The sequence below is a fragment of the Tenrec ecaudatus genome, chromosome 6 (assembly GCF_050624435.1).
Source record: "Tenrec ecaudatus isolate mTenEca1 chromosome 6, mTenEca1.hap1, whole genome shotgun sequence".
NCBI lineage: Eukaryota > Metazoa > Chordata > Mammalia > Afrosoricida > Tenrecidae > Tenrec > Tenrec ecaudatus.
The window spans coordinates 86,521,172-86,593,260 of record NC_134535.1 but is presented as its reverse complement, the minus strand read 5'-3'; positions in this window follow the sequence as shown (position 1 = coordinate 86,593,260).

Below are 72,089 nucleotides of genomic sequence, written 5' to 3'. Positions count from 1 at the left end.
TGCGAAGGATGCATGGCATCTAACAGTGTCTACCAGTACTTTGACAAGGAACAGAGTGGAAAGCCTTGCATTGAGTGGGAGAAAAATGTAGAACAAGATGAGATAGCACAAAAAGGATCAGGCCAGCATGGGTCAGATGGAGAGTGGTGGAACTCTCACGCCTCTGGTCTTTATTCATCACTCAAGCCTGGCATTGAACGTACTTACAGAGCTCAGCTTTCAGACGACACTGTAAGGCTCTACACATTAAAAATTATACTAGAGAGGTACCCACTCTTTAGTCCAATCCACCAGTTAAGATCAAATGAACTCTATTTGCCTAGAGCTAAAGTTCAGAGGCAGGAAGGCATAGCAAAGAATGATGAATGGAAACAGGAAACACAGGGAGGAAACAGGATGAGTGCTGCTACATTGTGGAAATTGTTGCTGATCAATGGCATCCAACAAATATATATGAATTGCTAAATGGAATACTGATCTGTTCAGTAAATCTTCACTCAGTGCACAATAAAATGTGTTTTAAAAAAAACACAGGAGAGGAATACTTAATCCTTAAGAAAAGTGGAAGAGCCTTAAGGAAAGCTCTTACATCGCTCAGCACAAGATCATGTTGTTCTGTAAGCTATTCCATGAATGCTCATATTATGGGAAAATCTAATATTTTCCCCTTTTACTTAAGACACCAGAGAGAAAATCTTCTGGCATACGAATGAGAAAACCGTTCTTTCTCCATCATGAAGGGAACTGGTGAGAACTCACCACGGGAAGAAACCCTGTGAATATAAGGAATGAAGAAAAACCTTTGATGGCTCCCCCAACCCCAACCTTAGAAATATGTGAACTCGCATGTTAGAAACATAATTCCAAATGTTTCCTCACACTGGAGAAATTGCTATTATCGATGGGAAACTAAATATAAGGAAGTCTTCAACCCAAAACTCTACTGAGTGTTCAGAACATAATTCCTTTTTCCTTTCTTTTTAAAACTTCTATTGTGAATTGAGTGAAAATTTACACAGCAAACGATCAGTTTAGCATTGAACAATTTGTACACATTTTGTTTCATCTGATTGATTGGCATCACCACAATGTGACATCACTTAGGCCACTTCCTCCCTGAGATTCCTCTTTCTATCCTTCCTTCTTTCTTAACCCTTCCGAATTTTGTTCTTGGGAAAATGCTGCCCTTTAGATTTCAAATGATTGAGAGCTCACGAGTGTCATTGTTCCACTTATACACCCATTTATTGTTGGTCTGAAAATGGAGACATGAGGGTAAGTTCAATTCCAGATCTAAAGGGTGATTACCGGCCGGTGATTTAGGGATTCCACCAACTCTACCTGACCAGTTCCACATTTTTCTCCCATTGTGTTAATCTGGGTACTTTAGAGAAACAAATCCACAGAAACTCGTGTATAAGGAGAGTTTTACATAAAGGGTAAGTGTGCATCAAGAAAATATCACAACCCAGTGCTACCCAAACCCACAAGTCCAACATTAACCCATATGTCCAACACCAGTCCACAAAGTCCTCCTCCATCTCACAAAACAGATGCAATGATGCCGACTGCAGGAGGAAAGCCGAGTCAGTGAATATGTAAGCATCTCAGTGCTGGCAGGGGTCTCCACACAGCTGCTCCAGCACCCAGGGCTGCATCGGGGTAGGTCCATGTGGCTTCTCCTCGGGGATGTCTGGCAGGAAGTCAGCCTTGCCAGCTGAAGCAGGGAACAGCTAAGGCAGCTGCACCCTGGAGTGACCATCACAAAGCAAGAGACCCAAGAACTAGAAAGGTAAGGCTCACCAAGCCGTTTACCCCTCCGTCCTCCAATTAACCCCACATGTGTTTATCGGCCAGGCTGGCACAATAAACTAACTTACTCATGCTGTCCAAAACCACGCAATGTCAGAGAAATTGGTAGTGGTATCTGGGTCTCCTCTAGTTTTTATGGACAAAGGGTTGTAGAGACTGATGATTGCGTGGTCCATTAGGCCACTGACTAATGGTTTTGATTTTCATCACTCTACTCCAAATAGAAGTCCAATAGTTATACCTTAGATGGCCACTCCTGAGCTTTTAAGCCTCTAGTTGCAATTCACTAAAGTAAGACATAGAACATTATTTTTTTGGACTATGTTACATGCATATTTATTTCTGGGAACAAAAGCTATAAATGTTGAGATGATAGAAGTATCTTGATAAGTGCCTTATTTTTAAGCTGCTTCACTAATGCATTTCAGTTCTAATGTAGCATTTACAGCTATAACGATTTCTTAAAATAAGCCTTCAGTTACAAATAAGATAGAAAGAAAAGGGTGGAGAAGGAGTAAGAATCAGTGACTATGATAATAAAAAGATAATAGGCAATAAAAACCAACTTTTAACTTTAGCATAGAAATATGACACCTAGAAATATCTCCAAAAGAATAAGTGAGATTTTCTTTAAAGTTCTTATTAGGATCTTCTTCCTTAGTATTATCCTTTTCTAAAAAGAATAAATTCCCAGGACATAAACATGTGGAATCTTTATTTTACAGAGTATCATTGATTAGTTTAACTAATTAATTAAATGATCTCACTTTAGATTGCATTATTTAGAGTATGTTTCAGCACAAAATTTATACTAATCAGTAGGCCTTGATGTGAAAAAATTATTTCACTGGTAAGTTATTTAACTTTGTTACTCTGCCCAATATAAAGCAATTAAGCTACACATCTGCATACATTATTCCTCATCCTTTGTGAGATATAACAAGTGCAAAAAGAGGTAAAGAGAATAAAACTAAGAACTTTTAGGAAAGCTAAGCCTGATCAGATAATATAGTGTTACAATGAACAGATTGGGGATAACATGTTATTTAAGCTCCAACTCAACCATAATGACCTGCCCCAGGAAAATAAGCAAAGTAAAATTCCAGTTACAGTTAAATCAAATTCCCAGGTCCACACCATAGAGTTGATTTCAACTCGCAGTGGCCCTAAATAGGGTTTCCAAGGCTGTGCATATTTATGGGAGCCGATAGCCTCACATTTCTCCTATGTACAGCTGGCTGTTTTGAACTGCCAACCTCAAGATTAGAGTTTAGCGATTACCCAACAGTACCACCAGGGCTCCTCTAAGGTAAAGAACTGCTCTAATATTACTTTCTCTGCCAGCTTTATCAGCCATGAAGGAATGTCTGGATCCTAAGACTTTTCTCTCTAGTAGAAAATGATCTAGATATGAAGACTTATTTGTAATTATTATTATTTTTAAAAAGACAGCATCCCAAATTGCCATTTGTCATTTATGTCTTCTACACCACAGGGGAAGAAGTGCCTCTTTGGCTCCTATTTTCCAAGATTCTAATTCATACATAGGAAATAAAAATTAAGCAAGGAAATTCATCAGAGCTGGGTGAAGCCTTAACTCCAACCATTTCCACCCTTGCCTGGTTGGTCTGCTGCACAGACTCCATCTTACCTTTATTTCCCGTTTGCTTCTCCTACCATGCTGGCAGGGGGCTCGGCTGGCTGCGGGTGTCACTTCTCCAAAGGAAAGCTGTTACTGTATATACTCAAATATAAGCCTACCCGAATATCAGCTGGGGCACCTACTTTTGCCACAAAAACTGCATTAAAATGTGCTGAAAAACTTGGCTTATACACGAGTATATACGGTAAGTGCTTCATCCAGTTTTTCTTTCCTCTACAATAGCTTTAAGAGTCTATTCTACCTGCGTGACGAAAACCACCTCTTTTAAAAACATGTTTTATTGGCACATCATCTACATATATAATCCAATAGATCATTCATATCAAAAAGAGTTGTACAATCATTACCACAGTCAATTTTAGAATATTTTCTTCTTTCTTGTACTCATTGTGATTTGCATAATTAAAAATATTTGGCAAAATATACACAAAACATTCTCCAATTCGACAACTTCTACGTGTATAATTCAGTGTCATTGATTATACTCATGTTGGGCAACCATTATTGATACCCTTTTCCAAATTATTCCACCACCATTAACATATACTCAATGGCCCCTAAGTAAAACTCTTCCTCCTTCACCCATGGTAACCATTGGTCAGCTTTGATTTCCCTTTTTAAAGTAGTATTCTTAAAATAATACTCACATATCATACACCTCTATAGGTAAGTTGCTTTTAAAAAGAATTGTACACACATGATCACAATCAGTTTTAGTGCTCTCTCCCCCATCCTGCATTCATTGCTGGTTCCCCAATTCCTTCACACTTCCCGTGCCCCTTCCCCATAAACCATTGTCTCTTTGAATCCACTCTTTCTGTGCATGATAAATTGGGAAACCTAAGAGAAATAATAAAAAATAAAACGAAAGAGAAGTAATAATAATATAAAGATAAAAATCAAGAGTAAGAAAGAAAAGAACATCAACAACATTTAAAAAGTCAGAGGAGAAATGTCGGTCATGGAACAAGTGACAAATATTGAGTGTGGAGAAAATTCAGATTGGGTCCAGAGGGAGGTCAACAGATCAAGTATACTATTACACCATGGTTTGATGCCCCACAATTAGGTTTATAGTGGCCTTTTGCTGGTAGTAAACCTGTTCCGGTCCCTCACCTGTGGCCAGAGGGGATCTTCCAGATTAATCTGACTAGATACTATCAGATGGATTTTGGGACCCTGGTTTCCATAGTCTTCTACAAATAAAATTCAATATTTTGTTATTTTTGTCTGCTTTGTGCATGGACCACATGCACAACAGAAAGAACTACTGCTCGGTCCAGCACCATACTCACAACTGCTCCCATGCTTCAGCCCATGGTGGCAGCCACGTTGCAAGTCCATCTCCTTGAAGGCCTTCCTCTTTGTCACGGCCCCAAACCTGATGCTCTTCTCTAGATACTCATCTCTCCTAACAGCATGTTCGAAGCATGTGAGACAAAGTCTTACCAACCTTGCCACTAAGGAGTACTGCGAGAGTCCTTCTTCCAAAACACATGGGTTTGCCATTTTAGCAGTCCATGGTATTTCTACTATTCTCCAGCATGATACACATGCATCAATTCGTCAGTCTTCTTTAATCAATGCCCAAGTTTCAGGTGATGGAATAAGCTTGAGAAGTAATTGGATCAAAGAAGCCATTATCAGAAAGCATATTTGTTACGTCATGCATACTTCCTGGATGTACAAGTTGAACAGTTATGCCTGAAACAGAAGTTCAAAACCACCAGACGTTCCATGGGAGGTGGAGCTTTTTACTCCCATAAAGAAATAGTCTCAGAAATCCACAGGGGCTATCATGTCCTATAGGGTCCCCATGGGTCAGAATTGACTGGATTCCAGTGACTTTGGTTTTTGTTTAAGTTTTCAGATGCTTTCTATGGTGGCTGTAAAATTCTGCAATCCAACCAGCAACTTATGAACATTCCAATTTCTTCACATCCTCTCCAACATTTGTTAGTTTCTGTTTTTAAATTTTGTTAGGTGTGTTTGTGTGAAGTGGTATCTCACAGTCTTTTTAATTTGCTTTCCTATTATTGCAAATGATCATAAACATTTCTTCATATGACGTTGGCTTTCTGGATCAGTAAATTGTCTATTTGTGCTTAGGCCCATTTTTTATTGGCTTGTGGTTACTTATTAAGATGTTGTACATTTCTATGGAGCCCTGGTGACCTTGTGGGTTGAGTGCTGGGCTGAAAACTGTAAGGTCAGCAGTTTGAAACCCCCAGCTGCTGTGTGAGTGAAAGATGAACCTTGTACATTCATAAGAGATTCAGTCCACAAACCCACAGGGACAGCTCTACTCTGTCTTATACTATTGCTAGGAGTCATAATTAACTCGATGGAATTGAGACAGATGCTGGAAGTTTTATATAGATTTTTGAAATTAGACTTTATAGCATATATCTTGATCAAACATTTCTTTGAAGAATTGTGCTGGCCATTGAATCTGAAATGCATTGAAAATAGAATGTTTTGGGTAGTATTGTTATTTTCTCTATATTAAGGCTTCCTATCCATTAGCATGTGAAATTTTCCACTTAAGTTTCTTTCTCTTTTTGTTTTGTAGAAGTGTTTTATAGGTTTCATTATGTGTGTGTAAACCTTTTGTTTCTCTATTTAAATTTATTTTTAGATATTTTAACTTTTGGGTAGTGTGGTGGATAGATTATGAATGGGTACTCATCCCCCTAAACTGGATTATTTCAAAGCTCTTTAATTTTTTTTACAACCTTATCACCTTCAAAGTACTCTCCATCACACTTAATACATTTGTCAAATCCATGATTACATTCTTGGAAACATTTTTCAAACTCATCTCTTTGGATGGCTGACAGCATCTCCCTCATTTTTTTTTTGTTTACCTCTTCTATGTTGTCAAATTGGTGTTCTTTCATGTTCCTCTTCATTTAAGGATACAAAAAGAAGTTGTATAGAGCAAAGTAAGGTGAGTCAGGTGTGTGAGATAAAAGAGGTATGCTGTCTTTTTGTTTTTGTTTTTGCCAAAAACTGGTGTGCTGAGATGGCTGTATGAGCTGGTGCATTAATGTGGTGGCAAAACTAGTCCCCTGTCTGCCACAAATCAGACCTTTTTTTGGTCAAACACTGTTTCACAATCTCTTCAGAACCTCTAAATAGAAAGCATGATTAACAATCTGACCTGGAGGAATGAACTCCAAATGCACAAGGGGTTGATATTTGTCATCAATCAACATGTCACCTTTGTGAAACAAGAAAACCATGTGCACACGAGTTTTTCCCATAGCGCCGTCCTTGTGAGCTGTGTTCAACATCACAATAGTCTCTGCAACATTCGTCCCAAGCAAGAAACAAAATTTCATAGCTGCACATTGTTCTCTTAAATTGGCCATCACAAAAATGGTTGAGCAAAACTGCTGTTATGAAAAAATTCACTGTGACAGGAGAGAACCTTTCCAGATGATGCCACTCGGTGCACTAACTCAGAGTGAGTTGTTCAATGCTCACCAATTGGGAAAGATGCGTATTACGAAAATACCATTCCACCTAGAGCACTTCTGTTTTTTTGGGAGGTGCCCCCTCATATTTTACATCAATTTGAAGGTATATGAAAGTGTACAATGCAATCCAATCAGACTCTGCTCTGATGATGCCTCCTGGAGGGTGTAATCTTCTTATAAAGTTGTGGGGTCCATGGGAACCTCATTCACGCTCTGCTCTTCATCTTCCTGCTTGCTGGGCTGCTGCTGCTGACCCTGAGAGCTGTCAGTACCATGCCATGTTTCCATTGATTTTGGATCCATGCAACTCTGTACCCGAAGACCTTTGACTTTCCTGCTTCCTGTTCATCTTTCTGTGTCACCGGCACAGTCATATGATTCTATAAATCTAAAATTTAACAGTGGTTCCATACAATGTTTGTTTTACTGTGCTTGACTAACTTCACTCAACATGTTGTTTTTGTTAGGTGACCTTGAGTTGGTTCCAGTCCATAGTGGTACTGTGCACAACATAATAAACCACTGCTGGGTCCTGCACCAGCCTCAACATTGCTCCTCCACCAGAGGCCATTGTTGTAGCCACTGTGAAAATCCATCCCCTTGACGGCCTCCCTCTTTTTCACTGCTCCTCCACATTACCAAACATGATGTCCTTCTCCAGGGACTGGTCTCTCCTGATCACACGGCCAAAGTATGTCAGAAAGAGACTTGCCATCTGTGCAGATTTATTCTAAGAATTTAATATTTTGGGCAGTGGGACAATTCAATGGTTTTATGTTAACTTGAAAAGAGGCTTTTGATACCAGAGCGGCTTTGATAGCCACCAGGGGGAGGGCATAGGAGGGAAGTACAAACACCAGGACAGCTGAGTGGTCAGTAAACGTCGGCACAGGAGCCATCTGCAGTTCTTTGGGTATGAACATGTGGCTATGAAGTAAAATTCAAAATGAAAGCAAAATTAACATAGTTTAATTTAAAGGATTTGATTCCGGAAATGGCGATTTCATTTGAATTGGCGGTGTTTCCATGGGTGAAAGGGAAGCTACTATACCACAAGAGGAGAAGCAAGAAAATGATGGGATCTATCGACTGAAGTCCTCTTGAAGCATCAAAGTAACTGCTATGTTTTTATATGCAGACATGCATATATATAAACATATAAGTAAAGGTGTATTTTAGTAAAAATATGAAAAATAGTTAAGGACAGATAAGTATATAATCTTACAAAGCTGTGGAAAACTGGAATGGAAAGAAAATGGACCTACCCTCCTGTGACGCAATGCGGGGCAAAGATGGTGGGACTGGGAACCCCGCGGTTACTGAGGAACCAGAACTGAGCTGGAGCCCGGCTCTCAGGCCTCGCCTAGTGCGCAGTATCGCTCCACGAATGTCGCTGCTGCAGTCTGCGTCTCGGTTTCTGGTGCACAAACGCTGCCGAGGCTGTGTTTCCCATCAGGATCACAACCGTGACTTCGTGGAGCACATCGCTGTCTATGAGGGACCCATCCCAGGTGCTGACCCATGTGACCCTTGCCTGGTGTTGGCAGAAACAGAATCTCCAATCTGTCCCTCCACCCCCCCAAGATGGAATTGTTGGGTGAATTTTTACAACTCAATCCTGATGGCATGCTGCCCCGCCCCCAGAAAACCCTACCGGCAGTTGGCAACCAAGCATCCCAAGAGCAAAGACACCAGGCAATAGAGGGAACTGCTGGCAAAACCTATCCACTGAAACCATCAAAAAAGGGGGGTTCCTGGTGGGGGTCAAAGCCTCCTTGGTGTCACTAGCCTACCTGCTCCCCCCAGAGCCTCCAAACCACCAAGGCCAGCTGAGACGTTTCCAAGGTAAGAGCATGCAAGAAAGTGCCACACACAAAACCTCCCATCACCGCAGACTTGGCTGCCCCTCACAAGGCCTCCCTGCTGCCATCAGAAAAGGTGACGCCCAGCAAAGCCTGCCCAGTGGAGACAGCAAAGCTGCCACCTGTAAATATCTTCCCTGCCAGAAGCCAAGAAGGTGATTGACCCTGAGAGGCAAAGCTTTATGGGGGCCAGCAAACCCTCCCCATCAACCCTCAAGAAACCCAGCCCTCCACCAAGGCACAGTTGACACATGGGAAACACTCCTCCCAACCCCCACATCTCATGGTGAAAATGTCAGCCAGACCTCCATTTCCATCACAGAGGCCACATCTGTCCCCTGTGAAACATCTGTCAAAAAAGTGTCCCCTTCAAAGCATTCTCATCTTCACCGGCCTGCTGGTCCACCAAAGAGCCCCCCCGGCCAACAAGAGCACTGCTGACAGACAGCAGAGCTTCCCAAGCTCCGAGGGCTCAGCTGACCTCAAACAAAATCTCCCCACATCGACGGAAAGAGATGCCACTCAGCCTCATCTCGCCATCACGAAGGGCACACCAGCCACGTGTAAAACATCTCATCCTGTCTATAGTTGTCAAAAACCCCCAGGCTGCCACTGGCCTAAGTGCTCACTGAAACACCCTCCCACTGAGGGAATATCTGACATAGAGCAAAGTGCCCCAAATCTGAGGTGACTGCTGATCCTCAGAACAATGTGCCCACATTGCATGACACTGTGACCTTGGCCTCCATCCCCAACACCAAGGGCAGTGCAGCCACCTGTGAAACATCTCATCTCAGACCTGTCAAGTGCCCCCTCCATGCCTTCACTGGCTTAGCTGCCCACCAAAGAGCCCCACCTGCAACCAGGAGACAGCTGAGACGCAGAAGAGCCTCCTCTCCACTGGTGGCTCAGCTGACTCCCATGAAAATCCCCCCACATCTGGGGAGCGATGTGATGCAACCCTACGTCATCGTCATGGCGGGCACACCAGACACCTGGGAAACGGCTCATCTGAGAGCTATCCAAAAAGTGTCCCCTTCAAAACCACCGCGCTTCCACGGGACTAGCTGTCCACTGCAATGCCTCCCTTTCAATGTGGGAGTAGCTCATAGAGAGCAAACTCACCAAACAGCCGAAGTCATGGCTGACCACCCAGGCCTCCATCGCGGAAGGCAAAGCTACCCCCTCTGCAACATGTCATTTGGAAGCCGTGCTAAGACCTCCATGCTGTCACAGGCCCAGCTGCACGGCAAAGAAGGCCACCAGCAAGAGGTCACAGCTGGCGCACAGCAGAGCCTCCCCACCACTCAGCAGATCTGCACTAAACTTCCCCACATCTATGGCAGAGATGCCACTCAGCCCCACCTCACTGGCATGGTGGGCACACCAGTCACCTAGGAACCACCTCAGCCAAAAAAGTGCCCCTTTCAAACCTCCACACGGCTACTGGCCTAATCGCCTGACAAAGAGCCCCAATTCCAATGAGGGGCCAGCAGGCACGCAGCGGAGCCTCCCAACCACCGAGGATGGCTCAGCGGATCTCCAACAGAATCTCCCCACGTCTCTGCAGCGAGATGCACGGAGGGCACCTCAGCCACCTGGGAAACATCTCCTCTGGGAGCTGTCAAAGGAGGGCCTCCTCCAAGAGCCCCGGGCAGCTGCCATCCTCCCCGCCCACAGAATACCCTCCCTTCCAGCGAGGGTAGCTGACGGAGAGCCGGCACCCAATATCCCCGGTGACAGCTGACCTCCAGCACTGCGTATCGGAGGACACGAATGTCACTCAGGCCACCGTTCTTTCAGCGAGGGCACACCAGCCGCCTGGGAAACATCTCATCCGGTAGCCGTAAAAAAAGTGCCCCTCCCAAGTCTGCATGCTGCCACCAGCCTCGTCGTCTACGGAAAACCCTCCCCTCCAACAAGGGAATTGCGTTTTTACAGCAAACTCCCTCAGAACCGAAGTGAAAAACGACCCCCAGGAAAACCTCCCTACATCCAAGGCCGCAGATGGCACCCAGCCGTGCATCCGTGTCACAGAGGGCTCACCTACCGGCTCTCATGCTTCTCCAACACGCCCACCCAGGCAACTTCTGGGGGCTGTTTTTCAGCTCCTACCTGACAGTGTGCTGCCCACCACTAAGCAAAGCCTCCCTGCAGGCGACAACCAGGTATACAACCAGCAAAGACCCCCTGCCGCAGAGGGCCAAACCTCCCCAGGGACCCCACCCAAGAAGGTGGGTGCTGTTGGGAGGCAAAGTGTGGCTGGTTGAGATGAAAACCTCAGCGCCACCAACCTAGCTGTCCACCTCAAAGTTTCCAATCCAGAGCCTTTCAACTCAGCTCATGCAAGAAGGTGGCACATGCAAACCCCCCCTAGCCCCTCCGGCCGAGCTGCCTTTCTGTCAGCCAGGCACTGAGGACACCCAGGAAGCAGCCTGTCCACCATAAGCACAGCGGCCAGTACATGTCCTTGCGTGGTGCTGCGAACAAAAGAAGGTGCCCGCCTCCCCCAAACCTACCCACCCTCCCAGCCCTACCTGCCCACAGCAACACCGCCCTGTCACCAAGGGAGCCTTTACCCCTAAAAAACCTAGACGTAAAGAATTAGATTTTTCACCGGACCTTTTTTGAAGTCACCTATTGTGTATATGGATGTCACCTTTCCAAATTCCTTGCCTCAGTTGCCTTATTCATAAGATAGGGAACAACGTGCATGTGCAAGGTGTCCCTCTCAATGGTCCCAATGGAGTGGACAGCTGTTCTTTGAAGTGAGAGGCCCCCAGGGTAATGGGAAGGGAACCTGAAGGTTGACATCGTCACTTGCCAACAAAAATGCACTTCAAGGGTGAATTTCTTCTCATTTTTTAGGACAGTCCACCTCCAAGGATTTTATAATATAGTTTCTCCTCATTTCCCTGTTGAGCTTTAGGAAATGAGTTCGAGCTGGATTTGATTTAATGACAGTGGAGGCTCCCAAACCAAATCCACTGCCATGGTGTCAATTCTGATGCCTAGGCGCCCGGTATGGGGTTTCTGAGGCTGGAAATCTTTATGGAAACCGATAGGATCATCTCTCTCCTGCACAGCATCTGAGGTGTGAGTCGCTGACCTGCAGTTAACAGGTCAAAGCCTAGCCCACAGCATCACCAGGGCTCCTGAACAAAATTGTGCAGAATAACTTCATGTCTCTACCCTTCCTCTCTATCAGGCACTGCCCCATGCACCTGGCGCAAGCATCCTAGCAATCGATCCCTGCAGTAAGTAAGTAACCCTGTGAGATGGACACTGAAGCCTTCCCATTTCAGAGACGAAAATATAAATTGTCTGAGAGGAAAATGGTCTGCCAAGGTTCATTCATCATGGCGTGGCAGAGCCGGGCTCCCACCTCCAAAGCCGGCCCCATCACTCCTCTTTCCACGTGTGAGAAAGAGCACTGATGGGGAAGGGGGCATGGGAACGAAGATCACCCGGAAGTCTGCAGATGCCTCAGGCTCAACAGGAAGGCAGGGCGGTGTGTAGAGGGAGCGCTGTGACTGGGGCCTGGGCTCAGCAGTAGGGACCATGGAAAGGACAGACATAAAAGCATTTCATCTCCTTTAAAGCTCAAATTGCTCATCACAATGCCCATTTGGCAGGTCGTCAACATGAGATAGAGGAGCATCATTTTCACAACATGGCTTGGTGGTGTTTTGTCACACCTGTTCCATGGTGCCTTGAAAACACTGTGTCTTGGACTTCTGTCACAAAAACCAAGTCAATCCCACCGCCATGATGGCAATTCCAACTCATAGAGACCCCATGAGGGTTTCCTGAGATTGTGGATCTTTAGGGAGCAGACAGCTTCATCTGTGTGCCCTGGAGCACCTGGCGGGTCCGAACTTCCTTGCTGTTAGCAGCCTAACACTTAACCCACAGTGCCAGTCGGGCCCTCGCGTCTCTACCTAAAACCTATTGAATTAGAATCTGGTGGGGGACAGATGAAGTCACTTGGGAATTTTAAGAAGCTCCTTAAGTAAAGTGGTAGGGACAAGGAAGCGTAAGGTTTTTGAGAGAAAAATGAATGTGACATTGACATTAGTGATTCATCAGTACAATTCTGCCATTTCTTTTAGATACCTAGTGCTACTATTACAAATGGATTGCTTCAATAGACTACTGTCTGGCCGTTTAGGAGACTGGAAGTCTGAATTCCAAGCACGGACTTTATCAGCTCTGAACAAAGGTTCTGGTCTCCTTTCAGAATCTGTGGCCCAGCATACCTAGGAGATCTCCGCATGCCTTAAGGTTCCCTTGGGTCTAAAAGGGATACTGGATTCGAAGGTCACACTCAACCCCTGACTCTTTCTTCTGGGTGGTTATGAGGCTGCTTCTCTTTGTGTGCTTATTTCCCCATTTGTGAGATCAAAGGTGGTGACTGTCTCCACTGAATCAGAGTGGTGACACTTGTAAGGGGGTTACATCCCTGATCCCCTTATAACTGGGGAGGGATACGGAGGGGCAATTACAATGCCACATGACTGCCAAACAACTGATTATTGTGGGCCAGTCAAGTGTTGCATATTTGGGGACAGACAATTCAGTCTATGATACCTTTAATGTGTGAGAACTTCGGTGTATTTCTGATCAATGCCCCTCCAATATCTCTGACATTCATCTATTATGGAGTGTTGCTATGACACTAAACAGGCTTTGACAGAGATCACACATATAGACCAGGGAGAAAGGTCTGGTGACCCAATACTCCAGAGATAACCATGAAAACAATCTGTATCACAATAGTCTAGCCGCCAACCATTGGCATGCCACAGGGCAGGGAGGTACTCAGTTTCAGTGTACACAGGGTCTCCAGGAGTGGGAGGCTGATTTGATAGGAGCTGACAGTAAAACAGAGACAGAGAGAGGGATCCTCATGATATAAATTTCCAACATGGAAATGCGGTTGAAGGGCACTCAGACCTTCTGAGCTACAACTTAAAGGTAAGACTAGCGAAACAGGAAAAGAAGCCTCCTGAGAGAAGCATCTCAAAGTTTGAAGCACGTAACCTCAGCGTGGCAGTCAAACCAGAGAGGTGGCACTGATGACTGCTTCATGCGGTCGAGAGAGAATGGGACCAAGGCATCTGGCCCAAGGAACTCACAACAGTGGGAGAGAGAGAGACATAAAGTAGAAATGTGATCCTAGGAAGTGACAGTTGACCATTTGTTTCTTACTTACTGACTTGGGCTTCAAGGTGTCTTCTTCCTCTGCCTGCCTGACTTAAAAACGCAGGATTCTTTGTTGGCACTCAGAGCAAGCAATGATTTCAGAGGAAGAAAAACCCTTTTTTCATTGTCTGCTGAACTTGAATGAGCACCCACTGGAATCTCAGGGATCCAAGAAGAACTGGGAGTGTTAGTGCTCTCCCTTAAGGGCCTGGCTCTCACATGTGGTAGGAGAGTGGCAGGAATGAACCCCTGATATCTGTATGGTCTTCCAGAGCCTTTCATCCCCAAAGCAGAATCCTTTAGGCTTTGTGTCCTGGCAATCCTTCCTTTGAACGAAGATTGCTGAGGGACAGCTGCCTTCCCATTTTTGCCCTGATTCAAGGCAGAGCCTGCAACCAACAGCACGTAGCCAATTACACAGATAGTCAATACATTCAGGTTGACCAGAGGCACCATTGTAGATAGCTTCTTGACTGGGGTCTTCAGCATAGCAACTGCACTGCATTTCCTGCCACACTGTTCAAAGAGTGGAGCTAGTTCAATTCCAGCTTAAACATCCTCCTATTTGCAATCAGATGTACTTCTCAGAAGCTCACCCTTACTCAGAAGAGGATATGGAATGAGGAACATCACGGCTGGTATCAAGTGGATCTTGGCTCAAACAAAGAACCGCTGAAGATGTTTACCTGCGCTCTATTGACAATACAAACACACTGGACTGTGTGGGTAATAACAAATGATGGATATCATTGAGAAAAAGGTTTACTTCAGAACACTTTATTGTGCTCATGTAGAAGCTCTACATGGATCCAGAGTCTACCTCGCCAACAAAACAAGGGAAAATGCATCGATTAAATCAGAAAATGTATGCATCATCCAGGTTGAATACCTTATCATCCTTAATCTGTGTGCTGCTCAAATAGTCTGAAAAGCTGGACGATATGACAAAGAACGCTGCATCGGGATTGGAAAAAGGTTTATAAGTAGATGACACACCTTGCTAGTTGAGGAAGTCTTGAAGCATTTTCTGATGAAGATTACGAACTGTAACTTTCAGTATGGACTGCCGCTCAGTGTGATGTAAATAAAAATCCTCACAACAGGACCAGCAGTGAGCAGCATGACAGAGGAGGAACGATTGAAGGCATCAAGTAGTTCCCTTTGCTTAGATCCTCAAGCAGTGCTCATGGAAGCAACAGTCAAGAGATCCCATGATGTTTTGGATCCATCAAATCTGCTGCATAAATCCCTTTAATAGGTTGACGATTAAGGATGTCGCTTCAAGGACTGAGGTGTAGCTGATTCAAACCATTGGGTTTTCAATCGTGAAAGTTGGGCATTGAATAAGGAATTCTTTTAGAATAAACCATATATTGTGGGGTTAGGGGGCTGTCTTATTGAATTTTAACAACACAGTATAAGCATGTACTCCTGCGGGCATATTGGCTATGTGTTGGATTGCGATCTGAAATGTCAGCACTTTAAAAGCACTAGTTGCTCCCCAGGAGAAAGATGGGCTTTTCTGCTCCCATGACGTGTTCCCATTTTAACAGCTCATAGGGACAGTTCTCCCCTGTCCTGCAGGTTCACCATGAGTCAGCAGGGCTTCAATGGAATTGAGTTTTGTTTTGCTTTGAGTTCTTGTATCATACATCTATAAAATTAGAAAGGAACAATATGGTGATGCATGGGGGAAATATCAGATACATGGAAATTGAACAGCAAGTTTCTAGAAAACTTCAAGGTAATTATAGAAATATGGAATGATCCAGATCACAGCATCATTCATTAAAGAAATGGAATAATTTTACCAATTTCTATATGGAAAGGAAGATACCAAGGATAAGTAAAGTATAGAAGAAAAGAAGGAAAAAGTAGGAAACCTCTTATTCCCAACTTTAAACTTACTACACAAAATAACTTAAAATAGGTAAAAGATCAATGATAGATCAATGGAACAATACAGACAACCAAGAAATAAATACAATCACGTATTTAACGCCCCCCCCCAAAAAAAACCAACCAAACCAAACCGAACCATCACTGTCATCGAGTCAATGACCTCTAGGATAAACCAAGCATTAGGTCACACATACAATTGGCTTTCTTCCCCACACTTTGCTGTAGCTCTTGCTTGAGTGGTCTCCTCACGAGCAAGCATCTAGCAGGGCCATGTCAGAAGAGCTAAATATGCTTGGGTTGGGGCTAGAGTTGAATGGGAGCCCATACTCCATTCACTTGTCTACAGATTATGTATGATTCTGGTTCCCTTGAGAGGTCTCATTGTCATTTGATGGTATGAAACATTATCAATCACCCCGGAGACATAATGCCATTCCCTCGACAAGGATAACTATATAACCAATGACATTTGATTTAACATGCTGTTGAGAAAAGGTGCTATGCAAGTACAGTCCCCTTGAGAAAAGCAGGCGCTGAGTTGTTAATTTGTACCAACTGAATTCTTACATACTTGAGCTTGGTTTACATTGACCATGGTAAAATCCCCAGTAACTTTCATTTATAAGGGCAGATCCTTGCTATCATAATAACACATGTGATATTAAATCAAGGAGGGCATTAAAACCATAAATATATGGTGGTTCTGGTCCACCTTTCTTAAGATGCTGTGATAGCTAACCAATTTCACATCAAGTTGATAAAAGAATGAAGGGATGGAGTCTAGACTGTCAATCAGGCCACAGCCTGATGATCCCACCTTGTGGGCATGGCCTTCTCAGGAGGATTCTGGGAATTCTCTAATGGTGACACATTCCTGTTGACAAGAACATGGATCTACACTGATGGCAGTCAGAGCTGTGGAGATGTGTCCACTGCCACTGATGCACAGGAATTTCCATCCACCAGCTTGTAATCTTCCTGCCTTTGGCATCATTGGATTAGCTTTATGAATCTGCAGAGGGATATATAAACAAATATCAGACATGTGAACTAATATTAGACTCATGGACGTGATCTGGGCTGGACTGGGAAGTTTTCTTAATATACAATTGCTCTTTGTTATGAAGCTCTCTCTTACACATATATATGTGGCCCTGTTTCTCTATCCAACACGGCCTAGCAGAGACACCCATGAGCTAGAATAATTAATCAAGGTCCAATGACTGCCCATTCTAAGTTTGGGCTGGCCTTCATTTGTTTCTTCTAACAGCAAGGCATTCAGTCTTAACTCCAAGTGTGACAGTTAACTTTGAGCTCAGCTCATTCAGTTGGGTTTTCCATCAAGTCCTTTAGGAGAGGTCTCTAGGGAAGACCATGCTCCATAACAGGACGGAGTCTAAGGTCATCATAGTACATAGCCCTGGGTCTGTGTCACTGAGGTTTGTATAGAAATTAATGGAAAAGTCTCTAGCCAGGAACATAGTGCCTGCCTTATTTTGCCTTTGGGTTCCCCATATGTATTACTGAGCATCCCTTCTGGATGTGAGGTTGATCCTCCCCACCAACAGAAGTAGAAAGGCCTCCGCTTACATAAGGCTGCTCCCCTCCCCTGATGTTGACTTGGCTTTCCAGTAAGGTTCCCTTCTCCTTCCTGTGGACTCATTTAGTGAGATGTTATGTCACTGTGGTTTGACATCAGTGCATGGTCTTCTCCCTTGTTCAAGAAGGACTGCAGCTGATGTCAGTTCTCCTCTTTCCAGGTGGTATTCAAGCCGTGTATATCAGAAGGGAAATTTATGGTTCATGGATGGTAGGCAGGCTCTCTAGCCTTTCTAAAATGTATTTATTTGTGTTTTTCCTTATTGTGGTGAGCTCATACAGCATTGTCATTTTTTGACTGACTCACTGAACCCAGCGTAATGGTTTACAGGTCCTTCCATGCCATGAAGTGTTTGATGCTTTCATGAATTTGATAACGGATGCACTGTAGTTCATTGTGTGTATGCACCGTAGTTTGTTTACCCATTCTCCCACTGCTGGGCATTTGGGCTGCTTCCAGGTTCTTGCTCTTTTTAACTGCGCTGCAAAAGACACGGGCAAGTACACCTCCTCTTGTGCTTTGTCTCTTACTTCTGTGGGGCCTATGCTCATTGGCAGTATGCAGAGTCATATGGGGTTTCCAGTCTCAGTTGATTCGGATAGCGCCAGATGACTTTCCATAGCGGTTGCATATTTATAAGTCCCCCAGTGTTGTCTCTGAGTTCCATTCTCTCCACATCCTCTCTAGCATGTGTCTTTGATGGTGTGGGCTTCCTTTATGATCCTTGGCAGTCTCTGTATGCCCTGCAATAGGGCCCTTCCGCTGGTTCTAATCTTCTCGCTGATGACCCTCATAGCTCTGGGATTCTGTTTAGGTCTTTAATCCAATGTGAGGTTGTTTTGTGCATCAGGAGAGATATGGGTCTTGTTGCATTCTTCTGAATAGCATCAATAAATTGAGAAACTTCAAGGTACGTTTAATCATTTTTCAGACCACAATGCTATAACATAGGAGCATCAAAAACAAGAACAAAGAAATCTATTACATGGCAACTGAACTTAAAAGAAACTGTTCAATTGAAGAAACGAAGAGCACAATTTAAAATTCTCTATAGCAAATGAGAACTAGAATACAACTTACCAAAAGCAGCACTCAGAAGGAAATGTATAGGAATTAGTGCACTCCTCCCTAAGGAAGAAAGAAGTAAACAGTTTTAATGAGAACAGCAAAAATACCCCTGAGACATTGGAACAAAAGAAATAACAAAAATTAGTGTAGAATAAATGAACCACACACACGATATATATATAGTTTAGATGTTGTGTTCAAGATGATCACATACCCTTGTGATCATACCATGCCCTCCCTGTGCTCTTGTGGGCCATGCAGGGATTATGGAGCAGTTCGTCAGGTCATCCTTAGGTCAGCTGCGTCTGGGCTCTGGTTCATTCACATGTACCAGTGATGTGAGCAGCCGCCTGGTGGATCCCTGAGCTGCTGCCATGTCCAAGGCAGGCACGGGGCGTCCTGGCTGGGCCCGAGGTTTGGGAAACCCTGGACTGGTTTTGGGAATGCCTTAGAACATTGCTTTAGTGCATTAACCCACATAGAAAAGTTAAAGATCCTCTCTCTTACTGTGGCTCATGCTCATCTGGGAAGATAAGTCAGAGATCTGTGGGACCTGCCCACCTGCGTCTGCTCACCTTTCGAGTCTATGCAGCTCCAAGGAAGGAAGCAGCAAACAAAAATTCCACCGATTAATGAGCTGTCACTCTACTGCTTTCCTGAAGATCAACCTAAGGATGTCTCCAAAGATGAGCCAAGGACTGCCCCTGAAGAGAACATTTCGCAATTCTTACACTTTTCTGAGCTGCATATAAGTTGATGCCAGGAAAAGGACTGGTACATCAAGTCCAAGGGCAAAACCTTGCTAAGTGGGGGGGGGGGGAGATAGAGAACTAAGATTAAAGGAACCTCCTGTATTTTCCCCAAGACTTGGTTTTATTGGTTTGCTGACCAATAACAACTGATTTTTCGGCCTCATCTTCACTGGAGGTTCAAAAGAAAGAGGTTGACATGTCCACCTGCATTCATGGGTATCATTGCTTCTGACTATTATCCACACCAAGCCATCAGCTTTGCCCAGGCCACTGGGGATGTCTTATAAGCCTGGACTTTGCTGTAGAAGACTTGTGGAAGAATTTTTAAAAGACAGGAAATGTAAAGATTCCACCCAGAAATAAGTAGACTGCACCTTACTCTGACCATCTTAATCAGTTGTAGGTAAGCATTGGAAATGCCATCCAGGGATTCAGTACAGAAACAATGATGCCACATGGAATGTACCAAATTGGCAATCTTCTTCCGGAAAAACAGCTGCACCTTGCTTTATATTGGGTGGTACCCAGTACATGTGGATTAATCTGGAATTCTGTCACCTGGAGATAATGTACAAACCTTAGAATTCCTTGTCCTCATATGGCTAATTATGTGCATAATTAAAATTCCAAGTTAGAAGAAAATAAACCAATAAGACAAGGAGTTTGTTCTTTGAAAGAATCAACAAAATTGACAAATCGCTGATGAACCTATGAAGGAAAAGAAGGGGAAAAAAGCAAATATTATAAATAAAAAATTCAATGGGCATAAGAAACAGAAACAACTGAAAAGTAAAAGATACACAATATTACAAAAATTGTACTCCAACAAAATTGAAAGCTAATAGCAAATGAATCAATTTCTACACACACATTAACAAACTGTTGGAGAAAACATTAACGAGCATAAAACACAAGAAGAAATATATCTAGCCATTAAGAAAATTGCAAAAGCAGAAGGCCTGGAACCAGATGGTTTTATTGGGAATTCTATCATTTAGAGATGTTAACACTCATCCTACACAAAGTATTTCAGAATATGAGAACTGAATATAAAAAAATAATATATTAAAACATTCATATATTCAGAATATAAAAATATAGACAACTCATTTTATTAAGTAAGTTTAACCCTGATACCTAAGCCAGACAAAGGCATCACTCAAATTGAAAAGTATAAATCAATTTTCCTAATAAACTAAGATACGTAGTTGCCAATTTACAACAATATTCAAGGAATCGAATTCGACAAGACATTAATATATATATATATATATATAATGCCTACGAAACACAATGGCGGTTCAACATTAGGAAAACGATCACTGTAATCCATCATATAAACAGAACAAAGGAAAGGAACCATGTGATTATAGCAATTGTCAATGAATAGCTATGACATAAAATCCAACATCCAGCTTTGGTAAAGGCATTTAATAAGATAATTGAAGTTCTAACAACAACAATAGATAAGAATAAAAAAAACAATAGATAAGAATATAATGGCAATCCATGAACCTAATGAAGGCCACAGATGCACCACCGGAAACTAGCACCCACTCCTTGGAGAGAACATTGGAACATTTCCCCTTTGAATGGGAGCCAGACAAGGTTGCACTCCCCCAGCCCCCTTAATTAATTAAAAATCATTTTGCTGGGGCTCTTACAGCTCTTGTAACAATCCATACATCAATTGTATCAAATACATTGTACATACGTGGCCATCGTCCTTTCCAAACATTTTCTCTCTACTTGAGCCCTTTGTATCAGGTTTTTTCTCCTCCCACCCTCATGAACCCTTGATAATTTATAAATTTTTATTTTCATATTTTACTCCATCTGCTGTCTCCCTTAACACACATTTCTGTTGTTTGTCCTCCTGGGGGGGGGTGGAGAGATTGTACATTGATCATTGTGATCATTTTTCCCTTTCTCCCCCTTCTTCCTGCACCTTCCCCCTACCCTCATAGTATTGATACTCTCAATATTGGTCCTGAGGGGTTTATCTGCCCTGAATTCTGTGTGTCAAGACCTCTTATCTGTACCAGTGCACATGTTCTGGTCTAGCCAGATTTGTAAGATAGAAATGAGATCATGCTAGTGGGGTCAGGAAGCATTCAAGAACTAGAGGAATGTTGTGGGTCTTGTCAGTGCTATTCTGCACCCTGGCTGGCTCACCCCTTCCTTGTGACCCTTCTGGGATCGTATCTAATTTAGTCCTGGAAGTCATAGCCAGAGGTATAGGACAACAAAAAGTTATTAGAGGTGGCCTTTGTGATCCAAGGACTGCAAATAATGAAACCCAAGGCAGGAGGCCAGAGCACTAGTAGAGCTGAAATTCTGCGCACTGGGTCTGCAGCAGGCAATGGCTGAAAGTGAGAGCAACCCCATGTGGCTGAAACCTCCGGTGTTGTCCCCTCAGATCACCGAGCAGCATGAGAAGAATCGCCTTGCTACCAGACAGGGTGGAGAGGCATGCAGACTACTGCAGAGGTAGTTAGGTTAAAATTTAACCCCTTCTCATTTGCTCTACCTGTTGACTCCATTTGTCTCTTTTAAAAGTTATGTTCCTTTAATTTCTGGAATGTTGCACATACAATGGAAACCAGAGCACATGCAGCTACACGGCGCACAGCATCAGGCGACTGGCGGTCTCCTACTCAGTGCCCTCTCGGTGTGCGTGACTCCCTCTTGCTGTCCTTCGTCTTTCCTTTCCCATCCACACTCCTGCTTCCCTCCTTCTTCCTTTCCTCTCAGCCCGCCTCGAAGGGGTTTCCTTTGATTTGAGAAATATTTTTTCTTTGGCTTGAATAATTCTGCTTTTATAAAACTATTTATAGTCATGCGGTGGATGGATATTGCTAAGCATAATGTCGTTTCATTATGTTCATGGCATGTGGAGTTTAATAGACTCATCACGGTTTTTCAAGGTTGACTCTCTGTGTTCATACCTTCACAGACTCAGATGCAGTATTGAAAATTGTTTGCATCCCTTTGCTATTGTATGAATTGCTGCATCAGACATGGGCGGACATATGTCCTGTCACGCTATGCCCTTTATTTTCCTTAGGGCCTACGCCAGATGGAGAGTTTACAAATTATGTGATATTTCTACCCACGTTTCTTTAAGGAAGCACTATAATCTTTCCCGAGGATCCTGGTAGGCTAAGTGTTGGGCTGCTACCTGAAAAGTCAGCAAGAGTCTCTCTGCTTTTAAAGCATCTCAGTCTCAGACACCCACAGGGGCAGGTCTGCCCTGTCCTATAGGATCACGAGTCAGAATAGACTCAATTGCAGAGAGATTGATATTATTAATATTCTATTCAAGCTGGCTGTAAAATTCTGCAATCTACACAGCAAGGCATACATTTCTCGAAATTCTCTCCAGTGTATATTTTCTGTTTGATTTCATTTTTTCTGAGCTTTTTTGTGCAAAATGGTATGTCACTGTCATTTTAATTTGTGTTTCTTTTATAGCTAATCGTCATAAGCATTTCTTCATGTGATTATTGGATTCTTGGATGTCATCAGTAGTAAATTGTAACTCTCCAATTGTTGCTGTAATTAGGTTCCATCTAGTACATTTCATAAACGCAAAAAAAGGAAACACTGGCCTGTGCTGTTACCCTCCCAGTTGTCCCCATGCTTGAGCCTGTAATGGCAGTCATGCTATCAGTCCACCTACTCGAGGCCTTCCCCTTGTTTGTCCTCTCCGAGCAGGATACCCTGTTCCAGGGGATTGTTTCCCCTTGACAACAGGCCCAAAGTGAATAAGACAAGCCTCACCGCCTTCCCTCCAAGAGGCCTTCTGGCCACTCTTCTTCCAGGATAGATCAGTAGCAGGCCATGAGACATTCATCACCAGCACCATGACCCAAATGCATGGATTATTCTTTAGTAACAAGGGTCTCTAGAGGGCTACCTACCAAGTAGCAGCAATGGGAGGGACTCTGCAGACTCCAGTGCAGAGGGGCCCTGGAGAGGGATAGCTCACTCTTCCAGACAGTGAGATTCTCTGCATAAAGACAGGAAGACACGATGTATTCAAATAAAAGAGCAGCAATGTCTGGCAATAGAGTCCCCTTTGTCGTGGGCCTTGGGCACAAGCTGGAGGCACTAAGCTCCATAATTCATCCAAATGATTTTTCCTGGCAGTGGACCTACCAGACCACAGGGACACAGCTCTGCATGGCCAGCCTTGGTGCAGATAGAAGCACAAATAGGCTTGGCTCTCCATCCAAGCCAAGTTCTGATTCTCTGGCAGGCCTACCTCCCCCCACTGCAAGGATAACACAGCCTACCAACTTCTGAGGATTCCTCTACAAGCTAGCCTAGAGTAGGCAGAAATAATGAATACGCTAACTTCCCACACAAGTGGTGGTGCTCCAGTCCTACTTATCATAAATAATTGTCCCTCACTGATGTATAGCTCAGTACAGGCCATTCTTGGGTTCTCGCTGCCAACCCCTACATTGTTCACAAACCAAACCCACCTGGCCCATTAGCAATGTATTAGCATCGCAGTGCAAGTAGAGTGCTGACAGTGTGGGGCACAGGGGCAATGCTCACAGCCTAGAGAATTGGTCAACTTGCTGGATTTCAACTACACCACCTGGCGTCCACCTAGTCTATAAACCAGACACATTCCTAGGCTGTGGGTGCACCTGGCAGAGGTCCGCCCAGGCATATGCATGACACTACATAAGCGCTTTACCATAGCACACTCAGGGAGTTTGTGCCTGAGAGAAGTACCAGATGCCCCAGGACCAGAGGGTGCTCCTGCGTGAGGTTCTGGATCAACTGAGCAATGCACAAGCACTCCATGATAGCAAATCTTAGTCAGCACCCCAAGCTGCTTAGACAAGCACCCTGCTCTCTGACTAGGCTACTGTTTCATCCCTCCCTCTTAGACCACATAAGTAGGTGGTGGAGTAGACTCCACTCCCCCACACGACTGGGTCACCTCCATCATCTGAAAACAGTGAACCTGTTCCCCTCCCACCTGACCCAGCAGAGGTCTAGATCTTTAAAACAATTGACCTCAATCATAAGCATATAGGACTCTCATCGTTACCGGACACCACACCCACTGCCCTAGCCTTCATCTTCATGCTACCCTGACATCCCAAAAGACCACGAGGTCATAGACTTCCCTTATTGTAATCCTAGTGCTCCCAAGTTTTAAACAACATGCTAGAGAGACTAACTTCTCTGTGCATGCTTGCTGAATTCTAAGTTATTTTTCTTTCTAAATAATAAGCATAGTGTATTTTCTTACCAAAGTAGTATTGCTTAGAATAAGGGAAATTTAAAAGTGCTACATATAATAGAAAATAAAGTGTGATTGAAAAGAGAAGCATGATCCCAAATAAATGGGTCTCAAAATCCCACTGCCATTGCGGCCTTGCTCACTCACTGTGAGCCCTTTGGCTGTCTGAGACTACACCTGCTGACAGGAGTAGAAAGCCCAGTCTTTCTCCCTCAGAGCTGTCGTTGGTTTCAAACTGCCCACCTTGAGGATCGCAGCCCAATGCAGAACCGCTACACCTCTCGGGCTTCTTAAATAAATATTGTAGGTTTATTTTCAGCAGGGAAATATTAGGCGGAGGTTGAGAATTCCCAGGAAGCGAAGACTCTAAGGAAGGGTATTACTCCGGTGGTCAGAGAAAGCCTCATCTTTCTACCGTGGAGGCTAAGTGAGGGAAGGGAGTTCATTCTCAAAGAAAGCTAAGGGGGCAACGCTCCCCCTCCTCAGTTTACCTTCTTCCCGCGAACTGTGGGGCCTCTTTATTCCTCTTTCTTTCCTTTTCAGAAAATTCTGGAAACAAATCATTTCTAAAAACCCTCCCTCTTTCCCACCTGCAGAAGTAAGAGCACCCGTCAGGACGACCTAAGAGGGATGTGCGCAGCACCACAGGTCCAGGGTTTGGCCAAGACACCCTCCAGAGGCAACGGAATTCCCAAGGTGAACGGACTGGTAGCTTCGCACGTGAGGAAGCTCCCCCGGAGAGTAGAGAGGAAATGTGCTCCACTTTCCCTCGTGAAGCTGCGAGGCTCACAGGGGAAGGAAACGCTGGACCGTCACAGCAGAGAAGCCAGGTATCCAAGAGCCGTCAAGGCTGGGCACTCGGGTCCTGCTTCCCCTCAAGAGTCCAGAGATGCTGAGCTCGCTCCCATGAGGCCCCGCGGTGGAGGAGCGCGCACTGGCTCCAGAGAGTGGCCGTTGCCTGGACCCGGGTCCTGGAGTCCAGGGCCTGCTCCTCTTCTGGAGCAAGGGGGAGGGGCGGGTGCGGAAGCAGGTGTTGTGCACCCAAAGGTCACCTGCTCAGGGAGGGAGCCAGAGTAAAGGGACACCTAGTGGGCAGGATGGAAACTGTGTCCAGGAAGGTGGGACCAGAGGGCAGAAGAACCCACAAAGGGGCTGTCAGGTCCACGAATGTGGGCAAGGAGTAGCCCGCCCAAGTGCCCGCAGGGAGATCTCAGATTGGCAGTTGCTGCACAAAGGCCTGGCAGACAGCCCAACATTCCAACCACACCGGACTCACTGCCGCTGGTCCACCAGACACATAGCGACCCTATAGGACCGAGCAGAACTGCCCTTGTGGGTTTCTGAGACTGTACATCTTTGTGGGAATAGAAACTCTTATCTTACCCCCGGGAGGCTGTTGGTTTCCAACCTGTAACCTGCTTTACCACAAGGGCTTCTCTCTCCCTTTCACCTTTCTCAGTATTACTACTAGGTTAGTCCTTTTAAAACGTGTGCCAGAGTTTATAAATTATCAAGGGCTCTTGAGGGAGGCAGGGGTGCGGGGGAGAGAAAATGAGCTGATAGCAAGGGCTCAAGCAGAAAGAAAAGGTTTCAAAAATGATCATGGAAACCCATGCGCAAATGTGCCTGACACAATGGGTGTATGTACGGATTGTGATAAGAGCTGTAAGAGCCCCCCAAAAAATGATTTTGTTTAAGTGCAAGGGCTAGGCTACTTAAGACCTGCAGGTGGATGCCACCAGGACAAAGGTGTGTTAGTGTCACAGTCTGCTTCAGTAAAGATTACACAGCCACGGAAATGCCAAAGGACACTTCTCTGTCCTACAGGATCTGTGTGCACCATAAATGACTTGTCAGCCGTGGATTTAAAGGATCATTTTAACTGATGAGTGTGCACTTAATATCTTTGGGACAGCATCCATCTTCGTTTTCTTTGCCATGGTGGGACCTAATTCTCAAACTTTTGTTGCCCATTGGAATCACCCAGAGGGTTGGCTACAAGAGATTGCTGTGTTCTACCCCTAAATTTCTGATTCAATAGATTGAGAGTGAGATGGAAAAAATTTGTATCTTCCTGAAATTTCCACCTCGGTGGTGCTGTTGCTGCTGTTCTGGGGACCACACTTTGAGGACTTCTAGTCTAGTATGTCTAATAATAATAGCAGTTACTGAAGCCCAGGCATTGAACTAAATAAGTGATTCACCTTCAGTGTTTACTAAAATTGTAGCACAGAAAGGATTACCATTTCTATTTTGCAGCGGAGGAAACCTAACTGAGGATAATCACTGTGTTTACCATTTTCGCAGAAGGCTAAACAAATTTACAAAAATATACCTTGCTCCTACCAATTCCACCATTCCATTCACACTTTTCTTTTACCTAAAAAATAAGCAGTTTGTAAACATAATGTACTATGGTTTAAAAATATCATTCCTGAACTTTCTCTGAGTGTATTTTTTGGGCTGTGGACAAGTTATTTCACACTCCACGTCTTTAGTTCTATTTTAGTTGCTTAGGAGTTCTTAAAATAGGGAGATTGGACTACAGCAGTGAGACCAAAGAAGGCCTGTTACTATTTTTCTTCATTACATCCATGCTTTGAGATATTTTGACTTTCAAAGTAATGTATTTCTTAAGAGGTCATTGGTTTTCCATATTGCATTAATAAGACTTTGATTTTGATTACCATAAGATAACCATGGTTGCATTCTGAATTGATATTTCAGCAAAAAAGCAAAGAAACAAGATTTTACTCTGCATACACAGATTCCATAAATTACATAATTAGCTGCTTTTTAATTATCTTCCTTCCAACACACCAGGGTTCTCTGAAGGTATGATTTCTGATGTTGTCAATGGTGACATAAGGTTTCAGAAACATGTGCCACATGAACCATAAATGGCTAGTCCAAGCCTTGAGTCTGTAGGATGATGCTTTAGATGTCAGTTTCATACTTTGGCTCAATGATAAATAGGATTGGAAAGTGAACATGGGGTCTAGGAAAATTAAGGTCAGTTTATATCTGCATATAGATTGATTTTGGTCTGCAAATCTTTAAAGTGCAACTTGCTTTGTAGAAGTACTATTTACTCTGTTAGCCATGTGCTATTAGTTATGACCTTCAAACAGTGATTTCATACATAAAATCTCAATAAATAATTTGAAGCACGTGAGGAAGAATCTCAACGGGTACTGAAATCTATCAAGGGGCTTTGGGCACTCTGTTTTGTTGGTGGCATTGTTTCCCATGCATGACAATCAGAAGAAGGTGACCTGCTAGGGTTACGGCTGCTACAGCCATCATCCGGCAGTGGGATGCATTTTATCCAGATTTCTCATGCAATACTTTTGGTTTGCCACTTCTCTGTCAGTTTGCCATACTGTGGCGGCTTGTGTATTGTTGTGATGCTGGAAGCTATGTGAGTGGTATTTCAATTACAGCAGGGTCATCCGAAATGTATAGGTGTCAGCAGAGTGTCCATAGCAACTAAAAACAGAGTGAAAAGGAATAGGCTGTCCACTCCTGAGGAATTGTGGTTGATGCTAGGTGTCATTGGCTCCGAACCACAGTGACCGCATGTACAACAGAAAGAAACACTCTTGTTTCTGGAGCATCCTCACAATTGTTTCTATGCTGAAGCCTATTGTGGCCAACACCATATCAACCCCCCTCATGGTGGGCCTTCCTCTCTTTACCAAGCATGATGTCCTTCTCCAGGAACTGGTCTCTTCTGACATGTCCAAAGTATGCAAGACAGTGTCTTCCCCTCCTGGCTTCCAAGGAGCACTCTGTTCATACTTCTTCCAAGACAAATGTGTTTGTCCTTTGAACAATTCATGGTGTTTCCAATATTCTTCTCCAGCACCACAGTTCTTCTGCATCAATTCAACTGCATCAATTCTTCCTTATTCAATGTCCAACTTTCACATGCATATGAGGCAATGAAAAATACCATGGCCTGGGTCAGGCACACCTCCGTCCTCACAGTAACATCCTTGTTTTTCAATTCTCTCAAGAGGTCTTGTGCAGATTGATTGACCTAATGCAATGTGTCATTTCATCTCTTGACTGCTGCTTTCATGAGTGCTGATTGTGGCTCCAAGCAAGACATGATCCACGAATGGGGTGGGTGGGACAACAACACCTGACATATTTTTAATAAGCTACCTAGGTAAGTTGTAGGGACAAGGAAGCTTGTTTCCTTTAAACACCCCTGGGGTCTGAATTCCTTGAGGACCTCCTGGTGCCCTGATACTTCCCTGGGTCCAGAAAATTCTTCCTGTAAGGATCCTGGGTTTGAAGCTCATGCTCAACTCCTGGCTCTTCTTTCTGGGTGATAATGAGGTCTCTCTTAGTTTGTTTCCCTTCTGTATTGCTTTAAAATAAATAATGATGCCCCATTCCAAAGAATCTGCCCCATTTCTTACATTGGATCATGTCAGAGTAAACTGGCCCCTAACAACCACAGAGTCCATATAAAGATTATATTAAAGTCATAGAAGATAGGAGAGATCGGAGAACAGAGAAAATAAAGGAGTCAGACAAATTTCATGGTAGCATGTTCACCTCCACACCATTTGGTGGTCCACGTGGAGGTGGGAGAACAGAGAGAGAGAGTCTTTACTGTATTGGGACATTTATAGGTAGCCACATGACACGCATATTCAGGACTCACAAGGTGGGTGTTAATCACAGTAAAGTCCCTGAGCCCCCAGGTGGTGAAACCCAATACCTGCATTGGGGGAACACATGAGGGGGGATGGGTGCTGTGGCGAGAGGAGATGACAAGAATGTCTGCTTCTCTTTGGAGACAGAATCAGCCACGTGCTCACTTTAAGGCAGCACAGCTAATAGGGGAGAATCTGTGGAAATGATATTTAATTCAGGATAATGTATTTGGACTTTATCTCTAACTTACCAAAGTGGTGGCCTTTCTACCATGGAATACTACCTTTGCAGAGTCCCTCTGTTATAAGTTAGGGAATATAGTCCTCATCATATTTCACGCAGTGTAAGTTTCCCACAGGATGAGAGCTATGATCCCAAAGGGCGATGCATCCCATCCAAATCCCCTTACAATGCATTCGCGCACCGCATCATGCGGGGAGGGGTGATTACATCATTGTATAACTGCCAAACCACTGAGAATCATGATCCCATCAAGTGACACTTAGTTGAGGGGAGACATGATTCAACTGAAAAATCCATAGAACAGTACAAGAATTCCTAGAAGATTTTTTTCTAATAGCAGCATAAAAGATTAAAAAATAACTATGCAGGAAACTGAGAGAATCCCAATCAGGATGGACCCCAAAAGAAAAGGAGCATACGATATTGTAGTCAAACTTTCCAATATAAAATTATTTACTGAGATAGTTCCTTATGAAATCACTATTGGAAGAGTATCACTGATGATAGATGACTGATAAACTATCTCTTAAAAACCAAATGAAACCTTAAAGATTTGCAGGTCATAATGCACAATTTATATGCTGACATAAAGTGACCTTAATTTTCCTAAACTCCAGTACCACTTTCCATTCAGATCACGTCACTGAGCAAAGTGCAGAAACAGACATCTAGGGTATTGTCCTTCAGACTCAAACCTTGGTCAGGCCACTGATGATGGATGTGTTGCCAGTTTCTGAAATCTTATGTCATCATATCAGAGATTATACCTTCAGAGAATCCTATAATACTGGAAGGAAGATACTTGAAAGTCAACTAATTATATGGCTATGGTATCTGTACATGTTAAAGAAAATCTTGTTTCTTTGCTATTCACTAACATATCAACTCCAAATGTCAATAAAGGTTATCTTATGATAGTCACAAACAAGAAAAGCCTTATTAATACAATATGGAAAGCCAATGACCTTTTTGAAATACATTACTTTCTGAGTCAAAACCTTCAAAAGCGTGAGTGTAATGGGGGGGTGGTGGAATTGTAACAAGGGTTCTGCTGTAGTCCAATCTCCCAATTTTATGAACTCCACAGAAAATAAATAGAACAATGGGCTTAGAATATGAAATAAATTGCCTGTAACCAATGCAATATATTCCAAGACAGTGCGGGAATGATATTTTTCAACTATAATAAAGTACTTTTCCATGCTGCTTAATTTTTAGATAGAAGAGGAGTGTGAATCTCGGGTGGACATGGCATGGGAGAAGCATGCTTTTATAAATTAGTTTAGCCTTTTGTGAGCATGAGTAATTGCAGTGATTAAACTCAGCTGGTTGGCTCTGCTACAAAATAGAAATAATAATCCTTCTGCTACAAGTTTAGTACAAGTTGCAGGCAAATTGCTCATATAGCAGGATGCCTGGACTTCAGTCGATGCTATTACTATTAGACATACCAGACTAGACGTCCTGAGAGTGTGGTCCCAGACAGCAGCAACAGGGCCACCGAGGTGGAAATTTCAGGAAGATGCAAGTTTTTCCATCTCACATCAACCTATGGAATCAGAAATTCAGAGGTAGAACCCAGCAATCTGCTATAGCCAACCATACTGGGATTCGGGTGGACGAGCCAAGTTTGAGAACTAGGCCCCACCATGACAAAATCAAAAAGAGAAGTTGTCCTAAGGATATTTATGTGAGCACGCATCTGGTGAATTTTTTCTTTAAATCCATGGCTGATCATTCATTTCTGATGCACACAGATTCCATAGAGCAGAAAGTGTCCTGTGGAGTTTACATAGATGGTTAATTCTTTTGAAGCAGACTGTGACACTAACACACCTTTCCCCTGGTGGCATCCACCTGTAGGTCTTAAGTAGCCTAGCCCTTGCACTTTTTAAATCATTTTATTGGGGGCTCTTACAGCTCTTATCACAATCTGTACATACACCCATTGTGTCAGGCACATTTGCGCATGGGTTTCCATGATCATTTTTGAAACCTTTTCTTTCTACTTGAGCCCTTGCTATCAGCTCATTTTCTCTCCCCTGCCTCCCTCAAGAGCCCTTGATAATTTATAAACTGTGACACACGTTTTAAAAGGACTAACCTAGTAGTAATACTGAGAAAGGTGAAAGGGAGAGAGAAGCCCTTGTGGTAAAGCAGGTTACAGGTTGGAAACCAACAGCCTCCCGGGGGTAAGATAAGAGTTTCTATTCCCACAAAGATGTACAGTCTCAGAAACCCACAAGGGCAGTTCTGCTCGCTCCTATAGGGTCGCTATGTGTCTGGTGGACCAGCGGCAGTGAGTCCGGTTTGGTTGGAATGTTGGGCTGTCTGCCAGGCCTTTGTGCAGCAACTGCCAATCTGAGATCTCCCTGCGGGCACTTGGGCGGGCTACTCCTTGCCCACATTCCTGGACCTGACAGCCCCTTTGTGGGTTCTTCTGCGCTCTGGTCCCACTTTCCTGGACAAAGTTTCCCTCCTGCCCACTAGGTGTCCCTTTACTCTGGCTCCCTCCCTGAGCAGGTGACCTTTGGGTGCACAACACTTGCTTCCGCACCCGCCCCTCCCCCTTGCTCCAGAAGAGGAGCAGGCCCTGGACTCCAGGACCCGGGTCCAGGCAACGGCCACTCTCTGGAGCCAGTGCGCGCTCCTCCACCGCGGGGCCTCATGGGAGCGAGCTCAGCATCTCTGGACTCTTGAGGGGAAGCAGGACCCGAGTGCCCAGCCTTGACGGCTCTTGGATACCTGGCTTCTCTGCTGTGACGGTCCAGAGTTTCCTTCCCCTGTGAGCCTCGCAGCTTCACGAGGGAAAGTGGAGCACATTTCCTCTCTACTCTCCGGGGGAGCTTCCTCACGTGCGAAGCTACCAGTCCGTTCACCTAGGGAATTCCGTTGCCTCTGGAGGGTGTCTTGGCCAAACCCTGGACCTGTGGTGCTGCGCACATCCCTCTTATGTTGTCCTGACGGGTGTTCTTACTTCTGCAGGTGGGAAAGAGGAAGGGTTTTTACAAATGATTTGTTTCCAGAAGTTCTGGGAACAGAAATTTTCTGAAAAGGAAAGCAAGAGGAAGAAAGAGAGCACAGTAAATTTCCCAGGAAGAAGGTAAACTGAGGAGGGGGAGCGTTGCCCCCTTAGCTTTCTTTGAGAATGAACTCCCTTCCCTCACTTAGCCTCCACAGTAGAAAGATGAGGCTTTCTCTGACCACCGGAGTAATACCCTTCCTTAGAGCCTTCGCTTCCTGGGAATTCTCAACCTCCGCCTAATATTTCCCTGCTGAAAATAAGCCTACACTATTTATTTAAGAAGCCCGAGAGGTGTAGCGGTTCTGCATTGGGCTGCGATCCTCAAGTTGGGCAGTTTGAAACCAACGGCAGCTCTGAGGGAGAAAGACTGGGCTTTCTACTCCTGTCAGCAGGTGTAGTCTCAGACACCCACAGGGCTCACAGTGAGTGAGCAAGGCCGTGATGGCAGTGGGATTTTGAGACCCATTTATTCAGGATTATGCTTCTCTTTTCAATCACACTTTATTTTCTATTATATGTAGCGCTTTTAAATTTCCCTTATTCTAAGCAATACTATTTTGGTAAGAAAATACACTATGCTTATTATTTGGAAAGAAAAATGCCTTAGAATTCAGCAAGCATGCACAGAGAAGTTAGTCTCTCTAGCATGTTGTTTAAAACTTGGGGGCACTTGGGTTACAATAAGGGAAGTCTATGACCTCGTGGTCTTTTGGGATGTCAGGGTAGCGTGAAGATGAAGGCTAGGGCAGTAGGTCTGGTGTCCGGTAACGATGAGAGTCCTGTATGCTTATGATTGAGGTCAATTGTTTTAAAGATCTAGACCTCTGCTGGGTCAGGTTGGAAGGGACCAGGTTCACTGTTTTCAGATGATGGAGGTGACCCAGTCGTGTCGGGGAGTGGAATCTACACCACCACCTACTTACGTGGTCTAGGAGGGAGGGATGAAGCAGTAGCCTAGTCAGAGAGCAGGGTGCCTGTCTAAGCAGCTTGGGGTGCTAACTAAGGTTTGCTATCATGGAGTGCTTGTGCATTGCTCAGTTGATCCAGAACCTCAGGCAGGAGCACCCTCTGGTCCTGGGGCATCTGGTAGTTCTCTCAGGCACAAACTCCCTGAGTGTGCTATAGAAAAGTGCTTGTGTAGTGTCACGCATATGCCTGGGCGGACCTCTGCCAGGTGCACCCACAGCCTAGGGATGTGTCTGGTTTGTAGACTAGGCGGAGTCCAAGTGGTGTGAGTGAAATCCAGCAAGTTGACCAATTCTCTTGGCCTGTGAGCTCTGCTCATGTGCCCTGCGGTAGTTTAGTTTATTGTGCCAGCCTGGCCAATAAACACATTTGGGATTAATTGAAGGGCAGGGTTATAAATGGCTCGGCGAGCCTCACTTTTCTTGTCTCTTGCTCTTTAATCATCGGACCTGTGTGTGGCTGCCTTGCTTCTTCTGTGCCTCTATTTGCAAGCTACTCTACCCGTCAGAGACCTAACCTATAAACTGTGTCACTGTGTCACCTGCTTTGCCATACAATTGGAATTTACATCTCTTGAGCTGGGGACTGACTGTTGGTGACCTGGGTGACTGTTGGTGACCTGCCTTGCTGTTTGCTGCCTGTGCCTGGATAGCCTGAATCTCTCTACAGAGGATACCTGGCACCCCTCAAGACTTGAAGGACTGCCAGTGTCTCACAACTCTCTCACAGGAGTGAGTTGCACTGAGCCATTTGTACTGCTTTATAACTTAACAGTTCATTTCTCGTGTTATCTAACTGTATGTAATTTAACTTTTCATTTCCTGTGTTATATATCTACCTAGCTGTATAAATCTATATATAAAATTATTAGCAATCTTGTTTTGTCTATTTAGAGAACCCTGTCTAACACATGCCCCATGTTGTCAGCACTCTACTTGCACTGCGATGCTAATACATTGCTAATGGGCCACGTGGGTGTGGTTTGTGGACAAAGTTGGGGTGTGGGGGGAGAACCCAAGAATGGCCTTCCTTTTCCCTTGCTTTCAGACAGGCCTGTACTGAGCTATACGTCAGTGACGGGCAATTAGTTTTGATAAGTAGGACTGGAGCACCCCCACTTGTGTGGGAAGTTAGCTTATTCATTATTTATGCCTACTCTAGGCTAGCTTGTAGAGGAATCCTCAGGAGTTGGTAGGCTGTGTTATCCCTGCAGGGGGAGTGGGGAGGTAGGCCTGCCAGGGAATCAGAACTGGCATTGGATAGAGAACCAAGGCTATTTGTGCTTCTATCTGCCCCCAGGCTGGTCATGCAGAGCTGTGTCCCTGTGGTCTGGTAGGTCCACTGCCAGGAAAAATCATTTGGATGAATTATGGAGCTTCGCGCCTCCAGCTTGTGCCCAAGGCCCACGACAAAGGGGACTCTATTGGCAGACATTGCTGCTCTTCTATTTGAATACATGGTGTCTTCCTGTCTTTATGCAGAGAATCTCACTGTCTGGAAGAGTGAGCTATCCCTCTCCAGGGCCCCTCTGCACTGGAGTCTGCAGAGTCCCTCCCATTGCTGCTACTTGGTAGGTAGCCCTCTAGAGACCCTTGTTACTAAAGAATAATCAATGCATTTGAGTCATGGTGCTAGTGATGAATGTCTCATGGCCTGCTACTGATCTATCCTGGAAGAAGAGTGGCCAGAAGGCCTCTTAGAGGGAAGGCGGTGAGGCTTGTCTTATTCACTTTGGGCCTGTTTTCAAGGGAAACATAAACTAAAATTACAGTGACAAACCGTTTCGCACAAACAAGCTCAGAAAAATTGAAATCAAACAAAAGGAAGGATTTCAATAGATTGGAACATTCATGCCTTGCTGTATAGATTGTAGAATTTTACAGCCAGCTTGAATAGAATATTAATAATATCAATCTCTCTGCAATTGAGTCTATTCTGACTCGTGATCCTATAGGACAGGGCAGACCTGCCCCTGTGGGTGTCTGAGACTGAGACACTTTAAAAGCAGAGAGACTCTTGCTGACTTTTCAGGTAGCAGCCCAACACTTAGCCTACCAGGACTCTCGGGAAAGATTATAGTGCTTCCTTAAAGAAACGTGGGTAGTAATATCACATAATTTGTAAACTCTCCATCTGGCGTAGGCCCTAAGGAAAATAAAGGGCATAGCGTGACAGGACATATGTCCGCCCATGTCTGATGCAGCAATTCATACAATAGCAAAGGATGCAAACAATTTTCAATACTGCATCCGAGTCTGTGAAGGTATGAACACAGAGACTCAACCTTGAAAAACCGTGATGAGTCTATTAAACTCCACATGCCATGAACATAATGAAACGACATTATGCTTAGCAATATCCATCCACCTCATGGCTATAAATAGTTTTATAAAAGCAGAATTATTCAAGCCAAAGAAAAAAATATTTCTCAAATCAAAGGAAACCCCTTCGAGGGGGGCTGAGAGGAAAGGATGAAGGAGGGAAGCAGGAGTGTGGATGGGAAAGGAAAGACGAAGGACAGCAAGAGGGAGTCACGCACATCGAGAGGGCACTGAGTAGGAGACCGCCAGTCGCCTGATGCTGTGCGCCATGTAGATGCATGTGCTCTGGTTTCCATTGTATGCGCAACATTCCAGAAATTAAAGGAACATAACTTTTAAAAGAGACAAATGGAGTCAACAGGTAGAGCAAATGAGAAGGGGTTAAATTTTAACCTAACTACCTCTGCAGGAGTCTGCATGCCTCTCCATCCTGTCTGGTAGCAAGGCGATTCTTCTCGTGCTGCTCAGTGATCTGAGGGGACAACACCAGAGGTTTCAGCCACATGGGGTTGCTCTCACTTTCAGCCATTGCCTGCTGCAGACCCAGTGCGCAGAATTTCAGCTCTACTAGTGCTCTGGCCTCCTGCCTTGGGTTTCATTATTTGCAGTCCTTGGATCACAAAGGCCACCTCTAATAACTTTTTGTTGTCCTATACCTCTGGCTATGACTTCCAGGACTAAATTAGATACGATCCCAGAAGGGTCACAAGGAAGGGGTGAGCCAGCCAGGGTGCAGAATAGCACTGACAAGACCCACAACATTCCTCTAGTTCTTGAATGCTTCCTGACCCCACTAGCATGATCTCATTTCTATCTTACAAATCTGGCTAGACCAGAACATGTGCACTGGTACAGATAAGAGGTCTTGACACACAGAATTCAGGGCAGATAAACCTCTTGGGATCAATATTGAGAGTATCAGTACCAGGAGGGTAGGGGTGAGGCGCAGGAAGAAGAGGGAGAAAGGGAGAAATGATCACAATGATCAACGTACAATTCCCCCCCCCCCAGGAGGACAAACACAGAAATGTGGGTGAAGGGAAACAGCAGACTGTGTAAAATATGAAAATAAAAACTTATAAATTATAAAGGGTTTATTAGGGTGGGAGGGTGGGGTGTGGAGGGAGGCGCTAAAAGGAGCTGATACCAAGGGCTCATATAGAAAGAAAATGTTTGGAAATGTGCTTGATATAATTGATGTATGGATTCTTATAAGACATTTAAGAGAGGATGATGATGGCAAAAATATGTATAGATTATGATAATATTTGTACAAGCCCCCAATAAAATGATTTTAAAAAAGGGTTGTTAGAAACACCAATAAAATTACATTTTAATTAATTATTTAAGGAGGGGGGTGGGTAGGGTGGGGAGTACAACCTTGTCTGGCTCCCATTCAAAGGGCCAATGCTCTGACTTTTTCTACAAGGAGTGGGTGCTAGTTTACGGTGGTGCATCTGTGGCTTTCATTATGTTCAGGGATTGTCATTATATTCTTATCTATTCGTGCTTTTAGAACTTTAATTATCTTTTGTTTAAAAGTAATTTTATTGGGGCTCATACAACTCTTATCACAATCCATACGTATATCAACTGTGTAAAGCACACTTATACATTCATTGCCCTCATGGTTCTCAACATTCGTGTTCCTCTTGGCTTCCTGGAATCAGCTCCTCATTTTCCTTTTTCCTCTCCCCCTCCCTCGCTCCTCCCCTTATGAACCCCTAGTGATTCACAAATTATTATTTTATCTTATCTTACACTGCCCGGTGTCTCCCTTCATACACTTTTCTGTTGCCCACCTCCCAGAGAGGAGGTTATATGTAGATCCCTGCCATCTGTTCCCCCTTTCTACACCCCCCTTCCCTCCTGGTATCACCACTCTCCCCGCTGGTCCTGAGGGGTTCGTCTGTCCTAGATTTCCTGTGTTTCTAGTTCCCATCTGTACCACTGTGCATCCTCTGTTCTAACCAGGTTTGCAAGGTAGAATTGGGACCATGACAATTGTGGGGAGGAAGCGTTTAAGAACGAGAGGAAGGTTGTGAGTTTCATTATTGCTACACTAAACCCTGAGTGACTCATCTCCTCCCCACTACCCCTCTGCAAGTGATGTCCAGTTGTCTAGATAGGCATTGGTTCCCCATCATGTGCTCCCCTCATTCACAATGATATGATTATATCCCCACGCCCCCGCCTTTGTTGTTTGAAACCTGGTCCCCTCGGCCCTTCATGATCACACATGTTGGTGTGCTGCTTCCATGTGGGCTTTGTTGCTTATGGGCTAGATGACCGCTTGTTTACTTTTAAGCCTTTAAGTCCCCAGACGCTATATATTTCAATAGCTGGGCACCATCAGCCTTCTTCACCATAATTACTTATGTACACATTCGTCTTCAATGTTTATGTGGAGAAGGTGATCACACAATGATGGTTTTTGTTCTTTGGTGTCTGCTACCTGATCCCTTCAACATCTCGTGTTCACGTAGGCTTGTGTGCTTCCTCACTGTGGACATTGTTGCTTCCGAGATAGATGGCCGCTTGCTTGCCTTCAAGCATTTAAAACCCCAGACACTATATCTTTTGATAGCCGTGTACCATCAGCTTTCTTCACCACGTTTGCTTATGCACATGTCTGTCTCCAGCGATCATGTTGGGAAGATGGGTATCATGAAATGACTGTTTAGCTGAGCAAAGTGCTCTCGTATTGAGGGAATGCGCACGAGGAGGCCCAATGTCCACCTGCTACCCTACTACTAAACCTATAAATATATGCACGTAGGTCTATTTCCTCCTAATCATAAATATATTTACATATGTGCATGTCTGTATTTAGGCTTCTATGTATGCCCTTTGCCTCCTACTCCTTTCCTCTATTTCCTTATGCTTTCCTCCTGTCCCACTACCATGTTCAGCCTTCATTCTCGTTTCATTAATTCCTCTCAGTTACCTTGCCTTTGGTGATTCCCTTCCAGTCCTCCAATCGCCTCCCTCCACTGGTTTTGAACCACTCGCTTTTCCCTTGTCCCTGGGTTGGCCAACATCTCCTCCCTTCCCCTACCTCCCACACTCTCATGTCCCTCTGGGACCATTGGTCCCGTTATTTTCTTCTCACATTGTTTGTCCAGCCTATCTTATCTAGGTGGATCTGCAGATATAGTCATATGTGCATACAAATGCGGATGGCTTTGACAGCACCAAAGTGGCACCTAAGAACATGGTGATGATGGCAGCAACACTGACAAGCTAACAAACAAAAAAGCCACTGACATACAAACTTTAAAAGAAGAGAAAAAAACAAAACAAAAAGACAGCCCTCCCCCCCCCCCAAAAAAAATCTGTTAGTAATTTGAGGTCTGTTTGTTGGCCTTTAGGAGTGTTTTCTGGACAAGTCTGCTGGGTTGCCAAGTCCTAGCCCCAAAGTCCATCCTTTATATTCCCTCGGGACCTTTTTGCTCTGCTTCCCCCGCTGCTCCATTGCATGCCTCAGCGTGGTGGGGTCAGCTTAGTCGCACATCCCCCACTGTATCTCAGGTGCTGTCCTGTGTAGGGCCATGGGTCAGTGTAGAATGTCGCATCTCGCCGTGGGGCCAGCTATGTGGTCTTCTCTGAACAATGGGCCCTTCGAGCCCGGCTAGCGTCCTCTGAGCTTGGTGGGCCTAGGTGTGCTCTGCTCCATTCTTCCTCCTTCCTTTGCTTCAGCTTCATTCTGGGTGTGATGTGGTAGGTCAGTTTCTTTCCCACACCAGACGATCTATTTTCATTTCCTGTGGTACTCCCTTCGATGGTGGAGGTCGGGCTAATTCTGGTTGGGGCTGGCGTAAGGTCCAGTCTCTTTGTGGATTCCTCTGCGTGTTATGTTACCCTCCCGGTTTGGCGTGTCATGGTGGGGTCCATATGCCTGTTCCAGTTCTGTGGGGACACAACCAATACTCTCCCCTGGATGAGTTAGTGCCCTGTTTCCCCATGCCATCCATTCAGTTTCTCCCCATATTCAGTTCTTATATTCTGAAATACTTTGTCTAGGATTGGTGTTAACATCTCTAAATAATAGATAGAATTCGTAATAAAACCATCTGGTTCCAGGCCTTCTGATTTTTCAGTTATTTTAATGACTCGATACATTTCCTCTTGTGTTTTATGCTTGTTAAGGTTTTCTTCAACAGTCTGTGTAAATTCAGATAGGTAATGTGTGTGTAGAAATGGATCCATTTCTTGTTAGCTTTCAATTTTGTTGGAGTACAATTTTTAAAATATTTCAGTTGTTTCTGTGTTGCTGATGCCTATTGAATTTCTTATGTCTACTATTTGCTTTTTCTCCTTCTTTTCCTTTGTAGGTTCACCAGTGATTTATCAATTTTGTTGATTCTTTCAAAGAACTTGGAATTTTAATTATGCACATAAATAGCCACATGAGGACAAGGAGTTCTAAGGTTTGTACATTATCTCCAGGTGACAGAATTTCAGATTAGTCCACATGTAATATGTTACCACCCAATATAAAGCAAGGTGCAGCTGTTTTTCCTGAAGAAGATTGCCAATTTGTTACGTTCATTGTGGCATCATTGTTTCTGTACTGAATCAAATGGTTATCTATAACTTATTAAGATGGTCAGAGCAAGGTGTAGTCTACTTATTTCTGGGTGAAATCTTTATACTTCCTGTCTTTTGAGAATTCTTCCACAAGTCTTCTACAGCAAAGTCCAGGCTTATAAGACTTGCTCAGTGGCCTGGGCAAAGCTGATGGCTTGGTGTGGATAATAGTCAGAAGCAATGAAACCCATGAACGCAGGTGGACATGTCAACCTCTTTCTTTAGAACCTCCAGTGAAGATGAGGCCGAAAAATCGGTTGTTATTGGTCAGCAAACCAATAAAACCAAGTCTTGGGAAAAATGCAGGAGGTGCAGTTCAGATATAATCATAATTTTCTACCCCCACTGAGCAAGGTTTTGCCCCTTGGACTTGATGTATAAGTACTTTGCCTCACATCAACTTATTTTTAAAAAATCATTTTATTGGGGACTCATACAACCCTATCACAATCCATACATAAATCAATTGTGTAAAGCACATTTGTATATTCGTTACCCTCATCATTCTCAAAACATTTGCTCTCCACTTAAGCCCCTGGCATCAGCTCCTTATTTTTTCCTCCTCCCTCCCTAATGCTCCCTCCTTCATGAACCCTTGATAATTTATAATTTTTTCCCATATTTTAAACTGTCCAACGTCTGCCTTCACCCACTTTTCTGTTGTCTGTCCCCCAGGGAGGAGTTATATGTAGATCCTTGTAATCAGTTCCCCCTTTCCATTCTCCCTTCTCTTTATCCTCCCAGTATCATCACTCTCACCACTGGTCCTGAGGGGATCATCTGTCCTGGATTCCCTGTGTTTCCAGTTCCTATCTGTACCAGTGCACATGCTCTGGTCTAGCCAGATTTGTAAAGTAGAATTGGGATCATGATAGTGGGATCGGAAGCATTTAGGAACTAGAGGAAAGTCGTATGTTTCATTGTTGCTACACTGCTCCCTGACTGACTTATCTCCTCCCCACAACCTTTCCATAAGGAGACTGACATCAACTTATACACGGCTCAGAACAGTGTAAGAGTTGTGAATTGTTTCTTCAAAGGTGGGGCTTGGCTCATCTTTGGAGACATCCTTAGATGGATCTTCTGGAAAGCAGTAGAGTGACAGCTCATTAATTGGTGGAATCTTTGTTTGCTGAGTCCTTCTTTGAAGCTGCATAGGTTCGAAAAGTGAGCAGACGCAGGTGGGCAGGTCCCACAGATCTCTGACTTATCTTCCCAGACGAGCATGAGCCACAGTAAGAGGGAGGATCTTTAACTTTTCTATGTGTGTTCATGCACTAAAGCAATGTTCAAAGAGGTCCCCAAAACCAGCCCAGGGTTTCCCAAACCTCGGGCCCAGCCAGGACACCCTGTTCCTGCGTTGGACATGGCAGCAGCTCAGGGATCCAGCAGGCATCCACTCACATCACTGGTACATGTGAATGAACCAGAGCCCAGACGCAGCTGACCTAAGGATGACCTGATGAACTGGTCCATAATCCCTGCATGGTCCACAAGAGCACAGGGAGGGCGTGGTATGATCACGAGGGTTTGTGACAGCTGCAACCTTGTTTCATGCTCTCGCCTTGAACATCTAAACTTTATTTATATATATATATATATATATATATATATATATATATATATATATATATATATATAAAGTGTGGTTCATTTATTCTACACTAATTTTTGTTATTTCTTTTGTTCTAATGTCTCAGGGGTATTTTTGCTCTTCTCATTAGAACAGTTTACTTCTTTCTTCCTTAGGGAGGAGTGCACTAATTCCTATACATTTCCTTCTGAGTGCTGCTTTTGGTAAGTTGTATTCTACTTCTCATTTGCTGTAGAGAATTTTAAAACCGTGCTCTTTGTTTCTTCAATTGAACAGTTGCTTTTAAGTAAAGTACTATCCAGTTGCCATGTAATGGATTTTGTTCATGTTTTTGATGCTCCTATGTTTGATTTTCAATTTTATAGCATTGTGGTCTGAAAAAATGATTAAATGATTAAATTGAAGTTTCTCAATTTATTGATGATATGAAGAAGAATGAAACAAGACCCATATCTCTCTCAATGCAGAAAACAATCTCATGATGGGTTAAAGACCTAAGCAGAAAACCCAGAGCTATGAGGGTCATCAGTGAGAAGATTGGAACCAGCAGAAGGGCCCTGTTGCAGGGCATACAGAGATTGCCAAGGATAACAAAGGAAGCCCACACCACCAAAGACAAAATAAATGACTTTGGCGTGTTGAAAATAAATCACAGATGCACATCAAAAGCCTTAATCAAAATAGGAAAACAGAACCCACAGATTGGGGAAAACTTTTTACCAATGACACATATCTAAGGATTCTACTTCCCCAAATCTTCCAAATTTTACAACAACTCAAGATGAAAGTAACAAATATTATCATTCAGAAGTGGGCAAAAGAAATGAAGTTCACCAAAAACAACACTGAAATGTCAAACATATGAAGAAATGCTCATCATAATCACTAGCTGGTCAGGAGATGCAAATTAAAACTACCATGAGCTACCACCTTACCCCAACTACTGTGAGCTACCACCTTACACCTTAGGCCAATTGGGAAAAAAATGGAGATCAACAAATGCTAGAGAGGATGTGGAGAGAATGGAACTCAGAGACAACACTGGGGGACTTATAAATATGCAACCGCTATGGAAAGTCATCTGGCGCTATCCGAATCAACTGAGACTGGAAACCCCAGATGACCCTGCATACTGCCACTGAGCATATGCCCCACAGAAGTAAGAGACAAAGCACAAGAGGAGGTGTACTTGTCCATGCTTTTTGCAGCACAGTTCACAATAGCAAGAACCTGGAAGCAGCCCAAATGCCCAGCAGTGGGAGAATGGGTAACCAAACTAGGGTGCATACACACAATGGACTAATGTGCATCCGTTATCAAAGTGATAAAAGCAGCAAGCACTTCATGGCATGGAAGGACCTGGAAACCATTACGCTGAGTTCAGTGAGTCAATCAAAAAAATGTCAATGCTGTATGAGCTCACCACAATAAGGAAAAACACAAATACATTTTAGAAACCAACTCCCAAACAAAGAGCTAAAAAGCCTACCATCCATGAACCATAAATTTCCCTTCTTATATACATGGCTTGAATACCACCTGGAAAGAGGAGAACTGACATCAGCTGCAGTCCTTCTTGAACAAGGGAGAAGGCCATGCACTGGATGTCAAACCACAGTGAAATAACATCTCACTAAATGAGTCCACAGGAAGGAGAAGGGAACCTTCCTGGAAAGCCAAGTCAACATCAGGGGAGGGGAGCAGCCTTATGTAAGCGGAGGCCTTTCTACTTCTGTTGGTGGAGAAGAGGGGAAGATCAATCTCACATCCAGAAGGGATGCTCAGTAATACATATGGGGAACCCAAGGGCAAAATAAGGCAGGCACTACGTCCCTGGCTAGAAATTTTTCCATTAATCTGTACACAAACCTCAGTGACGCAGGCCCAGGGCTATGTTCTATGATGACCTTAGACTCCATCCTGTTAGGGAGCATGAGATTCCATAGAGATCACTCCTAAAGGACTTAATGGAAAACCCCACTGAATGAACTGAGTTCATGTCATGCTTGGAGTTAAGACTGAATGCCTTGCTGTGAGAAGAAACAAATGAAGGCCAGCCCAAACTTAGAATGGGCAGTCGTTGGACCTTGATTATTTATTCTAGCTCATGGGTGTCTCTGCTAGGCTGTGTTGGATAGAGAAACAGGGCCACATATATATGTGTAAGAGAGAGCTTCATATCAAAGAGCAATTGTATATTAAGAAAACTTCCCAGTCCATTCCAGATCAAGTCCATAAGTCTAATATTAGCTCACATATCTGATATTAGATTACATATCCCTCTGAAGATTTAGGCAACACATCCAATGATGCCAAAGGCAGGAAGATTACAAGCCGGTTCATAGAAATTCCTGTGGCTCAGTGGCAGTAAACACATCTCCACAGCTCTGGCTGCTCTCAGCGTGGCTTCATGTGAATGTCAAGAGGAATGTGTAGCCACTAGAGTTCCCAGAGTCCTCCTGAGAAGGCCATGCCCACAAGGTGGGATCATCAGGCTGTGGCCTGATTGACAGACTAGACTCCACTCCTTCATTCATCAAGTTGATGTGCAATTGGGTAACTACCACAGCGTCCAAAGAAAGGTAGAACAGAACCACCATATATTTACGGTTTAATGCCCTTCTTGTTTTAATATCACATGTGTTATTATGATAGGCAAGGATCTGCCCTTATAAATGAAAGTTACTGGGAATTTTACTCTTATCACCTGCCCCCATGGACAATGTAAACCAAGCTCAATTATTTAAGAATTGACTTGGTACAAATTAACAACTCATGAACTGCTCTCCTCAGCTGGACTGTACTTAACATCTTTTTCCACAATATGTTAAATTCTATGCCATTGGACACATTAATTACCCTTTTCAAGGGAATTTCACTATGCCGTAGGGGGTGAGTGATAATGTTTTATACCATCAAAGACAGCACAACCTCTAACAGGAGCCAGAATTGTCCATAATCTGTAGACAAGTGATTGGAGTCTGGGCTCCCACACCATTCTAGCCCCAACCCAAGTACATTTAGTTCTGATGACATGGCCCTGCCAGATGCTTGCCTTCATGAGGAGACCACTCAAGCAGGATAGGGGTGCTGCAGTGAAGTGAAGTGAAGAAAGCAGATTGTGTGTGTGAGACCCTCATATATGGTTTATCCTGGAGGGTCACTATGAGTGGCATTGACTCAATGATTGGGAGTTTTTCTTGATTTCTGTTTCTTTGTTGTTGTTTTTTTTTTTAAATAAGTGATTGTTTTTATCTGTTGGTTGTCTATCTTGTTTCATTGGTCTATAGGTATCGCCTTGTACCAATCTCAGGCTATTTGGGGCAATACGTTTTAAGGTTGGGAAATCAAAAGCTTCCTCCTTTTCCTCTTTGCTTCTGTGTTTTACTGATCCTGGGTGTCTTCCTTCCTATATAGAATCTCTTTAAAGAATGATGCTGGGATCTGGATCATTCTATATTTCTATATGTACCCTGATGAACACTTTGCTGTTCAAATTCCATGTATCTGATATTTCCATCCACTCATCTCCACATTGTTCCTTTCTAATTTTATAATTTTTTGATATGAGAAATCAAAGAGAAACAAAAGAAACCTCAATGTCATTGAAGCCATGCTGACTCACCTCGAACCTCTTGGACAGGGTAGAACTGTCCCTGTGAGCTTCTAAGATGGTAACACCTCATGGAGTAGGAAACCCTTTCTCCTGGGAAGCAGCTTTTAAATTGCTGACATTTCAGATTGCATCCCAACACATAACCAATTAGGCCCCCAGGAGAACATGCTTATAGTGTACACTAAAATTCATTGACAATCCCCTTAACTCCCCAATATATGGTCTATTCTAGACGACTTCCCTATTCAATGTCCAACGTTCGCATGATTGAAAATACAATGGCTTGAATTAGGTACACCTTAAAGCAGTGGTTCTCAACCTGTGGATCGTGACCCATTTGGGGGGTCAAACGACCCTTTCACAGGGGTCGCCCAATTCATAACAGTAGCAAAATTACAGTTATGAAGTAGCAACAAAAAACATTTTTATGGTTGGGGGGTGACCACAACATGAGGAACTGTGTTAAAGGGTCACAGCATTAGGAGGGTTGAGAACCACTGCCTTAAAGGGTCTTAAGAAGAAAATTTGCTGGATCCAAAACATCACTGCTGCTTCCATGAGCACAGATTGTGGGTTCAGGAAGATGAACAATTAGATATCTTCCATCATTTCTCCTTTGGCATGATGCTATCTACTGGTCCTGCTGTAAGAATTTTTGTTTGCTTCACATTGAGCTGCAGTCCATACTTAATCTTTTAAAGAAAATGCTTTATCTTCTTAATCTTCATCAGGAAATTCTTCAAGATTTCCTCAACCAGCAAGGTTGCGTCACCTGCTTATGGCAGGTTGTTAATAAACCTTCTTCCAATGCTTATGCAGAACTCTTCTTATTGTCCGGCTTCTCAGATGATTTGATCAGCACACAGATTGATTAAGAATGATAAATAATTCAACACTGATGCACACATTTTCTGATTTCACCTGTCCTTCGCCCCTTGTTTTGTTGGCGAGGTAGACTCTGGATCCATGTAGAGCTTCTACATGAGCACAATAAAGTGTTCTGAAGTAAACATTCTTCCCAATGATATCCATCATTTGTTATTACCCACACAGTCCAGTGTGTTTGCATTGTCAATAGAGCACAGGTAAACATCTTCAGCTGTTCTTTGTTTAAGCCAAGATCCACTTGATACCAGCCGTGATGTTCCTCATTCCATATCCTCTTCTGAGTAAGGGTGAGCTTCTGAGAAGTACATCTGATTGCAAATAGGAGGCTGTTTAAGCTGGAATTGAACTAGCTCCACTCTTTGAACAGTGTGGCAGGAGATGCAGTGCAGTTGCTATGCTGAAGACCCCAGTCAAGAAGCTATCTACAATGGTGCCTCTGGTTAACCTGAATGTATTGAATACCCTCTGCTATTGGCTAAGAGCTGTTGGATAGAGGCCCTGCCTTGAGTCAGGACAAAAATGGGAAGGCAGCTTTTCCCCAGCCCTCTTCTTTCTGTACTGGGGATGAAGCTCTGGACGACCCTGCAGACATCAGGGGGTTCATTCCTGCCACTCTCCAACCACATGTGAGAGCCACACCCTTGAGGGAGAGCACTAACACTCCCAGTTCTTCTTGGATCCTTGAGATTCCAGTGGGTGCTCATTCAAGTTCAGCAGACAATGAAAAGAGGGTTTTTCTTCCTCTGAAATCATTGCTTGCTCTGAGTGCCAACAAAGAATCCTGCGTTTTTAAGTCAGGCAGGCAGAGGAAGAAGACACCTTGAAGCCCAAGTCAGTAAGTAAGAAACAAATGGTCAACTGTCACTTCCTAGGATCCCATTTCTACTTTACATCTCTCTCTCTCTCTCCCACTGTTGTGAGTTCCTTGGGCCAGATGCCTTGGTCCCATTCTCTCTCGACCGCATGAAGCAGTCATCAGTGCCACCTCTCTGGTTTGACTGCCACGCTGAGGTTACGTGCTTCAAACTTTGAGATGCTTCTCTCAGGAGGCTTCTTTCCCTGCTTTGCTAGTCTTACCTTTAAGTTGTAGCTCAGAAGGTCTGAGTGCCCTTCAACCGCATTTCCTTGTTGGAAATATATCATGAGGGTCCCTCTCCTTGTGTCACTGTTATTGTCAGCTGCTATGAAGTCAGCTTCCTGCCCCATCCTGTGGCATGCCAATCATTGCTTGGGGATTAGACTGTTGTGATTCAAAAACTGATTTTTGGAGCACTGGATCACCACATCTCTCTCCCTCATCTACAAATGTGTCATCTCTGCTGGCAACACTCTATTATAGGTGACTGTTTGGGACACTAGAGGTATTTTGGTCAGAAGGCCACTGATGTTCGCCCACATTAAAGGGGCCATAGACTGAATTTTGTCTTCCAAAAAATTTATGCCCCTCGACTGGGCCACCCATGATACTCAGTTGGTTTTCAGTCATGTGATTATGTAACTACCTCCTTCCCCAATGTGACTCCTCTGTTATAAGGGGATCAGCGTGGGATGTAGCACCTTACAAGTGTCCCAGCTCCAATCCAATGTAAGGAGGGGAGCTTCCCTGGAGGGGGCCATCATTCTTTATTTCACCAGAGAAAAAGGGGAAGAAGCAAGCAGAGAGGAGGGACTTCATTACTATCCAGAAGGAAGAGTCAGGAGTCGAGGTGACCTTTGAACCCACCATCCTTGCAAAAAGAACCGTCATCATCAGGACCTTGGAGAGCTCCGAGAAGTGATGTGCCTGTGGTTGCAGAAAGGGGACAAGAACCCTTGTCCAGAGTGGACGGTGAGCGCCTTTGCTTACAGTCAGCGCTTGGCATTCAGACTTCTCGCCTTCTAAATGGTGAGACGATAGTCTAGTGGAAGAATCCATTTGGTAGAGCAGCGCTAGGTAAGACAGACGAATTCTACTGATGAACCACCGATGCCAGTGTCTCATTCATTCCTCTCTCCTTTAAATCTTAAACTTCCTTGTTTCTACCACTTATTTAGGGAATTTCAAATTGTATTTCTCAGGTGATGCCATCTGTCTCCCACATGATTCGAATTCAGTAGCTTTTGGGTGGAGAGCAGAGAGCCCGGCTGGCACTGTGGGTTAGGTGTTAGACTGCTGACACAGGGGAGTTCAGCCCCGCCAGGTGCTCCAAGGCTTGCAGAAGAGGCAGAGAGCTCCTTAAAGATCCCCAATCTGAGGAACCTGGCATAGGGTCACTATGAGTTGGGATTGCCTTGATGGCGGCGGGATTGCTTTGCTTTTGTGGGTGGAAGTCCAAGGTGCATTTTTTCAAAGGCATCTTAGGACAAGTGGGGCAGAGCACCACCAAACCATGTTGTGACAATGGTGCCTCTCCTTCTTGGTGAACCTGTCAAATGGGCACAGTGCCAAGCATCTGGAGCTTCAAGAGAGATGAAATGGTTTTGTATCTGTCTTTTCCATGGTCCCTACTGCTGAGCCCAGGCCCCAGTCACAGCTCTCCCTCTGCACACTGTCCTGCCTTCCTGTTGAGCCTGAGGCATCTGCAAACTTCCGGGTGATCTTTGTTCCCATGCCCCCTTTCCCATCAGTGCTTTTTCTCACACGTGGCAAGAGGAGTGATGGGGCCGGCTTTGGAGGTGGGAGCCCGGCTCTGCCACACCATGGTGAATGGCATTTTCCTCTCAGACAATTTGTTTTCATCTCTGAAATGGGAAGGCTTCAGTGTCCATCTCACAGGGTTACTTACTTACTGCAGGGATCGATTGCTAGGATGCTTGCGCCAGGTGCATGGGGCAGTGCCTGATACACAGGAAGGGTAGAGACATGAAGTTATTCTGCACAGTTTTGTTCAGGAGCCCTGGTGATGCTGTGGGCTAGGCTTTGACCTGTTAACTGCAAGGTCAGCGGCTCACACCCCAGATGCTGTGCAGGAGAGAGATGATCCCATCGGCTTCCATAAAGATTTCCAGCCTCAGAAACTCCATACCAGGCACCTAGGCATCAGAATTGACACCATGGCAGTGGATTTGGTTTGGGAACCTCCACTGTCATTAGATCAAATCCAGCTTGAACTCATTTCCTAAAGCTCAACAGGGAAATGAGGAGAAACTATATTATAAAATCCTTGGAGGTGGACTGTCCTAAAAAATGAGAAGAAATTCAGCCTTGAAGTGCATGTTTGTTGGCAAGTGACGACGTCAGCCTTCAGGTCCCCTTCTCATTACCCTGGGGGCCTCTCACTTCAAAGAACAGCTAGCTGTCCGTTCCATTGGGACCATTGAGAGGGACACCTTGCACATGCCTGTTTTGAGGCAAGGAAAAGGACATGTATACATACAAAAGGTGGCATTTATACATACATAAACAATCCAATTCTTTACGTCTAGGTTATTTAGGGGTAAAGGCTCCCTTGGTAACAGGGCGGTGTTGCTGTGGGCAGGTAGGGCTGGGAGGGCGGGTAGGTCTGGGGGAGGCGGGCACCTTCTTTTGTTCACAGCAGGATGCGAGGGCACGTGCTGGCGGCTGTGCTTATGGTGGCCAGGCGGCTTCCTGGTTGTCGTCAGCGCCTGACAGACAGGCAGCTAGGCTGAAGGTGGTACAGAGATTTTGGAGGGCAGAATTTGGGGGGATGGGCCCAGCTGAGGTGCTTCCCTTCTGGCAGGTGTGTCCCAGGTGGTGGGGAGGAATGGCCGAGTGGCACACATCTGGGTAGATTTTGTTGCAGATCCGCTGAGCCATCGGGGATGGAGAGCCTTTCCTTTGTGTCATTGGAGTGAGGGGCAGTGGGAGCCATAGAAGGGAACACTTTTAAACTCTTCCCAGCCGATACGCTTCCTAGTTAGCAGTACTGCCCTCCATGATGGGGATGCATGCTTGGTCGCTTCTGTGCCAGCAGACACAGGTAGGTTTTGCTGGGAGTCACCAGTAACCTTGGATGTGGGTGCATTTTGCTGTACGTCAGTGGCGCCCGCCTTCAAGGAGAGGGTTTGCTGAAGGGCAGTTTGGCCCATGGCAACTTGGAGGGTTTGCCCATCACCAGTGAAGCTTAGCCCACCACTGGCCGTGCACCTTTGCCTTCTTGCAATGAAGGTGTTTTCCAGGTGCCATCTCTGCTCTTCCCTTCGGGAGGCTTGGTTGGCCCATGGCAGCAGGATGGCCGTGTGATGGGCAGCTCGTGGGATGGTGGAGGGGTTCTGCTTGTGGCACTGTCTTGCACAATCTGAGTGGAGAAGCTTCTCAGCTGGCAGCTGTGCCCTCAGTAGACTGGAGACTTTGAGGTGGGCAGCTAGGTTGGTGGCACTCGGGGGGGGGGAGGGGGGAGGAGGTTTGCCACCAGGGTCCTCAGTTGCAGCGTATCTGCTGGTTGGATACTTGATTGTCGCCTGCAGGGAGGCTTTGCTCGGTGGTGGACAGCAGACTGTCAGCTTTGGGATGAAAAAACTCACCCCAAAGTTTCCCGTTGGGCACACTGGAGATGCATTATAGATGGTAGGTGAACCCTCAGTGATGCCCATGCATGGCTGGGTGGCATCAGAACTGAGAGGTTCGCTTGGGGGTCAGCATCACATTGGATGTTGGGTGGGCTGCTGGATGTCAGCTCCTCCTGTGTTGGCGAGGACCGTTCTCCTTGGACAACTATGCCCGTGGTGGCCACGACCCTCTGGCTGGGGTACTCTCTTACTGACCCCCAGAGGAGATGCTTGCCAGTGGCAATGGCACCCTCTGTGATGGTGAGGTAGGCTGAGTGGCATCTTTTCCCATGTCTGTGGGAGATTTGGGTGGAGGTCAGCTGGGCCATCGGCAGTGTTGCACTCTCCAGAGGTGGGCATGTTTGGGGGGCAGCTAAGCCACCTGCGGTGTGGTGGTTTCAGAAGGGGCATTTTTCTGACAGGTCCTGGATGAGATGCTTCATAGCTTGTAGCCATGACCTCAATGATAGGGATAAAGGCCTGGGTAACAACCGTGACATGGGATGTGGGGAGGTCTTGCAGTCCCCTCAGATGTTGGGGGGTGTATTTGCTGTAAGTCAAGCTATTTCCTCACTGAGGCGAGGGTTTTCCATGGATAACCAGGCTAGTGGTGGTGGGGAGGTTTTGGAAAGGTGCTTGTTTGTGAGGTTACAGATGAGATGCTACCCAGGTTGCAGGTGTGCCCCCTGTGATGGTGAGGGTAGGCTGAGTGGTAGCTATGTCCACAGACGTGGGGAGATTGTGATGGAGGTCTGCTGAGTGTTCTGTGGCATGGGGCTCTGCTGTGTGTCAGCTGGGCCCTCCTTGAAGTTGGGGCTCTCTGGTCGGCAGCTAAGCTGGTGACGGCATGGTGGTTTGGGCAGGGGCACCTGTTTGACATCTACCTGATAAAATGTTGCACAGGTAGTTGGTGTGCACTCCATGATGGGGAGGTAGGGCTGGGTAGCATCTCTCACCACAGACGTGGGGAGGTTTTCTTGGAGGTCAGCTGAACCATCAGCTGTGAACAGGCTCTGGGTTGACTAGAGAAACAAATTCATAGATACTCATATGTGTATAAGAAAGAGCTTATCAATGAAGTCCCGGGGATTATAAAAAATAAACTTTGGAATTAGGATGTGACACCTCATAAGACTTGACTGGAAAACACTCCTAAAGGTCAACAAACAGACCTGGAACTATTTATAGGCTTTCGTTTCTTTATATCATTGCCGTTTTGTTTTTGCTCTGTCTTGTTTTTGTACTTATTATTGTCTCTGCATGTCTATATAGATAAGATAGGTGGGATAAACAATTCATAGTGTCTTGTTTTTGTGCTTATCTTCGTCTCTGCATGTCTATATAGATAAGATATGTGGTAAACAATCTGGAGGAGAAAACAATGAGACCTATGGTTGGGGGGCGGCATGAGAGGCCAAGGCTGGGGAAAAGAAGTAGCTGTTAACAAATCCAGGGACAAGGGATCAAGAAGGGATCTAAAATCAATGGTGAGGAGGGCATAGGATGCCTGGTAGGGCTTGATCAAGGGCAATATAGCCCAGAGGAATTTCTGAAACCCAATTGAAGGCCAAACATGATAGTAGGACAAGAGGAAAGTAAAAGGAAATAGAGGAAAGAACTAGGAGGCAGCAGGCATTTATAGAGGTCTAAATACAGGCATGTATATATGTAAATGAATTTATATATAATGATAGGTAAATAAATATATGTATGTATATTTATAGGTTTAGTATTAAGGTAGCAGATGGACATTGGGCCTCTACTCAAGTGCTCCCTCAATGCAAGAACACTTTGTTCTATTAACCTGGCATTCCTTGATGCTCACCTTCCCGACATGAACAAAGTGGGTGCATAAGCAAATGTGGTGAAGAAAGCTAATGGTGCCCGGCTACCAAAAGATATAGTATCTGGGATCTTAAAGGCTTGGAGATAAACAAGTGACCATCTAGCTGAGAAGCAACAAAGCCAACATGGAATAAGCACACCAGCCTGTGTGATCATGAGTTGTCGATGGGATCAGGTATCACGCATCAAAGACCCAGAAAAAAATCATATCAATGTGATTGAAATAGAGTGCAGAGTGGAGACCCAAAGCCCATCTGCAGACAATTGGACATCCCCTTTCAGAAGGGTCACAGGAAGATACAAGCCAGTCAGGGTGCAGTGTAGCACTGATGAAACACATAACTTTCTTCTAGTTTTTTAATACTTCCTTCCCTCCACTATCATGACCCCAATTCTACCTTACTAATCCGCCTTGACCAGAGCATGTACACGGGTACAGATAAGATCTGGAAACACAGGGAATCCAGGACAGATAAACCCCCCAGGACCAATATTGAGAGTAGCCATACCAAGAGGGTAAAGGAAAAGTAAGGGGGGGGGGGGAATGGGGAACCAATCACAGTGCAAACCCCTCCCAGGGGGGACAGACAACAGAAAAGTGGGTGAAGGGATACATTGGTCAGTGTAAGACATGAAAAAAATAATTTATAAATTATCAAGGATTCATGAGGGAGGGAAGGTGGGGGAGGAAGGGAAAATGAGCTGATACCATGGCTCAAGTAGAAAGAAATGTTTTGAAAATGATGATGTTAACAAATGTACAAATGTTCTTGACACAATGAATGTATGTATGAATTGTGATGAGTAATACAAGCCCCCAATAAAATTATTTTTTTAAAAAGAGAGCTTTATATACAAGAGCAATTGAATATTGAGAAAACATCCCAGCCCAGTCCAGATCAAGCCCATAAGTCTGAGATTAACCCATTGTGTCCTCTTCAGACTCACAAAACACATGCAGTGATGCCAAATGGAAGAAGATCATAGGCCAGTGGGTGGAAAGTCTTGTGGATCCAGTGGCAGTGGAAACATATCAGTGCTGTCAGGGGCCTCCACGTGGCTCCTTCAGCTCCTGGGCTATAGGGTAGCTCCTTATGTCTTGTCCACAGGAATGTCACACAGGGAGTGAGTGAGTGTCGTGCCTCCATCAAGCTGGGACCTGACTGACAAGCTAAACTCCACCCCTTCACTCTTAATACTCAAAATGACAATAGATTATGTAACTACCATCCCAGCTACGCCCTCAATGGCGGTGGGAATCTTTGGTGGTCCCGACCGGTAGCAGTGGAAGGTTTCAGAGGGGGCACTTGATTGATATCTACCTGATGTAATATTGCACAGGTGACTGGTGTGCACTCCATGATGGTGAGGCAAGGCTGAGTGGCATCTTTCTCCATAGATGTGGGGAGATTTTGTTGGAGGCCATTTGAGCCATCAGCAGTGGGCAGGCTCAACTGTGCCCGGGAAGTGAGCTGTCACTGCAGGGGTCAGCAGTCACCTTGGATGTTCAGGGACTTTGCTTGATGTCAGCTATTGGAGGTCTGCTGTATGTTGGCTATGCCTTCAGTGGTATGGGGCTCTTTGGTGGGCAACTACGCCTGTGGTGGCATGATCATTTTGGAGGGGGCACTTTTTTGACAGCCCCCAGAACAGATGTTTCCCAGATGGCTAGTGTGCCCTCTGTGATGGTGAAGTAGGCCTGAGTGACGTCTCTCTCCACAAATGTGGGGAGATTACTTTGGAGGTCAGTCAAGACATCAGTGGTGAGGAAACCCTGCTGTTTGTCATCTGTGCCTTTGTCGGTGCCAGTGCTCATTGGTGGGCAGCTAGGCTCCTGGAGGCATTGAGGTTTTGGAAGGGGAACTTTTTTAAAGTCATTTTATTGGGCTCATACAACTCTTATCACAATCCATACATACATCAATTGTGTAAAGCACACTTATACATTCATTGCCCTCATCATTCTCAACATTCACATTCTGCTTGGGTTCCTGGAATCAGCTCCTAATTTTCCTTTTTCTCCTCCCTCTACCTCCCCACTCCCCTCTCCCTTATGAACCCTTAATAATTTATTATTTTATCTTATCTTACACTGCCCAGCATCTCCTTTCATCCACTTTTCTGTCCTCCCATCTCCTCCCTGCCACTGGTTTTGAACCACTTACTGTTCCCTTGTCCCTGGGTTGGCCAACACCTCCTCCCTTCCCCTACCTCCCACAGTCTCATGTTCCTCCGGTCCTGTTATTTTTTTCTCACATTGTTTGCCCAGCCTATCTTATCTAGGTGGACCTGCAGATATAGTCATGTGTGCATAAAATTGCGGATGGCTTTGACAGCACCAAAGTGGCACATAAGAACATGGCGTCGATGCGTTGATGGCATCAACACCGACAAGCTAACAAACAAAAAAGCCACTGACATACAAAATTTAAAAGAAGAGGAAAAAAGAAAAAACAAAAAGACAGCCAAAGAATAAAAAGCCTGTTAGTAGCTCAAGGTCTGTTTGTTGACCTTTAGTTGTGTATTACGGCCGAGTGTGATGGGGTGCCATATTCTGACCCCAAAGTCCATCCTTTATACTCCCTCGGGACCTCCATGTTCTGCTTCCCCCGCCACTCCATTGCAAGCCCCCCGAGTTTGGCCTTAGTGTGGTGGGGTCAGGGAAGGGGAACTTTTTTGACAGGTACCTGATGACATGCTTCCTTGGTAACAGCAGGTCCCTGGGTGATTTGGTTGGCGGCATGGATGACCTTTGGTCCATCAACTGTGGGGAGGTTGTGCTTTGGGTCGGCAGTCACTTGGATGTTTGGGGACTTTGCTTGATGTCAGCTATTCCCTCTAGTCTGTTGGCCGACAGTAGATTTTCGAGGGGTACTTTTGACAGTCTCAGATGGGAAGCTGCACAGGTGCCTGGTAAGCCCCCTGTGGTGGTGATATAGCCCTGACTCCTCATCTGGGAGTGGGGAGATTTTGGTGGAGGACAGCTGAGCCGCCGGAGAGGCTCTGCCGTGATCCTGCTATGCCCTCGTTTGGAGTGGGGCTCTTTGTTGGGCAACTAGTGGTGGCATGGTGGTTTTAGAGGGGCCAGTTTGTTGACAGGTCCCAGCGGAGATGTTTCCCAGTTGGTGGGGTGTGCCCTCGGTGGTTGAGATGGAGGCCTGAAAGACACGTGTCAACTGACATACGGAGGTTGTGCTGGGGGTCAGCTGAGCTGACAGCCATGGGGAGGCTCAGCTCTGTGTCCTCTGTGGCCTGGTTGGTGGTGGGGCTCTTTGTTGGACAAGCAGGCTGGTGACATCATGGAGCTTTTGGAGGGGTCACTTGTTGGACAGGCCCCAGATGAGATGTTTCACAGGTGGTAGGTTGTCCTCTGTGATGGAGATGGAGGCCTGGCTGACATTTGCATCATGAGATGTGGGGAGGTTGTGCTAGGGGTCAGCGGTCACTAGGGTGTGGGCGGTGGGCGGAGTATCTGCCTGTGTCAGCTGTGCTCTGGGTGGAAGGGAGGGTTTCCTGAGAGCTGCCAGCTCCATAACTATGGTGAGGTTTTGCTCGCCACCAGCCATCCACCTGCTTGGTTTCTGGCAGGGAAGATGTTTTACAGGTGGTTGCTCTTGCTGTCTCCAATGGACAGGGTTTGTTGGGCGTTACCTTGGCTGATGGCAGCAGGGAGGCCTTGAGATGGGCAGCCAAGCCTGAGATCATGAAGAGGTTTGGGGTATGGCACCTTCTTGCATGATTTTAGCTGAGAAATTTCCCAGCTGCCAGCTGTGCCCTTGGTGGATTGAAGGCTTTGGGGTGAGCAGCTGAGCTAGTGATGATGGGGCCTGACCCCCAGCAGCTAAGCTTGGTCCTCTAGTAGCCACCCCCTTTTTGGGTGGTGTCATTGGGGAGGTTTTGCGAGCAGTTCCCTCTGTAGCAGGGTGTCTTTGCTCTTGGGATGCTTGGTTGCGGGGAGGCTTTGCTGAGAGCTGGGTGGCATGTCCTCAGGTTTGGGTTGTAAAACTCACTAAAAAATCCAAGCTGGGGACAGATTGGAGATTCTGAATCTGTGGACACCAGTTAAGGGTCACATGGGCCAGCACCTGGGCTGGGTCCCTCATGGATGGCACTCTGCTCCACAAGGTCATGGTTGTGGTCCTGATGGGCAACACAGCCTAGGCGGCCTTTGGGCACCAAAAACCGAGACGCTGACTGCAGAAGCAACATTTATGAAGTGATACCTGTAAAGTAAAACAGGCACGAGGAGATAGACCAAGTATAAGGTAAACTGAGGCACATTGAGCCAGACAAAGGAAACTGATAGGACCAGGGAGAACAGAAACAGAAATAGCTTTATTAGGGAAGCTCCTGGACAGAGGAGGCCTGGGGAAGCTGTGCTCAGCAGCTGAGGTGGGGTTTTTTAAAGGGGCGATAAAGAATGTATTGCAATTAGCATGTGGGTCTGGCCATTTCAAGGATTGTTTGTCAACTTTGAACCCAGAGCATCTGGTTTCGCTTCCTAGTACTTGTTATCTTATCTCCCGCCTTTTGTTCTGGCTTGCCTTCTGTCTTGGGGGTGTTCAGCCCTTGTCCAGACAATACCGCGCTCTGGCGAGCCTGAGAGCAGGGCTCCAGCTCAATTCTGGTTCCTCAGCAACGGTGGGGTTCCGTGTTCCACCATCTTTGCCCTGTATTGCGTCATAAGAAGGTGGGTCCAGTTTTCCATTCCAGTTTTCCACAGCTTTGTAAGATTGTTTTTTACTTGTTCATATTTCTATTTATATACATGTTTACTTTTGTTTATACGTATGCATATAAAAGCAAATTTACATGTATTGCTACAAGAAGACTTCAGTCCATGGATTCCCCCATATTTTCCATATTTTGGCCTCTGATCTTATAATATAGGATCTTCCCCTTCACCCATGTAAACACCTGTGGACCCTCTAGCCCAGAGGTCAGCAATATATGTATATATATAAGATGCAAGCACCAATCATGTCTCTCAACACAAAAAATTATTTGAGAGTCATCTATATATTTGAAAACATATGAAATCACCATTATCTAAATAATATCCTGTATTTGAAACTGATAATTTTCATTTTCAATTTTACGACATAGCCACATGTACATACCTACAGAGCTACATATGGCTCACGAACCAAAGTTTACTGACTATTGGGTCAACGGGCCTATTGGTCCTCCTGCCCTCCTTTCCCCACTCCCCTGTGGAGCATCCATGCCTTCTTCATATGATATGGAAACTTTTCAAGTTACCATCAATTGCCATACTACCCCAAAGATAAAATTCTTAAGAATACATCTACACAGATGGCAAGTCTCTGTCTTACATACTTTGGACATATTGTCAGGAGAGACTAGTTCCTGGAGAAGGACATCATGTTTGGTAAAGCAATTTTGAGGATGGTGAAGGAAATTCCCAGAAGCCAAAGAGCTAGCAGGGCACCAGTCCTGCCTTTATCCCCTGCTGCATTACTGGAGGGGGTGTGGTGGAGCTTATTGGCTGAGTTCAGGTGCACTTGTGTGATGTCACATTGCTGGTGCCTAAGTGTTTTCCTATAGGTGTCTGATGAGCGCCTGACTTCTTTCCAACCCCTTTATTGTGACCCTGCCCGCCAATTTTCACTAGGCAGGTATTTGGGGGAGACATGCCCCCCCTTTATCCCTATTCTAACTATTTTTCAATTATATATTTTACTATGTGGTATTATTGGGCATCAGAGTGGGTAGAGAGTAAGGCTGGGGGGAATGATTTTGGTGTCTGGTATGGCTGAGAGTCTTGTCTTCTTGTGATTTACGTTAATTGTCTTAAGAGAATAGATTACGTTAATTGTCTTGTTAAAAACATTTTATTAGGGGCTCATACAACTCTTATCACAATCCATACATATACATACATCAATTGTATGAAGCACATCTGTACATTCTTTGCCCTAATCATTTTCTTTTGTTTTTTTTTCCTTTTCTTTTTTTTTTTTTACATTTTATTAGGGACTCATACAACGTTAATTGTCTTAAGAGAATAGATCGCTCTTTTCCAATGATGGAAGTGACCAATTGGGGCTAGAGGAATGGGATCTATTCCTGCCACCCACCTAGATGGCCTTGGAGGGAGGAATAAAGCAATAACCTACTCAGAGAGCAGGTTGCTTACCTGAGTGGCTTGGGGGTGCTGACCAGAGGCTGGAATCATGGGACAGCGAGTAGGTGAGCCAGAACAGCTTGAGTCTAAGGCCCAAACTTCATCTCCTGACCAAACTCCCTCCTGTGCTTTGTAAAACTGTTTCAGTTTCTACTTGTATTAGGCATTATGCTAATACATCGTTAATGGACCAGGTGTGTGTTAACTGCTATCCAAAAGAACTTAATAATAAAACAAAGCCTGCGAATTGGGCATGCTTTTTATACTTTTTTTGGGCTTTCGGGGTGTCTTAAGACGGGGAGGTGGGGCTGTGCTGAGCTGTATCTCAGGGAAGGGTGAGTAGTGTTGCTGGGTGGGGCTGGAGTTCCCCAGGCTGTGTGGAGACTTCGTCTATTCACTAGTTATGCCAGCTCCAAGCTGTCCTGGAGAGTTCTCCCCTCAGAGCTTGGGCAGGCTGTGATACCCCTTCTATCAAAGAGTTAGGGCTTCGGGGTATCTGTTTTTCCTGTTATCAGCCCCAGTCTGGTCCCATACAGCTATGTCCCTGCAGCTCAGCCTCTCCACCACTCCTGGACCAGGACAAGTCAGTCTAGAGATTTGGGAATCTGTGCTCAGCCTGCTAGTGCTGAGGGCCGATGACAAAGGGGAGTCAACCAGCAGACATTGCTGCTGTTTTATTTTAATAATGTTATGTCCACTTATCTTTATGCTGAGAATCCTGTGGTCTGGAAGTATAGAACACCCCTCTCCGTGGCCCCTCTGGTCTCCGCAGAGTCCCTCACATGTATGCGATTCATGTGCCTTCTTGCTTCGAACCTCCGATAAATTCTTCAGAGACAGTAGTAGCTGGATCAATAGTTTCTTAGGATTATGTCGGGAAGTTATGAGGCAATTGGGAATTAATAAAAGTGAATACAATAAAGAAAATATTCAAAGATTGATCATGATGATGGTTGCACAAGTGTTGAATAGGATTCAACTACTGAATGTCTGATTTGTGAATTATAGTAAAAAGAAAATCACACATAAAAAGGAAATAAAACATTTTATCTTAAAAATCAGTATTCTAGGCATTACTGTGCTGAAGTAGACTGGTGCTGGCCATAGTCAGTCACCATATGGTTTACTACACCCAGAAGGACACATTCAAGTGAGATCACACTGCATCTGTGGTTAAAAAGAACATTTCAAGATCTCAGGTAATAGTATTTCTATACATTTGTGAATTCTAGGACTTGGAATGTGTTGGAGTGCAGTTATCTATACTCGTTTGTTATTTTAAAAGATTTCCATTGACTCTTTTATGACATCACTCATTTCTTATTGTAGCTTCTTTATCTTTGTTAGATTTGCCAGCGTTTTCCCAATTGTTATTAATCCTTTCATAGAACCAACTTCTTGCCTTTTAAAAATTTGCTTCCATTCATTTCTTTTTTTAAATAAACCATTTTATTGAGAACTTAGAGCTCTTATTACAATCCACACATCAATTGTAGCAAACACATTTGTTTATATGTTGCCATCTTAAAAAAAAAACACTTTCTTTCTACTTGAATCCTTAGTATCAGCTGCCCCCCACCGCCCCACCTCCATGAACCCTTGAGAATTATAAATTTTTATTGTTTTCATATCTTACACTGCCCACTGTCTCCCTACACCCTTTCTGTTCGTTGGGTCAGGTACTGGATGGGAGCACTAGGAACAGCCTGCCCTGCCCTTATTGGACCAAGACAGCTAGCTTCCAAAGGGCTCCAGGACAATGAGCCATCTCCTCCGTGTCAGGCAGAATGATCAAGACACCACTCTACCTCAAATTTCATGGATGCAGATGGCTTAAGTCCCTGAAGCTGCAGCTCCTGCCCCTTCCCTGCTTGATTAACCCTCTTGATCAGCTTAAAAACTTGCTTTCCACTGCAGATAGGTGTGACTTCTCAGCCCGCTGAAGGCCAGTGAACCTTGGCCGGGGGCTCAGGGGCAGCAGAACTTCAGTGACCCCTTGCTGGAGCCCGTGAATCTCACCTGGGAGCACAGAATAAACTCATTTTCCTTCTCTCTGGCCTGGCCTCAGTTTATCTTTGCGGCGAGCCTAATATTTGGTGCCAGACACCCGGGAGGAGTGAGCCCCATCTTAACTGCCCAGAGAGTTTCGGCTGGACCGGAGCACAGACGGTAAGTCTCAACCCGTGTGTATTTCTGGTGAACCCCTGCCATGGCCACGTCAGAGATCCTCTGTTTTCCTGTCTAACCCAGGGTGGCAGTGGAGATGTCTCTGTCAACCCTCTGGTCCTCCTCACTCCATCCGTAGCAAAGGGATTGGGATGCTGGTCCTTTAGCCTTGACTATTGGTCTCAGAGATTAGCTGTGGGTAATCAAAATTCTAAAATTGACCCCTGGCCACTACTAGGGTGTCTCCTGGCCAACCTCACTAAATGATGCAGGACATTTATCCAAAGTGCCTCATCTTTTTTTTCCAAGGTTGAGTGGCCCCACTACAATGTGGATAATGTATCTAAGTGGCCCAAACAAGGGACTTTTGATTTCAATATTTTAACCGATCTAAGTAACTTCTGCCGAAGGACCGAGAAGTGGCTTCTAGGCCTTCATTTCTCTGCGTTCTTGTCCCTCTCTCTGTATTTCCTGTTCCCCTTCCCAAGTCTTCTTTGCTAGATAAAATTCCTCCTCTCCTCCTGCTTCTGCCCCCCATCCCGTATCTACTTTTTCTGACCAGCCTGAGCACCTTGCCTCCCCTCCTACTACCCCACCTCCTTACCCCAGCCACCCATGCCCTCCTTCCCCAGTCCCAACTGCTCTTCCACCTGCTGGCTCAGGCAACCTGAACCCCTGCTTGCCTTTTCCATGAGTAAACATACCTGATCACAGAATCCCGCTCTTCTTTGTCCTCTCCTGCCTGGGTCACGGTCCCAGCCATGCACTTCAGAACCCAGTCAGTCCCCTGACATTAGGAAGAAGCTAAAACAAGTGGAGGTCAAGGTGGCTTTTAAAAGCTCCAAGAAATGCTTTTACAATCCCACCATCATGTTTCTAAAACCCCGATAAACCCTTTCTTCTGTTTACTAACAAGAAGCAGGGTATGGCCATCAGAGTCCTCACCCAGTCTCTGGGACCCACCTACTCTCCAGTAGCGTATTTATCCAAACAGCTGGACATGGTCCGGGGGTGGCAACCGTGTCTCCATGTCCTGGGAGACACAGCTACCCTTCCCAAGGAAGTCCTTAAAATCACCTTGGACAGCCCCGTCAGACCTTCTCTCCTCACAGACTCCAGGACTTATTGTTGCATCGTTTTCTCACCTTACTCCCTCTGGGCAGGATGCAGGAAATCCATTTGCTCTTTCTTGAAGATCCTGATTGAGGCCTGCACCAGTCCCCCTCGCTTAATCCAGCCATGGTCTCCTGCCAATAAAGGGCTGCCTTCTTGCCCGTAATGGTGGGCCTTAGCTTAGCCTCTTGTCATGGCATCAGGTTTTGCCGGTGGGGCTTTTTGCCACAGCATGATCGAGCACAGCACTTTGAGGAGAAGCTCCAGCTGGCTAAGGAATCCACCTCAGTCTATCTAGCCTCACTATACTGACAGCTCACTTCCCGGGCACAGTTAGCCCTCCAGAACCGAAGGGCCTTAGATCTCCAACTGCAGAAAAGGGTGGCACCTGCCTGTTCCTAAGGGAGGGGTGTTGCTATTATGTTCATGAATCAGGGCTGGTAGAACAAAACACAGAGACCCTCACCAAATTGGCTGAAGATCCTAAAAACCACCGGGGAGACAATGCTTCACTACTCTCTTGGTTCCAAACCCCCCTTCTAACCTGGATCCTTCTTTTAATTGGGGCACCTGTGGTTATATGTTTCCTGTTACTAATAGCCCCCTGTCTTCAAATTTCTTCAGAACAGGATAAAGGACATGACCAACATAACTGTCAACCCTTACAGCCCCCTGCCTACTCAACCTGACCCAGTACACTCTGGCCTTTAATCCTTCACCGCCCCTGTCCAGCAGAAAGCAGCCAGCCAGAATAATGTTGCCCCATTATCATAAAAAAAAAAGGCCAGAATGTTGGGTCAGGCACTGGTCGGGGGAGGGGAGCATTAGGAACAGTCTGCCCTGCCCTTATTGGACCAAGACAACTAGCTTCCAAAGGGCTTCAGGACAATGAGCCATCTCCTTGGTGGCTGGCGGAACGATCAAGACACCACTCTACCTCAAATTTCACGGATACAGATGGCTTAAGTCCCTGCAGCAGCAACTCCTGCCCCCTCTCTCCTTGATTAACCTTTCTGACCAGCTTACAAACTTGCTTTCCACCGCAGATAGGTGTGACTTCTCAGCCCGCTGAGGGCCAGTGATCCTTGGCCAGGACCTCAGGGCTCGCTCTCTCTGCTCTCCCCTCCCTCCTGGGCAGCAGAACTTCACTGACCCCTTGCTGGAGCTCATGAATCTCGCCTGGAAGCACAGAATAAATTTCTCCTTTTCTTTCTCTCTGCCCTGGCCTCAGTTTATCTTTGTGGTGAGAGTAATACTGTTGTTCATTCCTCTGGAGGGCGTTGTTATATTTCAATCCTTGAGATTGCGTGTCAATCCTAGATTCCGTGTGTTGAAAGCTCGTATCTCTACCAATGTACATATTCTGATCTAGCTGGGTTTGTTAAGGTAGAACTGGGGCCATGATAGTGGGGGTGGGAGTGGGAGGAAGGAATCATGAAAGAACTAGAGGAATGTTATGTTTTGTAGGTGCTATACTGCACTCTGGGTCACTCATCCCTTCCTCACGTGACTTCTCTGAGGGGATGTCCAATTGTCTATAGATGGGCTTTGGGTCTCCACTCCAGTCCCACTCATTTGCATCAGTATGATTGTTTTGGGACTTCTGATTCCTGATACCTGATCCTGTCGACACCTAGTGTCTGGTGTGCTTCTTCCATGTGGGCTTTGTTGCTTCCTTGCTAATTGGGCGCTTGTTTAACTGAAAGCCTTTATTAACTTCTTGTCTTATTGATTCTGTTTTTATATTTCATTTATTTAGACTATAATCTTTATTCTTTTATTCTGATTATAGTAGGTTATTTCCTTCTTTTTTCTAAATGTTAGACATGGGTTAAAATCCTAAAAGACACGATTAATCTGTATTTCTGTTTGCTTATTGATATATCTAATTACGTATGAGCAATGGATGGCCTGTTTCACAGTCAAGATATGGTCAGATAGATAGAATCCTTCACAGGTACCATGGTACTTTATGATGGGCTTTTCAATCTCCTATTGGCAACGAATGCTGTGCCATTCCTCTTGACTGTGCTTTCCCCTGCACAGTAAATCATGTAGTCTTCTGATTGTGGTCACTCTTCCCTAAACAACTATTCCTGTACCCGAGAAGTGTCTTGTTTATGGCAGAGTTACCAATATCAGTTAATTTCAACTCATCGAAGCCTAGGATATAGATCTTTATTTGTTCTATTTCATTTCTGATGACTTCCAGTTTTCCTAAATTTATACTTTGTGCGTTCCAAGTTCTGGTCATTAAAATACTTTTGCAGCTGTTTCTCCTTGTTTTGAGCCCATTTCCCATCAGCATGTGAAGACTCTGAAGGCTCCACTCCCAAAGACTTTACCAGACTCACATCACCATGAGTCTTGAGATCAGCTCCTCCTCTGTGCCCCCGGGCCTCAGGGGCCCATCCTCTGGCACTACCTCTGAGAATGTTCTTCTTCCGTTTTTTAGGCCTTCATTATCTGGCAGTGTTTCAAAGCTAAGCCTCAGATTTTCAGAGTCTCTTTCCTTTGAAGTGGGTAGTCAGAGTCCTCCTTAGTTGTTTGTTCTTTAGTCTAGACGCTCAGCTGAAACTTACTCCCTTTGGGTGACCTTGCTGGCATTTGAAATACCAGTGACATAGCTTCTAGTCGCACACAACACACAAGCCACCACACTGACAAACTGACAGAGAAGTGAGAGAGTTTTGAAAAGAAAGGAGGTTCGTTTGAGGACGAAGGTGTGGGTTTGACCTGCCCCGAGCCACGGTGTTTTCAGTTACCTCATAGGCATGTGAAATTTGGACAGTGAGTAAGGAAGACTGAAGAAGGATCAATGTGTTTGAACTGTGGTGCCAAAGAAGAATATTGAAAGTGCCATGGACTGCCGAAAGGACAAACAGATCTGTGAAGGAAGACGTTTGGCCAGAGTGCTCTTTAGTGGCTAGGATGGCAAGACTTTGTGTCAGACATATTTCAGACATGTTGTCAGGAGAGACCAGTCCCTAGAGGAGGAGATATTGTTGGGTAAAGTGGAGTGAGCCAGCGAAAAAGAGGCAGGCCCTCAAGGAGATGGATGGACACTGACTGCAACAATGGGCTCAGACATAGGGATGGTTGTGAGGATGGGGCAGGAAGGAGCAGTGTTTCATTCTTCTGTGCAGCAGGTCACTGTGAAACAGAAGTGACTCGATGGCACCTAACAACAACAACAAATATGTTCAAAGAACAGGCAATCAACTATTGTTGAGTCTGGGTTGTCCAAACCCAATGGAATGAGTCACAAACACTTCCCAGGTACAGGAATTGCTGAGGGCAGAGTGACCACACCAGTTCCCTGCTCTTTGCCTTCTTTGCATAAAATATGTTGTGGGTAGGTAGACAAGGCAGGACTGCAGGTCACTGATGCGGCCTCGTCTAAGCGTGCGTTTCTGAGCAGAGGTGTTGCTGACCCATGAGCACATATTTTGCAGGCATTGCCTTACTGGTGTCCATGTTGTTGGGAGTAGCATCTCTCACCGCATGGAATTGGCGGGCAAATGGCGGGCTTCAGAAAGTGGTCCAGGTCAGGATAAGGACCATTTATTTGTTGTTGGTTGCCCTAACGTGTCTTATGACTTATGGCAATTTATGAGGCTGCACAACCCCTAGAAGGGACCGAGAACCCCAGGGTCAAAGAACTGTGATCGGTCCAGCCCACCTGATAACCACTGCGCCTCCGGGGGCTCCCGCTCATTGCTGGTGGGGGGCGGGGTGCGACACAAGCGGGTAAGATGTCCTTGGATTTACCCCCAAGGGCGTGGTGTCTGATTGGTTGTGCTGAGACACTCCCAGGCTTTGTGACGTGGCCCAGCGCCCACCTAGATCACGTGCTGTCCACGTGGCCCACAGTCAGTGGCTCCGCCGCCGAGGGAGACCGGGGGTCATGGAGGAGCCAGTGGTGCTGGTGGAGCCCAACCGAGAATCCCTGGGCGCTCAAGCGAATCCCCGGCCGCCCGTGGAGACAATGGCCAGGCGACCCGCCAGGCGACGGAGCTCTCGCTCAGTCTTCAAACTGTCCCAGCTGCTGCTCCGGGCCATCTGTGGGCACAGAAGGCTGAACCTGCCCACTCTCAGGAAGGAGCTGAGCAATGCTGGGTACGAAGTGCGCAGGAGGGTGGGCCGCCAGTCGGGCGGTGGCCGGAGCCGGCGCCAGCGGAAGGGTGCGTTCCTCCGGGTGAGCGGCAGCAACGCCTCGGGTTCCTTCAGGATCAGGAAGGTCCTCAGACCCAAGAAGAAGCCGGCTCGCAGGAGGCTGGAAGAAGCCTCGGTGTCTTCCCGGGTCCTGCGGAGGCGCCGCACGCTTCGCAAAGCGGCCAAGGTGGCCAGGGAAGTGTGGAGGCAGGACGCGAAAAGGAAGAGGCTGAAGTCAAGAGGCAGGTCCCTGGTGCGTCCCAAGACCAAGGTGGGAACCAGACGCAAGGTGAAGGCCAAGGGAAAACCATGGACTAGGAAGGAAGCGCAGAAGCCGGACCCACGAGAGGACTGGAGAGCCAGCTCAAGCTCAAAGCCCCCGGAGGAGACTCTGGTGAAAAGGAACGCCCCGAAGCCAACCCAGGCCAAAACCGACCTAACCTTGGCCGGGCAGGCTAAGCCCCAGGGTGTAAAGGCTGCTTCTACTAAAAGCGAAAGCTCCAAACCTGCAATGGGGACTCCCTAGAGGGTAGAGGCTGCTTCCCTCTCGGGACACCACCCCCGGGGGGGGCACAAATGCCCTTCGTGTCTTGGCTCCATGGGCAGCAGCTCCCACACCACTGGAATGGACAAACTATTTACAAGATCTTTCCATCACACTGTGTCTGTTTCCTTTTTGTAGTCGGGAGTGAAAAGGGTGGGCGTGAAGGTATGGCTTGTTCAAAGGGTGTTTGAGGTGATCAGAGATACGGGGCTGAGCTGCTCCGGCGGCTGCTGCTGCAGGATCTAGGAACGTGCTTTTCAGAGGGAAAGAAGAAAACCAGGAACTTCACCAGGTCAGACAGAAGTGTTATTAAATCTAAATTGAGTTTGGGGGGGGGGGGGGAGTAAGGGAGGGGTTGGGGGCATCAAGAGGACACCTGAATTTCCTTTTGAGGAAACCCCTTCTCTCAAAGTTCATTGGAATGAATTTCCAGTTTTTGCCGTAAATTGATAACTTGTCCCCAGCTAACTGAGATAGTTTGTGAAAGGGTGGGTGGGCACCTACCTGTGTCCATTGCTGTGTGTTAAATATATGTACACATTACTTGTGAGTGGGGTGGTAATGTGCAGGAGCAGGAAACTGTTATACTGGATTAGTGCCTATGAATCCAGGATTCTAGTCCGAGTTTTGCGACCCTAGCCTTAACTGAATTATTACTGAACTGCTCTCTGGGAAACCTTCAGAGTGGGCGAGCATCGCTTTAGGAGACTATAGTTGTCAGTAAAATGCTAAAGGGCGGGGGCAGGGAGGTGAAGCATTGTGACATATGATTCACAAGTCAGAGTGCATCCATAAGGCAATAGCAGTTGGGGAAACACGAACTTCTGAGAAAGGGAATGACGAAAAAGTTTAGGGTGCATATCAGGAATATAAGGAGATATAGACAGCTAGATAATATCTCGGTATTTTGCTTAAAGTATAGCAATACATAGATGGTGGGGAAAGTGGGGAGATGGTGGCCTAGTGGATAAGCTTTGGGCTGCCACGCACAAGATCCGCAGCTTGAAACCTGCAGTCCCTCCCTACCGTTACAGCCTCAGAAACTCAGGGGCAGTTCCACCCGACGCTATCGGGTGGCTATGAAATGTCCTCGACTCCATGCCAGTGGGGTTTTAGTGTAGTATTTGTCTCCGCACACCTTGAGAAGCATTTCTTTAAGCTCACCCCAGCAAGAGCAAAATGCTTGCATCGTGTCAGGGAAGAACTTTTTAAAAAGTCAGGCATTTGGAAGAAGCAGTGAAGATTGAGGGGTTGGTAGCAGGGGGGTTGGGCGATGTTGGAAAGGGCGTTGGTAGGAAGGTAAAGAGAAGCTGGCAGGATTTCAGGAGTCTGCTCTGGAGCTGGCTGGGAGGTCTGGGGCTCGATGAAGCATCACAGCTGCTGTTCTCCATCTTTCCCCCAGCGCCCCCCCCCTCGCCGTTCATGTATTTCTCTGGGTTAAAGATAAGACTTGCCAAACGTGTATGGCCTCAAGTTGGAAGTCACAGCAGCGAGTGAAGGCAAACATAAGAAGCTTAGACCACAGGCCGGGTGCTGTAAGGAAAGTGGCAGAGACCACTTTGCTTACACCGATGATGGCGAACTTGGGTCACTCTCCACATGTCACCTGGAACTCCACACTGGGGTTCAGCTCTCTGAGGGGATCACAAGGGGACTTCCCCAGCACGACTGTGGGATTGAGTTCATCTTTAAAATGTGTGCTCAGGTGCCGGGATCCCATAACCCCAGTGCGGCCTCTGCGCTCCATGGGAGCACATCCCAGGCGGCATCCGCTCTAGTCTGCAGCTTGGCTGGAGAGCAGCGTCTGGTGTGTAGCAGTTTTGACCCCCGCCCCGCATGCAGCCAGTCGCAGCGTGGCCGCAGGAAGTAGAGCTGGCCCCACCAGTGGAATCTCCAGGCAGGTTTCTGATGAAAGTAGAGGGACAGGATGGAGTCGATATGAGAAGGCAGCTCATCTCTGGCTCTTGGGCAGTTAACGGAGCTGCTTGGTGTCCCCTACTGGCCTGGGAGAAAAGTGCGGAATGGAGGGAAACGTGGCAGAGGGGACGGGACCAAGAGGGAAGTCAGTGATGCAGCCAAGCACGTTCTTTGTTCAGCAGCAGCGACCCTAAGGAGCCTAGTGGATATACCTTAGTTAACACTCCATGTTGGATAACCCATAGGGATAACCCACTTTAGTTCAAAGGGAACCAGGTCAGACAGGAGCCAGAATTCCCGCGACCAGGGAGCAACAATACCGATACCGTACCCAGTGCTGGGTTGGATCGAATGTGGGCACCCCAGCGACAAAACTTCCCAGTGGAGGGTGCGTTAGAGGGCTGAGAGTCCTCCGGAGCTAGAGATCATATTTACCCCCAGGCTAGCAGAGCCGCCCTTGACACACAGGCACACAAAACGTTGCATATCCTACTGAGACATTCTCAGGAGGTCTCGTAGCTAACAAACCTTGGATGGAGAAAGCTGGGACTTGGAAAGAATAAATACCCGCAGGACGCTGGAATCCCCTAAATTGACAAAAGAAAACACATGAACACAACAAAGCATGCATCCTGGTGGTGGTGTGGTTACACGTTGTGCTGTGAACTGCAAGGTCGGCAGTTTGAAACCAGCTGCTCTGCGGCAAGGAAGACTGGAACTTCTACTCCCGCGGTTACCGTCCCTGGCACCCAGTGGGTCGCCAAGTCAGCTTTTGGAAAGCAAATTGGAAGAGGGGAAGCTGAGAGTGGAGGACGCGCGCCGCCTTTGGGACAAATGGCAGTGGCAGGCAAAGGAGAGCCGGAGGGAAAAGGAGACTGAAGACAGCTGCAGCCTTCTAAGTACCCCCCAAAACCTTTTGACCTTGCACAATTCAACACTGGTGGCAGGCTTTCGACGGTCAGTTGCGTTCTCTCCTGGGGCCCCTGGGAGAGGAGCAGGAGGGGGCGGCAAGACCCCGGCCTCGGAGACGGTCCTCGTTGCAGCTTGAATTGAACAGAATCCCTACAACAGAAGCGTCGAGTTTGGGCTGCGGTGCCCAGACAGCTCTGCAGCCTGCGGGGCTCTTTCCAGGGTGGGCACGGAGCGGTGGCACGATCCTCTCACGGTTTTGAGGAAAGAAAATGCCTTTTTGACATTGGCGCTGCGGTGAATAGGCTACCACCTCCCCCTGGTAAACAGTCTGGCTTAGAGGCTTAGAATCTCCCCCCGTGCATGCCATCCATCCCTTTTCTAGACGAGCCTGGCTGTCCCCCGCACCCTAGGAGCACGCTGACAGGTGTCTGACCTTGTCCACACCAAACACCCCTAGCGAGTTGCCCTCCATTCACCTTTGGCTCATGGCAAACGGCGTTCCGAAGTAGACAGCAGGCCTTTTCTTCGGAGGTGTCTCGGGGTGGAACGAACTGCACACCTTTCGGCTATGGGTGGAGTGTGCCACCTGGGGCTTCCCAATCTTGTCTATGCTGTTGTCACATCTTCAACTCAGGACGGCCTGGGATGTGCAGAGTAGGAGCCCCTTATGGAGCACCCTAAGGCGTTTTAGGTTTTTAACTTTCGATTGTGAGCATGTCACAGGGCTGCGTCCAACACTCTGTACATGTGTGGCTTCAGCACACCCACGGCGTACAGCACGACATGCCATCGCTGCCTCCATGTGCTGCCTGCTTCCCGTCCTTCTTCCTAGCCCTCTGAGTCTGTCCTCGGTCAGTGCTGACCGTCTGACCTCCAGTGATGGACGATTCGAACATGAGGGCGAGTTCAGTTCCACACAGGAAGGGTGAGTGATTAAGGGCTACCGTCTTGGTATGGTCCACCAGTCTCTATCTGAAGGAGCCATGAAAGGAGGACCGCGTCTCCTGCCGCGCATCTGTTCAGGACAGTTCACACACGGCTGGCCTATAGCTCGTTTGTAAAGTTTGTAAACTGCTTCCTTTGCTCCCTGGCAGCTTGCACTCGCGAGCGCAGGATGTCCTTCGACTGCGAACAGTAAGGAACGTGGGGAACAGCTGTATACAGTGTTCCCTGGGAGCAGTAAACAAGAGCAGTACGGGCTGAGATACGGAACTCTGTCAAGGCTATGAGAAATTCAAGCGTGGGAATAGCGAACTTATCTGGGAACACTGCCAGTATTTAGTAGATAAACATAAAGCGCGGTGGTCCGTCAGGGCTGCAGTTCGTACCGTCTGTGTCTATTTTGTGCTGCGATCCTGTATTTTCTGTGTGTGTGCGTTTTGTTGTTCATTTTCCCTACTCGGAAGCCACGGCACTATCCATTCCAGAAAGTCTGCTCTCTGATGGAGGTTTTGTTTTTTTTTAAACTAGCTTGTCTCAAAAGACAGTTGTCAATTTCACTTTTCCTCCTCTCATAACCACTCAGACCAACGCTTCCGTACGTCTTTAGAGCTTCATCACTCCGATTTCCCAAGACTCCAGTTGGTTCTCACCAAAGTAGGATGGAGAACACATGTTTTGGGCACTGTTAATGCCAACTGACCTTAGTGTCTGTCCCACGAGACTCTGGTCTTGATCACTCAAGCCCAGTGACATTCCCTCAAGGTGTTTGGTTGCCTAAGTGGACGTTACTTTGTCCCCTGTGCTCTACCCCATCCACAACTAAATTTTCAGCAAAGGCAAACACACATGTACAAATAGCATGTTAACCCATGTATACGCATGGGACTGCTCTAACCCTCCCACCCCTGCCCACCCTGCGTGTCTATCCAATCATCTACTCGTAACTTACCACCGCTGAGTAACAGTACTTGCCTCTATTGCCTTTAACTCTTGCACACCTCCCAGGATCCTTACAGGGTTAAAGGCTGTGACCTTACAGATGGCCAGGTCTGTATTCTGAAACATCTCCGGGTGAATTCAAACCTCCGGCCTTTGGGCTGATAGCTAACAGCGTAACTGTTTGTGCCACCTAGGAACTTCCACCGTGTCTATTATGATTAGAACCCCCCCTGCCCAGTCCCTTATTGATCGCTAATACAATTGTGAGGTTAGAAAGCCTGGGCACAGCTAACTTTACTTTCTGCCTTCCTGCTGACTGGCCACCCCCTCTGCCACTGAGGCAGAACTCAGGTCTGGCAAAGGACCGGATAACTAGCGAGGGCGGGCTAGTTTC